Source organism: Panthera onca, chromosome F1, assembly GCF_046562875.1.
Source record: "Panthera onca isolate mPanOnc1 chromosome F1, mPanOnc1 haplotype 2, whole genome shotgun sequence".
Classification (NCBI taxonomy): domain Eukaryota; kingdom Metazoa; phylum Chordata; class Mammalia; order Carnivora; family Felidae; genus Panthera; species Panthera onca.
This window is the reverse complement of record NC_138355.1, coordinates 64,771,068-64,842,891: the sequence shown is the minus strand read 5'-3', so window position 1 is coordinate 64,842,891 and position 71,824 is coordinate 64,771,068. Positions and strand designations below refer to the sequence as shown.

The 71,824-nt window shown below is 44.8% G+C and overlaps 1 protein-coding gene across 2 annotated transcripts; it reads left to right on the top strand.

The window, feature by feature from the left end:
- Positions 1-37,656: 37,656 nt before the first annotated feature.
- On the top strand, positions 37,657-44,636 carry RGS4 (regulator of G protein signaling 4). 2 transcript variants are annotated; one of them, XM_078441377.2, is made up of 5 exons: positions 37,660-37,840; positions 40,712-40,816; positions 41,101-41,162; positions 41,745-41,911; positions 42,352-44,636. In XM_078441377.2, exons 1-5 carry the CDS (start codon positions 37,797-37,799, stop codon positions 42,589-42,591), a joined length of 618 nt encoding a protein of 205 aa, XP_078297503.1. In that variant the 5' UTR covers positions 37,660-37,796; the 3' UTR covers positions 42,592-44,636. The 2 variants fall into 2 exon arrangements, with proteins under 2 accessions (XP_078297504.1, XP_078297503.1); XM_078441378.2 differs by lacking the exon at positions 41,745-41,911 and having other exon boundaries at positions 37,657-37,840; positions 42,352-42,533.
- The last annotated feature ends 27,188 nt before the right edge of the window (positions 44,637-71,824 follow it).

Below are 71,824 nucleotides of genomic sequence, written 5' to 3'. Positions count from 1 at the left end.
ATTGTCTAAAAAGCCAGTCTCCAAACTGCTCAAAAAGCTGAAGCCTAGACATTTCCCCAGTGCTTACAAAACTTGGCTTCCCATCAGTGTCGGAAGAGCTCTAGAACTTTCCAGGCAAGTGATCACTCTTGAATGGGAAGAAGGCAGACGTTGGCCTGGCTTGGATGGGATTGGGGCATGAAAGGAGTGGAAAGTGGAAATGAGCAAGAAGGGCAACGCTGAAGGGCACTGGAGGTCACGGAGAAGTAGCTTGGGGGAGGGGACATGCGGGTGGGGAAGGGGACTCAGTGGAAGGAACCTTCTAGACCTCACATCTAGAGCTGCTGCAGGATTCCTCACCACATCTCCAAGCTCCACATCTCTGCTCCCAGCTTTCCTACCACCTGCTAGCCACTAGGTGTGTAGGCTGCTGCCTCCGGCATCCTGGTGCTTTGGGCGAAAATTCAGGCAGGGTGTGGAGTGATGAGTAGTTTCAACAGAATACTGATACAATCTGAAAATAAAGAGATGCCACGTTCTGGTTCTGGTTCTGGTTCTGCAAGAAGCTAACACTGGGCATGGGGCAAGTGGTTTCATCTCTTGGAACCCCGTTTCCTTCTCTCTAGAAGGAAAAGGTTGGAGCCAAGGATGTTTAGCGTTCCCTCCTGATTGGAGGGTCCTTGTTTCTATTGTGCTTCTCATATCTGTCCTTCAAACGACCTTCTGGATTTAAGACTTGTGGCAATTCCAACCTAATGGAGTGTGTTCCTTGTCTGGGGCCCCAAGCCTCCAAACTGGCTCCAACCTCCTCTGGGAGGGAAAGAGTCCTATTTATACAAGGCTGTCATTTCAGAAGCTTATTCAGGGTCAGATTCCAACGGTCTTAAAACAAACAGAGGAAAAAAAACAAACAAAAAACTCCCCCCCGAGGATCAAATTACTATTTGTTTTCAACTATTGGTTGGAATGAAACCCACCAAATCTTACTTCTTATTTTGTACCCGACTTTAAGGTGGTGTGAGCACGATGTCTTAAAATAGGCCTTTCAGATATTGGATATTTAAACAAAGAATAGCATTTTTTTCTCACCTTTTCTTTTCTCCCAATAGAAATGTAGTTTTGGTTCCTTTTGACATCATGGAAATAAAGTTTTGAAACTATTTATTTCCTAAAAGCTGCCTCGGCTCTGAGATGACCCTTTAGAAGCTGGGACCAGGATAAGGAAGTGTGAGCATCCAAGGTGAAGAGCATAATGAGAAATGTTTTGCAACCTTAATTGTGGCATCTGCTAAATCAGGCTGCAGGTTATAGAGATTCTGTGCACAGTGTGGTCATTGCTCTGTTATTTTTTCTGCACCCTTGGGGATCACATCCTCCCTCTTTGCTTATGGGCATTCCCTGCCTCCTGTCTCCCTTTCCCCCATTCATTGTCTTTTCCATCCCAAGTCACCTGCCTAAACCTGTGGCCCCTTAGTGAGTAGAAAGTCCTTAGAGAATGATTAGGCAAGCATCACACACGCCCTGTGCTCAAATCCCGATGGTAATGCCACTAAATAACAAAGCCCAGAGTCCTTACCGTAATGTGTAGGCTCCTACGTGGTCAAGCACAAAGCTATCTTTCCATGTTGTCTTGTGGTTTCCCTCCAAGAGCCTTCACTCCCAAAGGTACAGAAAATTCTCAAGACCAAAACCTACCACACGCCATCTTACATGTTCACGTTTTCCTTACCAGAGTCTGGAATACTTTTCTCCACCTGTATCTAGTTTACCCCTTCTTCAAAGCTTAGTTCAAATCCTTCTTTTTCCAGAAAGCCTTCTTCATGGCCACAGACAAAACAATTATTCCTTGTTCTTCATTTCCAAAGCACTTTGCTCTCATTTCAATGTGTCTTAGAATTTCTTTTACCCATTTTTTTCTTTATTCAAAGTCAGTAAACTCCACCCAACAAGGGCGAGACTATGCTTCGAGCATTTCCACAACCCAGAGGATTTAGCACAATGTCTAGATCTTAGTGGAAAGACGAAAGATATTTATTGAAATTTAAGGCTGTGCCTTAATTCTAACTTACCCCATCACATCACCCCCACATCGAAAATCACAAGAAGGAGAAGGAATACCAAATGCAGATTAGCACTGTTCCTCTTGGGAGGGCTTGGAACAGACTGAGCAGATTTCTGCGGAGGGGGCGCTAAGGGCCCCATCACTAGGGTGGGGCCATCAGGGCAATGGGTGGTCTTAGTAGGTGGTCTCAAAGGTGGGGGGCGGCGGGAAAGACAAGGCAGGTGTTGATGGAGCATCTTGGCATGGTAAGGTTCAGAGCAATATCTTGAGGGGGGTTTGTACTGTGTGAGCTTCCTAAAAGGAATACCAGTCACACAGTGAACCTTCGCAGGCAGCCAGTGACTGCCCATCATCTTTGCCAACCATGGCAGCTAAGAAGAGATTGGAGAAAAAAGTCAAACCTCAACCAAGTTTGGAGTTGAGAGAAATCCTAGAAAAAACCCTGAGTTTGTAAAGGAAAAGCAAGTCAGAGGCTTACAAACCAGGCTGAACCCATACCATTGGGAAGTAGGGGCCGATTTGGTGGTCATGCTCACAGCTCACATTGGCCATGCTGGCCACCATATGCTTAAATCACCGAGTGGGCAGAGCTTCACGTGATAGGCCTCAGTGGTTCGAGCTAGAAGCTAACGGGAGGAGGGATTGGTAACAGTGATCAGCTCTGGCTCTTTCCAAGGCAAATTATAAGCTTCCATTTCAACCTATCAAGTTTTTTTTTTATATTTATTTTTGAGAGAGAGAGCGAGCAAGAGAACGTGAGCAGAGGAAAGGCAGAGAGGGAAAGAGAGAATTCTAAGCAGGCACCCTGCCGTCAGCGCACAGCCTGACATGGGGCTTGAACTCGCAAACTGTGAAATCATGACCTGAGCCGAAACCAAGTGTCGGATGCTTAACCGACTGAGCCTCCCAGGTGCCCCCAACCTATCAGGTTTTAAATGGTCTTCTGGAACCTGTCTCTAACCACTGTGGTAATAATAGAAACCTGTCCATTAAAAAACAAGACAAAAACCTAGGGAGCTCTCAAGGATGGTGTTAAACTTTCGACAGAACTTTCTGCTTCCGACTCCTCATCGTTCTGGGAAATAGGTTTCTTAGCTCACTTGGTGCCACGGCACAGAAAAAGAAGGAAGTAAAAGGATTGCTTTTCTGTGAGTTTTTGGCCCATATTGTATCTGCTTATTCCTAAGCCTTTTGCTTTTCTCTTGTTGCAAATGACCTGACGTTTCCTGTTGTGACGTTTCCTGTCATGTGGCTGCTTTGCTCAGCTGAAAGGAGGATTGTGGACTTACGTCCTGGTTCCACCCAGAATCTGTGGACCTGCATAAATGTCATAATCGCCCAAGACTCACTTTCCTTATCTGACACATGTGGGTACTATTCGACTCGCAAGATTGCTGTGAAGATTAAAAAACTAAATAAATAAAGGGGTCACTTGCTGTCATTGTGACTCTTGGCGACAAAGTCTCTCTGCAGTCCTGCTTTTAAGTTACTTATGCAAATAAGCACTTGACTATAGGACCCTTTTAAAATAACACCATTTAATTCTTTGTGCAACTAATGTCTCACGCTCAAATTTTATATAATATAACTATCATCTTGCCAGCTTCCTGGGCCCACTTTCCACAACAGTGAAATGCAATTACAAAGCCTAGGAGGCTTCCAGAAGGTGGAAACCAGTCCTCAGAATTATTTCCTAATTCTGAATTTTAGTAATTTCCTTTGCCCAGTCAATGACTTTAAAAAATAATTTTCTGCATACCGAAAGGAATACATGCTCATTACAGGCAATGTAGAAATACAGTAAAGTAAAAAAGGATGCAACGAAAATATCTCACATTAATTTTTTGGCATTTTACTGTTTTACTAGTTTTTGCTATTTCACTATTGTTTTTTACATTCTTATATCCGGCTTTCCTCATTTCTGTCACAATTTTTCTATAGTATGACAGTCAATGGATGCAAACATTGTATCATAAGATTACATCATCACTTAAGGAATCATTACTTTGCACATTTGGAGCAATTTTTCATCTTTATAAATGAAATCTGATGTTAACTGAGGGAATTCAAGTAAGATTTTCTTAACTTTGTCCCCCTGTTTTCACACCCTGTGGAAGTGAAAAACCCTAGTGTCGGACAAATTTCCAGGAGATCGCGTTCTCAGAGCCGGCCAGCTTTGGCTCTCTGCTCTTACACCAAGTTAGTTTAGTTTCTGGGTGCCTTTGTCCCCCTCTCCCTGCTGTCCACCCCAAGCTTTAATTCTGGCATGGAGCACAGAGATGAGACAAACCCCTTCGCACCGTTCCAGGTGTGATAGCAGATCGAACGGAGGCGATGCTGTATCTCCTTCAGTGTTCTTCCAGAGACGGAGTTCAGATTGGGACCGATTTCAAATCCACTTGGCTGCCAGATTGTATTTCTCTGAACACAACACCACGGGGAGATTAAGTGGCCACATGAGGCCTGGGTCCCTCTGAATTACATGTAAGATGGCCTCCTATGAGTCATGGCCAAACGCCATGCACATTTTTGAGTCTATGGAAACATATTGCCAGGTTCCCTTCCAGAAATGTAATTTTCATTTAGACTCCCACCAGCAGGGTGTGGGAATGACCATCTCACAGCCAGTGACCTTTCAAGAAGCTGAAACCCCAAGTGCTTGTGTTTCTACACTCAGCCCTGCGGACAGTCCCCAGCTGTCACAAACAGGACCCGTATCATTTAGGCTTATACACCCACTGCACTATGGGCAGCTCGCCATTCGAGAACAAATCACAGGGCATAAGGATGGCTTGTGTATGTGTCTGGCTTCTTCTTTGAACTGCTCTGTCAAGGTCAAGGTCAAGCCTTTCTAGTGACTGGTCCCAGGCAGACGATCTGTGCACTTGTTGCCAGATGTAGAGACCAGGCTGATGAGTGAATCAGCTGCATCTGAACCCGCAGGTGTCTCCAGTTGACGAGGGCTCTTTCGTGGCATGCTTGTCCTTTGCCTGATGAGTCCAAGTTGGCATACCCCCTGACCACCTGTGATGCTTGGGCCTCAGTTTCCTGGCTTTCTACCATGCCCTCCTGCCTACACATGCTGTTCCTCTTGGAAAGTGTCCTCCTTCCCATTTTCCACCTGACAATCCCCTTCCCATCCCTCAAAGCTCAGTTCAGAGTTTCTCATTGTGTTACCTGCCCTAACATCCCCCAGGAAGAATTAGCCTCTCCGAAAGGTCACTGTCTCTATGGCTCCTGGAGTACTGGAATTATCCATCTAGTTGCCTTTCTCTTCGCATAGATCAGTGTTTTTCAAATTACAGGTCACAACCCATTAGTGTCTTGAAATACTGTCAGTTGAGGCATTCAACGTGTAAAAGACACGCAATCAACATAGAATGGAATAGAATAGGAATATAGTCTCATGGAGGAGAGCAGACAGAACATAGCCAAGTGCATTGCATCTTTACTATAGATTAGGTGTTGTTGGGGGAGATCTGAGTGTGTTGTGAGTGCATTCTCCTCTGTGTGGTACACGGGGTTGTGATGTAAAATGTATTTCTTACTTTGGGTTGTGGTTGAGCTGCTGACAACCTACCCTTCTAACGGTGAGTTTTGAGGGTAGGGACTCTTATTTATTTTTGTATTCCCAGATCCTTGACTAGAACCTAGTTTTGGCAACAGTTGAGCAATCCAAAATGTTCACATACAGTGGATGAATGCACAGGTGAATGAATATACATAATCGCCTTTAAACCACGAGGAAGTTTCTCCATTAAGAGCAAGATATCAATGAGATAAAGCCTTATGGCTATATTCGACGAGGCTTTAGTGACTAAAATGCCAGCTAACGATCTAGTCCCTTTAGTAAAACCTCTGTCTCCAAACATGCAACTGATGGTTATCAGCAACGCTCTGGAATAACTGACCACTTCATTAAAAAAAAAAATTTTTTTTACACATTTATTTATTTTTGAGAGACAGAGAGAAAGAGCACCAGTCGGGGAGGGATAGAGACAGAGGGAGACACAGAATCGGAAACAGGCTCCAGGCTCTGAGCTGTCAGCACAGAGCTGGACGCGGGGCTTGAACTCACAAACCGCGAGATCATGACCGGAGCCAAAGTCAGACGCCCAACCGACTGAGCCACCCAGGCGTCCCCCACTTCGTTTTTTAAAGTTCAAGCCTTCCTACTGGTCTTTTGAAAATCCATTAAAATGATATGTGGGAATCTTCAGCCCTGGAACTGGAAGGCAATTCACTTAAGCAAAGGGGTTCTGACCCTGCTTGGTTCAAATCCTGGTTTTGCTAGGAGTCTCTGAGTCTGTGTTAGTTCACATGGAAAATGAAGGACGGAGTAGCTACACCAGCAGCCCCAGATGCTTACTTTAATAGTAGCCACCATGAATGTGCATCAGCTGCGGGCTCTTAGTGTCGTTCACTCAGCGTTGGCGATCCCCGGATCGTTGTCGGTGTTAACTATTGGGACATCGCTGTAGTTATTTTTGGCAGAAACTTCTGATTGTCTGCCCGATAGCAGTTCTTTCCTTTGTCCTTATGAACAGAATTGAACTTTTATTTGGGGCAGCCGTGTGGCCCGCTGAAATGTTATACCCTCCGTGTCTTTGGAAAGTATGTCATCTATCAGCGGAAATTCAGGAACGCTCTTCAAAGGAGGATATTCTTCCAGCCTTGCCGTGGCCCCTTTCCCTCTACCCTCTCTCATTCTTCCTGGGATTTAGATATGGCAGCTGTGGCTGAAGCCACTGGCATGGGACAACTCGAGGCAACGCTGAGTATAAAGGCAATTTGCTAAAGATAGCAGATCAGAACCGCAGAAGAAACTTGATTCAGCTTTGGACCGCCATCTCCAGAGTCCTCTTACATGAGAACAAATGTTAACTCTGTCTTCCTTAGGCTGCTGTTGAATTCACGTGGTTCCAGAGAGATGGAACTACTATCTTCATTTTACAGATGGGGAAGCGCAGCTCAGGGACTGTGGTGAACAAAGACAGCAGATGCGCAGATCCGAGCCAGGTTCAAAGGTTTCTGCCCGGAAAGTAACGTACGTGCCTTAGGATGCACACGCAGCCCATTTTCTTAGTCAACAGGTATCACTGAAAATATGGGGAAAACCAATTATTTTCCTATTATAACCAGCGCAGCTCAATTACAAAATAGAATTAAAAATTCACAGGGATATTAAGAAAATAGGACGCTTCAAATCCTGTTTCTCAGGAGGCCCATGTTCTCTGACCACTGATATTGGGGATCCTTCAGAAGCAAAATTTGAAAAACAAAGGATTTTATCCTGTTACCTCCTGGGAAACACAGGTGGTCTTCTGGTCCCCCAAGTTCCTTGCAAAGCAGCCGCCTCTGGTGGTGGGTGGGGCAATCCCCATGGGTAACTTGCTGCTGAATCATTAGCCATGATTCACTTAAACCGTGCATCTAGCATCATCCACTCTCTTTTCTCCCTTCTGGAGGATTTGTCCCCTCCTGTCCACTTGCTCTTACTTGCAATAGAAGTACCCTGACCTCAGCCTTGGAAATGCAGTTTCTGAAAAGCCTGTGTTTTATTAGATAGCGAGAGCTGATGTTATCATCATGAGTAAGAGAAAACACCCCGCACCTCATCACTTACGATGCTGCCTGTTCAGGAGTCTTCTCAGCCCCGCGTCCCCTCCCGGACAGCAGGAAGGCTGTCACAGCCTGCCATTGGAAACTTCACGGTTTCTCCTCGGGGGCAGCGTGGCGTAGGAGACGGAGCCTGGCTGTCCTGTTATTGACTGTGCCACCTAAAAGGAAATGACTTTTTAAAACCAATCTTACCAAATACACGTATGTATGAACGTACGTGTGTGTGTGTGTGCAAGCGTATACGTAAAATATTATTTTAAAAGTATTATAAAAGTAGTACACGCTCCTTGTACAAAAATGTGAAACATAAAAGCAACTCTTTCCCTCAGGGCTAATTGTACTTACTAGAAACATACACACCCAGGTCTTTTTATTATTCATGAATTCACAAACATGTATAAATGCATACACGAGGGCTTCAGTGGGGAGTCTGTTATACACAGGACTCTGCCATTTTCTAGTTATTGAACAATACATCTTAAGCACCTTTGCTAATCCATGCAGATAATTTGCCTTTCCCTTTTAACAACTTCCTGGTGTCTTGTTGTGTGGATATACCAAAAATTACAAACTTATTTAACCATTGATGGAAGCTTGGATTTTTTTTTCAGTTTGTATTAAATTAACAAAGATATTTGTCAAATACTCGACGAAGTCAACTTGTCTTTGGCAAAGAGGTAAAGAAAAAGACAGACAACCCCAAATGAGAATATAACATGTGGGCGAAATAAAAAGGATAGTATGTGTCCAATATACATTTTTTTACAAGTTACTAAACCTCTCTAAAGGCTGGGAAGCCCTTTTTACCCATCAAATTGGTAAAAAATAATTTAAGTATATAATTAACAGTATTGCCAAAGTGTGGGGGAAACGTTACTCTCGTTCATGAGGAGTATTAATTTTGTGCAGTGTTTTTCGAGGGCAATTTGGCAGAATCTATCAAAATTCTATTATTTTTTAATTTTTTAATTTTTTAATGTTTATTTATTTTTGAGAGAGAGAGAGAGACAGAGCATGAGCGGGGAGGGGCAGAGAGAGAGGGAGACATAGAATCCGAAGCAAACTCCAGGCTCTGAGCTGTCAGCACAGAGCCCGACACGGGGCTTGAACCCACGAACTGCGAGATCATGACCTGAGCCAAAGTCGGACACTCAACCCCCTGAGCCACCCGGGTGCCCTGATCATAATTTTAAATGACCATGGTTTTTGACTCCGAATTCTACTGTTAGGGGCTCTTGCTCAGGTGAGCAGAAATGTATATACAACGATGCAGATTGGGGTTTATGATCGGGAGAGTTGTCTAAGAAATCTGAATTGTCATGGTCACATCTGTAAGAGGGGGATAATAATACCACTAATAATGCTTACAAAGCCGGCTGTTATGAGGGTTAGAGACAGTGCACTTAAATGTCCTGGGAGGTGCCTGAGTACAGCCAGTGCTCAGTTAAATGGAAGCTGTTAGAGTCTCTGGAAATCCAATCTGTTCTCATCTCAGTTGGAGACATAGGCTGGGTGGCTCCATCACCATCAGGCTACTGGGGATTCACGTCGTGTGAAGCCCCTCCCATCCTTGCCTCATAAACGGTCCGCTTGTTTTTGTCTACCAGTAAGGATATTGCAGATTCTACACCTAAGTATTTCAGAGTGGAAGTTTAGCAGTAGGGTTCTTGGTTTCAGGATGCTTCCATATTAAATAGTTGCATGCAGTACGAGAGGCTTTCCACTCCCCCCCCAACCCCCGTGTCGAGGACTGCTTGGGGACAGATAGTTTCTGAGCAGGGACCGTGGCCAGGAACTGAGCACAGTGTTTGTGAACATGAGCTGAAACTTCCCAACAGTCCCCGCAGGTAAAGAAGATGAGGAAGCCGCCTCTGACAGGTGACAAGGTTTGGAGAGGTCATGCACACAAACACCAGTTGAAGAGCTGAGATTCCGACTCAGATTTGTCTGACTCTAGAGGCAACAGTAGAATTTTCCTTGTGACTCAATAGATGTGAAATGTGGCAGCAAAAGAAAAAGAGGTAAAAAAGAAAAAAAAATCACATCTCCCGACCTGACATGCCCCATATGGGAAGCAGCATGGAACCCCAAAGCAGCCCCAAGGCCAAGGCTATAACCCTGGTCCTGCCACCTGCCCGCTGGGGGACCAGGGGAGGTCACTTAACCCTAGTGAACCTTCACTACCTATGTCACAATTTGTTGGGAATAGAAATGAGTCAAGGCTTAATGGGATGGTGGGAAAAAACCAAACCAAACCCAAATAACAAAAAACAACCCTCCAGAAGGAAACTAGATCAGATTCTTACTTCATTGGTTACCTGCCAAATTCTTTGAAAAGAAATCACATCCAGTCTTCTCCTATCAGTTTCCCAGAGGGTTTTCCCGTAGGACTGGAGTTCCCAGGTGTGTTAACTCTTGACCCGAAGAGTTAAAAAAAATCCTGGCCAAAATACACATGTAAACAGTTTCCTTATTTCTCTTCAAACAGACCTCTCGCGCTACTATTCTATGTGGAAAATCGGCAAGAGAGGGTATAATACGGAGCCTCTCCAAATCTTACTTGGTTCTTTAGATGTCTTTTTCATGGAACACCTCCAGGGATCATGTTATGTAGAACACAGGCTACAAAATGCCATTATAAAGTATCCTAGGAAGATTTTGCTTTAAATTGCGGCAACTCAACCTTCTAAAGGTTTCGTAAGGGAGCGGTGATGTTTTTGATGATTCCAAGCTACTTGTGCATGAAATGCACCAAGGACAGTGTGGTTTATGTCCTGGGGGGAAGAAGAGACTCTCTTGAAGGATGAGTAGCTATTTGCCAAGTGGACGAAGTGGGACCATCTCTTGTATTTATTTGAGACAATTTAGTGTGTAACAGCTTTGGTATCAGAGACATTCCACAGCACCAATCAGTGGAAACTTTATGGCGGATTCAGTCTGAAAAACACGTACTGGATTCTAACCCCGGGGAAGGACAGAAACCGCGAGAACGCAGTTACTGTCTTAAAGCGGTCGAGAAGGCAGGGACGAGAGCGATATAAACATTAACAAAGAAAACACTTTATATATGCTATTAATAGAAGTACACGGTGTTCTATAGAAGCACAGAGGAAAGAGAGTTTGACTTTGATGTGGTTTTGAGGGAGGCAGGGGAAGAATCCAGGGACGGCTACTTCCTGTGGTGGAGTTGGTGAAACGGAATTATTTCTGTCTCTCCAGGGGAATGTGGGACAGGCAGAGTGGAATGGATGAAGGCTGAGTGAGGGTAATCATGCTTTATTACCCTTCCGATGACACATCTGGACCCCTTTACTTTCTTTTGCCACGACTTCACGGACAGGATGAACGGGGGAAAAAATTACAGGAAGGAAAAGGCGTTTTCATCCGTATTTGGAATTTAAGATCAGTAACAAGGAAGCATTGCTCTCGAGTCTCTGTGTCAGAGTACGGGTAGGAGGGAAAAGGGTTCTGTCAGACCTCATTTACCGTATCCTTAAAGTTTTAGAGGGTTTTATGCTTTTCAAATTAGTTTTGAGGACTCAGGAAGAATGTATTGCTTCCTTCCTTTGGCCAGTGTCTTATGGGTTAGGAAGGCAGCAGGGTCCTAGAGAGTTTACACCGCGTGGAAGCCAGTCTGACTATATTGGTTTATGGAGACAAAACTGAGGTTCAGAGAGAAAAGTCATTTGCCAAGGCATCCTGCCTTTATTTTTTTATTTTTTGTTTTTTATTTTCTTAATGTTTATTTATTTTTGAGAAAGACAGGGCAAGAGTCGGGGAGGGGCAGAGAGAGAGAGGGAGACACAGAATCTCAGCAGGCTCCAGGCTCCGAGCTGTCAGCACAGAGCCCGATGTGGGGCTCGAACCCATGAACTGTGAGGTCATGACCTGAGCCAAAGTCGGACGCCCAACCGACTCAGCCACCCAGGCGCCCCAAGAGTCCTGCCTTTAGACCCAGGGAAGTATATGAGGAGAGCCTGCGTTTCAGAGGCATCCTTATGACCCTTCTTTAACCATACACCAAACAGGGAGAGGGGAGATGGTGGGGGGGGGGGAGGGGAGACGAGTCCACGGGGCAGGGGGCCGTGATCACCTGGAAACTGCACCCCATCGTCTCATGTCTGAGCCAAACCATGAGCGCCTAGAGCCCTGCACTTCCTCCCGGATGGCCCAAAGCCTGGCTCCAGGGCCTGCGTGGGTCTCTCTGAAGTGTCTATCCTTCTCACGGTGGCTCATCCTTGCTGTAGACGAGCACACCATGGGGCCTACAGGGGGAGATGTTCTCAGCGGGAAGGTATATCTGCTTGGCCGTGTGACCAGGGTGTTTGCCTGCACACCTTGAGGCCCCTTGTGGTGCATGGAGAGGAACGGGAGACAGGCTTCAGAGTGAGGGCTAGGCACTAATCCTCCCCGCACCTTCTATTCCAAAGTGGTTTTCTGAGGAGTAGCAAAATTCCAAGTTCAAGATAGAGGACAGAATCCATTTCATTTAATGCTTGGCTAGCTTGACTTGTAGTAAATATTTAGACCAACAGTTCTCAAAGTTTTTGACCTCAGGACCCCTTAACACTCTTAAAAATTAGTGAAGGGGGGTGCCCAGGTGGCTCAGTTGGATAAGCATCCGACTCTTGATCTCAGCTCAGGGGTTGATCTCAGGGTCCTGAGTTCACGCCCCCACATTGGACTCTGTGCTGGGTGTGAAGTCTACTTAAAAATAAAAAATGAGTGAAGACCCCAAAAAGCTTTTTTTATTTTCAATTGTAATATCCATTTATACCGATCACTTTAGAAATTAAGAATAAAAATTTGATCTAAGATGTAAGGCTAAATATTGAAATAATTTCTTTAAAATAACAACTAGAAGCCCACTGCTCTTAATAGAAATGACATTTTTTTTATGAAAAGTATTGTATTTTCAGAACGAAAAATCAGAGAGAAGGGTAGTATTATCTTTCATTTTACAAATGAAAGAAGGCAGCTGGATTCTCCTTTCTGTTTCAGTATTCAATGTGTTGCAATAAGTAATCTTGATTGAAGTAGTCAAAAAAACTATGGCCTCACATAGATACCTAGCTGGATAAAAGAGGGAGTCTGTGAATAACCTTTCCATGTCATTGGTGACACTCTTTTTTTTCTTCTACACCCACACTTGACATGTGGTCATTTCCTAAAGATTTTCTTGCAGTGTAAATTCTGAAACCGTATCAAAGAAATTTTAGTATTTTGTTACATCACAATCCACCAGTCATTCCTGCACTTCAAGTGGTGGTTTTCCCCAGGCACGATTTTGACCTTCGGGAAAATAGTAGTTCACTGAATTGGGTGGGTCTTTTGAACATTGTCGTGTGTCCTTAGACAATATTTTTAAAAAAATCTATGAATATCTCCAGTCAACTCATCCCAAAAGTCATGATGTATTGGAAAGGTGTGAAAGCGCCTGGAGGATACAGCTTTTCTAAAATTTCAATTTTTAGTGGAAATTTTCAGTGAAAATCTCCAACTGTATCTTTGGTAATGAATGCTGTCCATTGTTTTCCAGGAAGGGATGGGCTCAGTTGGTTCATTCTTGAGAAAATGTCTACCAAATGCCCACGTCTTCGTTGCCATAGTAGGCGTGTCAGTCATCTTTCAGGTAAAAATAATGTCGGCATTTGAACTGATGCCATGAGACAAGTATTGGGTAAATCTAGCACCCCAGCCTGACTCAACATACCGAACTGGCCTTGTGGTCATTATATTCTCCACCCCCAGAAACTAAAAAGCCAGTTTCTCTTAAAAATGTTCTTGATAAAAACAGCAGATGGTAAAATTATTAATTTTATTGAATCTTAAAACCCTTGGGTTGGTCTTTTATTTTGATTTTTTTAAGTTTACTTATTTATTTTGAAAGAGAGAGAATGGGGGGGGGGGCAGAAAGAGAAGGAGAGAGAGAATCCCAAGCAGGCTCCAGAGTGTCGGTGCAGAGCTGACTGCGGGGTTCAAACTCAGGAACCGCGAGATCACGACCTGAGCCGAAATCAAGAGTCGAATGCTTAACTGACTAAGCCACCACAGTGCCCTGAGTTGGTGTCATTTAAATAGCCTGTGAAGGGCGCCTGGGTGGCTCCGTCGGTTAAGTGACCGACTTTGGCTCAGGTCATGATCTTGTGTTCATGGATTTGAGCCCCATGTCAGCCTCTGTGCTGACAGCCCAGAGCCTGGAGCCTGCTTGGATTCTGTGTTTCCCTCTCTCTCTGCCCTTCTGTCTCTTTGTCTCTCTGTCTCTCAAGAATAAATAAACATTAGAAAAAAAGTAGTCTGTGAGTAATGGAAATCACCTTGCTGTATGCTGAACTACAGTCTCAATTTGGGCCAAAGTAAAAGCATCATCTGGGAGATGGCTTCTGAGAGAATTCCTGGAAGGGAGCTTGGGGGGAGGCTGAAGAACCCAGAGAGAGTGGTACCCACCGTAATCATACTTCAAAGAAGGCCACACTATTGTCAACCTTCACAGGCCCCTTAGGATACTGTAAAGGCAGAAACTTTTATTTTTTAAGTTGATTTATTGATTTTGAGAGACAGAGAGAGAGAGAGAGAGAGAGAGAGAGGGAGAGGGAGAGAGAGAGAAAAGGGAGAAAGTGAATCCCAAGCAGGCTCCACGCTGTCAGCACAGAGCCCCATGCAGGGCTCGAACTCACGGACTGTGAGATCATGACCTGAGCCAAATTCAAGGGTCTGCCACTTAACTGACTGAGCCACCCAGGGCTCCAAGAGAGAAATTTCTCAATCAAAGTTGCTAGTATTTGGAAAATAGGAATAAAGTGCAGTGCTCCCAACAACGCCTTGTCCAGGCAAATGTTCTACCTTGGGTATGGAGCTGTGCCGTGTTCCTACCCAGGATCCTCCCCTGCACCTACAGCTTTGTGGTTGGTGGTGATTCCCCTCGCCTCTGTCTCCTGTCAATTCCCTCCTTACTGCTAAAACTGTTGTTCAGATATACGTCATCTCCTTAACTTGTTTCCTGGGTTTGACTCTTACTCTGGTTCCACCAGAGATCTCGTTCTGCACGGATCTGACCATGTCACTCCCAAGCTTCAAAGTCTACTGTAGCCTTGGAGCACTTGCAGGAAGAGCCCCTGTCCCTTAGCTGGTGTGTCCGATAACTGTGTGGGCCTGGAGACAACCTTACGGCTCTGTCCTACCTCACCTGGTGGGCTAACCCATGTGCTGGGCGTTCACTGAAGCCGCGGGCAGTTCAATGCCCTCCGCCTTTCCAGAGGATGTTCACTGTCTGAAATAGTTTCCTACTCATGGAACACATCTGAAAACACCTATTTTTCAGAACTCGGTGCAAGAGTCACATCCTTATAGCCTGTGATATTGTGATATAAAAAGAAATATTTATTTGGTCTTTGCCCCTGCTTCCTGACACAGAGCTCCTAAATCCCTTGGGATTTCCCATATGACAGGAGCGCCTGTTGTCATAATGACGGGACTCTGTGCAGGTCCCCGGATAGCTTCAGGTCACCAGAAAGACCACGCCAGGATTAGAAGCTTAGAACTTTCAGCCCCACCTCTGGGGAAGGGGAAAGGGGATGGAAATTGAGTTAACATCCCGGGGTTGGTGAATGCATCCAAATGCTGGAAGGCTGGTGCCTCACAGCTCCAGAAAGATAAAAGCTCCTGTACTAAGGACCATTCTGGACCTTGCTCTGTCTGTCTCTTCGTCTGGCGATTCATTAGTATCCTCTGTAATAAATTGATAATCGTAAATAAAGCGCTTTCCTGGATTCTGTGAGATGTTCTAGCAAACTATGGAGCCCGAGGAAGGGCTTGTGGGGACCTTGGCTTATAGCTATTCAATTAGAAGTGCAGGTGGCAGTTGGGGCACCTGGTGGCTCAGTCGGCTGGGCATCTGACTTCAGCTCAGGTCAGGACCTAACGGCTTGTGGGTTCGAGCCCCACATCAGGCTCTGTGCTGACAGCTCAGAGCCTGGAACTTGCTTCGGATTCTGTGTCTCTGTCTCTCTCTGTGCCTTCCCTACTCACTCTCTCTTTCTCTCTCTCTCTCTCTCAAAAATAAATAAACATTAAAAACAAAGAAGTGCAGATGGTAGTCAGGGACTCGAGACCGGCATCTGAAGTAGGGGGCAGTTTTGCAGGACTGAGCCCTTTACCTGTGGGGTCTGTGCTAACACTGGGGACTTAGCGTCAGAATTGAATTGAATTGTAGCACATGCAGCTGGTGTCTGGAGAGTTGGAGGGAGAGGGAGAGGGAGAGGGAGAGGGAGAGGGAGAGGGAGAGGGAGAGGGAGAGGGAGAGAGAGAATCCCAAGCAGAGCCCGACATAGGGCTCGAACTCATGAAACTGTGAGATCATGATCTGAGCCAAAATCAAGAGTCGGATGCTTAACCGACTGAGTCACCCAGGCACCCCAATTAATAGTTAATTGTATGTAATGAATGAGGTGGGAGGGCGTGTAGGTCAATGATGAGAGAGAAAACACAAGTGTTGCTCACTTCTACGTTCCAGGTTGGGGCAGGAGAAGCTGTACATTAATGAGTTGGTTCTGCGTGATGAGCTTAAGTGTTAGGCACAGAGAGGTCTTATCATCACAGCTTTTAGAGAAGGAAACTGAGGCTCCCGAAAAGAAGTTGCCTTGGTAAAGGTCACACAGCAAATTCACGGAACCTGCAAGAAGACAGCTCAAGCTCCTACTTGGGTCGGTTCCAATGTGCCTTTCTGTTTCCTCAGTCAGGGCCCTGAGTTCTCCCCCAAGCTGAGCCCGGGAGGCACCAGACTAACTCTTGGGTTGGTCCTGAGGGTGACCTTTGTGTTTAGATGAGAGCCTTGGGAAGCAAAACAGAAAACCAACAGAACAAGACAATAGGTGATCTCTAAAGACACCCACCCAGTGACAGTGTCGTTACTGATGATGACAATGAGTCCTGCACCTCAGTTTCCCTGTGAGACCTTTTCTTCAGGAAAAAAAAATTGCTTTGTGACTCATTTCATGTGGCTGAAAAACGCCAGGCAGATGGTCCTGCAAAGACAGAACGGCAGTTTACCTTGTCAGGCTCCGCTTTGTGAAATGTTGCCTTCGTCCGGCTGTCTCAGACATAATTTCTTTTAATTCTTCCCCCAAACCCGACGGAGTATATTGTATTCATCCCATTTCAGATAGTAACACGAGAATGGAAATGGCAATAAAGTGTCCTCTGAGCTGAGATCCCAGCGGACAGTGTTACCTCCAGCTCAGAGGGGCTTGACCTCTATAGCGAGAGAAATATGACCCAAGTAGATGTTGTGGGTGAATTGTCCTCACCCCCAGGACCTGGAAATGTGGCCTTGTTTGGAAATGGGGTCTTTGTAGATGCAATCGAGGTAAAATGAGGTCATCCTGGATTTAGTGGTCCCTAACTGGTGTCCTTAGAAGATGAGGGAAATTTAGACACAGACACACAGGGAGAAGAGTATCGTGGAACGACAGACACAGAATCTGGAGAGACGTCTCTAAAGGCCAAGGACCATCAAAAATTGCCAGCGATCATCAGAAGCTAGAAGAGACAAGGAAGGATCCTCCCTAGAAGCTTCCGAGGGAGAGTATGGCCCAGCTGATGCTTTTTTTTTTTTTTTAATATTTATTTATTTTTGAGACAGAGAGAGAGCATGAATGGGGGGAGGGTCAGAGAGAGAGGGAGACACAGAATCTGAAACAGGCTCCAGGCTCTGAGCTGTCAGCACAGAGCCCGACGCGGGGCTCGAACTCGTGGACCGCGAGATCATGACCTGAGCCAAAGTCGGACGCTTAACCGACGGAGCCACCCAGGCGCCCCCCAGCTGATGCTTTGATTCAGACTTCTCGTGTCCACGGCTATGACAGAATACGTTTCCGTTCTTGTGAGTCCCCCAGTTTGTATTTTGTTATGGGAACAAATACATCAGGAAATGAATACATCAGTATATTCTTAGGAGATGTGATTGGATGGGGAACAGCAACTCGTCCTTAGGCTGGGCTATCATGTGTCTACCAAGTGGATGTGGGAAACCAGAGAGCAAGAAACTCCCAGTCACGTAGAAGATAAAATTGAAGCTCCACGAGGTTCTTTAAGATCTGGCTCCTAGCTACCCGTCCAGCTTCTCTCACCATTCCCCCAGTCATTCAAACCCCAAGACGTAGCACACGCCATCCACTCTTCTCGGAATGCCCATTTCTCTGCGTGTCCCCCTGGGGAGCGCCTCCCTATGTTGTCGAAAACCAACCTCCGTGCTTCGGAGCCAAAATATAACTCGAAGACAGAGTTTGGGATAAAGAGGAACAATAGCTTTATTGCTTTGCCAGGCATAGGGGGCTGCAGTGCACTCTGGCCTTCAAAAAACTTCAAGCCTCCCAGAGGAAGGGGCTGGGGGACGGGGTTATAGGGAAATAGAGGATCCAGCTGGTTTTGACAGGAACTGTGTACTTGCTGCCAGGCCCCTTCGTCGTGTCTTCAGGGGGCCCAGGGTTCCCGAAGCAAAAGGTAAGAAGGGAGGAGGGGAGGTTTGCAGAAGAGAGGGCAAAGGTTACTTTAAAATCAGGTGTGCCTGAAGCATGAGTGCAGCCATCTTGATTTTTGTTCAGCTTTGTGCTTAAGGTGATTTCACCTGCTCCGTATGTCTCAGCTCAAGCATCACCTCCCCCGTGAAGGCACTTTCCATCTACACAAATACTGCATTACCCACGTGCCCCCTGAAAAGTTATCATTTGTAACATTTACTGGTCTATCCACTATACTAGGGGTTCTTAACTTTTGTATTAACACCTTCAAAGGGCCCTTATGAAACACAGATGGTCAGAGTCTTCCCAGAAATGCCTTGTGCTCTAGACTTTCCCACCTGACTGAAGATAGGGTAGAAGTCAGTGAAATGACTTCCACAGGTAAAAGATACACACAATATTACTCAGCTCTTGAGAATCCATACGGCTTCTCTAAGTCAGCCTCCTCAACCTAGGCACGATTGATGTTTCGGACGGGATAGTTCTTTGTTGTAGAAGCTCTTTACGTGCATTGCAGGGTGGTGACATGACCATCCCTGGTCTCCACCCACTAGATGCCCGTAGCATCCGCCCACCAAAAATGGCTCCAGACATCACCCGATGTCCCCCGGGGGCAACACCATTCTGGGTGAGAGGTGCTGATATAAATGATAGGGACAGTGGTTAAAAAGCCAGACAGTAGACTGAAGTAGGGCAGAGGATGAGCTATTGGTCCTTCCACATTTTAATACATAAACCATCCTTGGGGCGCCTGGGTGGCTAGTCGTTTGGGCGGCCGACTTCGGCTCAGGTCATGATCTCGCGGTCCGTGAGTTCGAGCCCCGCGTCGGGCTCTGGGCTGATGGCTCAGAGCCTGGAGCCTGCTTCGGATTCTGTGTCTCCCTCTCTCTCTGCCCCTCCCCCGTTCATGCTCTGTCTCTCTCTGTCTCAAAAATAAACGTTAAAAAAAAATCAAGTTAAAAAAAAAAAAAAGCCATCCTTAAGTAAGGCCACCTGGTATAATGGAAAGAATATAGGCTTGGGGCTCATCCAGCCCTGACTTATATCCCAACTCCACTACTTAATAGCTGTGTGATTCTGGGACTTGTTTCTGTTTCTGTTTTTTTTTTTTTTTTGTTTTTTTTTTGTTTTTTTTTTACCTCTGTGAGTTTCGGTTTCTCATCTGGGTTATTGACAGGATGGACCAACTGAGGAAACATCCAAAGTGCTGACTAAAGGCCTGGTGCCTAGTGGGTTCACAATAAAAGTCATTTCCTCTCATCTTTTCCGTGGGGTTGGGAGTGGATGCAAGAGGAACTCCCCTGGCAACATTCACTTGGGATGAGTAAGCAACTCAAGGAGAGAGTTCTACATTTCCAGGGCGGAGGTGGGAGGTGGGAGGTGGGGGGTGGGGGGTGGGGGGGGTAGGGTGAGGATGGCAGCGGTGATGCCTGGCTGGGCGGGTAGGGATGCCAGGCCTTAGAAACAGAAGCCAAAGGTGTTTGGGGAGCCCCGAGAAATGCCAATCTGAGTCAGAGGGAATCATCGCGAGCAGCCCAGAGATGGGCTCAGATGTAATCCAAAGGGAGAAAAGCAAGGCGCGGATGAACACTGCTCCCGTGGCCTGCCCTCGTGACCCTCTGGCAAGCCCGGTGGGAGCTTGTATATATCCGGCAGTCCCACGTACGGCTCCTTTTGCCACATTTGCACTTGAGTGGGAGCCTGCCACGTGGCGCTACTCGCGGAAGGAGCGTTGGGGGCAGGTGCCAATCAGAGACACTGTCCCCATCGCACCTACTCACATACACGTGCACGGGCATACATGCGCGCGCGCGCACGCACACACACACACTCTCCTTCCCCCTGGGCAGACCTGGTACCGTAGGTGGCATCTGTGGACACAAGGCACAACGTGCAACAATAAAATAGTAATCACTGGAAAATGACTGCATGAAGCAACGCAGACGCACTGCTCTACTTACCTAATTACTTTGCTCTGGAGATATTTTTGTTTAAAGCCGCCGAGATAAGAGTAGCGTTGCCATAGCAACCTCCTATGTTCGGCATCTCCAAGCAGATTAAATCGCCCACGACTCCCATCGACAGTGCTCCAGTGGCATAATTTCTAATAGCCCGGTGCATTTTCCCACTTGATCTCTGTAAAGGAGAATGGCCACTGGATGGCCATTGTCAAAAAGTCCCGGCCATTTCTATGTGGGTCCCTAACCAGGCTCCAAAGAGCCCTCATTTCAGAGAACAGCTGAGTTATCAGGAGGGGCATAGGAATCGGAGTCAGAAGATCCAGATCGACTCCAATCTTACCAGTAATTACTTCTTAGCAATCACTTACTAATTATTAATCTTCAGTAACTCCTTGACTTAAGCTCTTCGGGCTGTATTTTTTCTCATCTGCGGAACAAGCTTAAGACGGTTTTCCTTACCCTCATGCCACCCCCAGCCCAGAACCTGCTGTGAAGGCTACATTAGAACGTGCATGCGGGAGCACATGCTGGGTCACCGGGGAGGAGGTGGATTTTCTGGGGTTTGAGCCAGTTTTCAGAGCCTCCAAGACATGATCCATGCATGTTTCCCGACTTCTTGGGGATCTGCAAGGATCTCTCACACTGCGTTGGTTGTAAGCTTTACAGAACCCATTCCTTCCTCGCCTGATTGTTAACCAGAGAGACTTCTGATCTAGAGAGTAAGACTTCGTAGAGAACGAGAATAAGTTGCTTTCGTGGATGAATAATCAAACAGAAATGAACTTCCTTTTCAAAGATTTCCAACACCAAAGTCGTCTCCATTTTCTCCAAAGAGGGGTAAACTAAGACACATCCTCTTGACCAAACTGTGAAATCATCTTAGAAACTGAGAAAACGTTGTGAATATGTATGAGGATACTTCCACTGGTGTCTTGACACGTTTCTGTCTCCGTAGGTTGAAAGGGGCCAGAATATAGTGGGTGCTCAATGAATGTCTATTCTGTGGCTGGATGGCAGTGACTGGGGGCGGAGGTAGAGAGACAGGTAGTTAGCCAAGACGAATGGAGTGTCTGAATGCAAGTAGAGTCTGTGAAAAAGAAAGAACAAGAGGAGATTTCTCCCCAGTCAACCCTTTTGCCTTCTGTTCCCACCTGTTAATCGATGTGACAGGTCAGAAAGACAAAGAGCAAAAATAATAAAAATGAAACTGAAATGAATAACTCCCACCTCTAGTTCTGGGTAAGATGCGAACTTTGCAGCCGCAGTCATGGTAAGATTTAAAATCAAAACTCACACTAGCACCGCTGTTTGAGATGTTCCATATGAGGTTATCAGAGCTCCCCCCGGATGTGACTTCCCGCCCACCCTCCCCCCCATATCATTATTATTTGTGTGTCTGATTTTAAAACTAGGAGCCCCTCTGCTTTATCTTCACGTCAGCCGTGACACGTAGAACTGCACTTTTCACTTAGAGTTAGGTCAAAAAATGTAGTTAATAACAACAGGCGTGTCTTCATTATCCAATTACCTGAAATTTATAATGAAAAACATCTTAGCTTCAAGACTTATCACCAAAAGATATTTCTAAAGTGCATTAGCCTACTCTCTGCCTTTAGGGGGAAGGTGTGATGACCATAATGGGTTCTCTGGTGACTCAGTGGCTCGTAGGAACAGGAGAGTGGACATTAATTCGCATTTATCAGTGGGGCTCTCAGGAGATGGGGGTTAGGGCCCAGAGACAGAGGTCGGGCCAACAGTGTGCTGATTTCAGATCCTACTCTGGAAGTTTAAAAAAAAAAAAAAAAATAGATCTTGAATGTAAATATTTCCCCCTACAGCCTGACTTTTCCTCCTAAGAACGGAATAGTGTTTCAACAGTACAACAGAAATTAAGGTATGTAGAGTTCGCCAAAGCCAAGTTTTATTCGCCCCCTCTTTTCCCCCTCTGATTCAACAAGTATGGTCATTTCTGTTGGTCAAAGCGGGCCTTACACCTCACACCCTAACACCTACAGAGAGCTTGTAGGACACGTCCACACAGTAAACCCTGAGACACAATGTTAGTCTGTCTCCGTTCATCCTATACTCACTCACCTTCCAATCATTTTCCTAGAACACAGGCCTCTGTGCCGCCCACTCTATCTTCTCAGGACAAGGACAACACTTTTTAACAGGTGAGCCAGCCCACCTTCCCCTCCCCCAAACTCAACCCTCCAAAAAGAGTTGTAGCCACTGTCGTTCCCAGGGTTCTGTGAGACGAAACCACATGCCAAAGAGTTCACCTGCTGAGTAGTAGAAAATTGAGCACAGAACAGACTGAAGCTTCTGAGACAGACACGTCTCTCGGGGACAGTGACAATGGAATAGAGGAGGAGACCAAAGCTGCTGAAGATGACAGACCATAGGATAGGAGAGGAAGGGGGGATTTAAGAAGTGCGGCATTGGTCGTGTTTGATATTGGAATTAATTTTCGATAATTTTTGCTCGATGTTCTGAGATGTCTGTATGTGGCACCAAGAGGGATCCTCGGATTCGTTTAAGTTATGCTGTATTTCTTGAAATCCTAGTTGTAACTCCAAGGCTTACTGAATGACACATCTTCTAGAAAATTCCTCCCGTGTTTTTCTAAGTTGATATGATTGCCATCTCTCTCTTCTCCTTTGAACCTCCTTGTCTCGTGACATTCATCTGACACTGTTGTGTATGGTGTTCACTTCATCTTTAATGTTTTCTTATACCTCCATCCATCCAACTGCCCAAGTTTTTCCTCTCATCTCCTAAATCCAATAGATCAAAAATTTAATTCATTTTTCCTCCCAAATATCCTTTTGATCCAACTACTTTTCGCCACCCCTTCCTCCTCATTCTGGTCCCCGGGTCAGCAAACTTCTGTGAAGGGCCAGGTAGTAAATACAACAGGCTTTCAGGAGCACACATGGGCCCTGTTTCATGTTCTTCTCTCTTTTTGTTGTTGTTTTTACACACTTAAAAAAAAAACAACAAAACAAAACAGGAATGCCTTGGTGGCTCAGTCGGTTGAGCATCTGACTATGGATTTTGGCTCAGGTCATGATCTTGCACTGCATGGGATCGAGCCCCGTGTTGGACTCTGTGCTTACAGCTTGGAACCTGCTTGAGATTCTCTCTCTTCCCCTCTCTCTCTGCCCCTGCCCTGCTTGCACTCTCTGTCTCTCAAAATAAATAAATAAACATTAAGAAAATGAAAAAAACATTCTTTGCTCTTGGGACCTATGGGGAAACCAGCTGTAGGCTGTGGCTGGTGGACCCCTGCTCTCACCAGAGCCACCTTGTCCCCACCAGATCGCTTCATCACATTCTGTCTGGCCTCCCCATTTCATTTCTCCCCATTGCAGCCTGCAATTCATGTTCCGAAACGATGTTTTGAAGAATGCAAATCTGACCCTTGTCCCTCCTTGCTTAATGTCTTGCCATGGTTTCTTTGCTTTTCTCGGGGAATATTGAAAATCCTTGGCGTGGTGACCAGGCTGCCCGTGGCTGGCTTCTTCCTCCATCTTTCACCACGTCTCATCGCTCCCGTCCTTGACTCTGACATTCTTGCTCTTTTTCAATGCGATATTTCTTCTACTTGGAACATCTCGCCTCTCCTATCACTCTGCCTGTTTACTGAAACTGTTCCCTCGAACCTCAACAAAACTGTCGTATTATTAGTGAGTTTCTCTTTGTTGTATGTTCTCACCGAGTCCTTGTCTTACATGGAACTTCCAAGAAGCAGATGCCGGTTGAGGATTCATATGCAAGCGGTCACAGGAGGAGTTATGAAGAATTTGGGGGGGTGGGAGGAAGGATAGGGAAGCCCAGTATGTTATTCCTGATCCTCTGAGGAACAGATACCAAGATGGGATTAAGTAGTGGAGAGTTTTATTGGGGAAATGCTTATAAGAGGAAATGAGTAAGGGGAGTCAGAAGGGGCTGGGACAGTCATACGGCTGTGAGGTGGGTCTGACCTTAAGTGAGGAAGAAAAGGAAGGAAAATGGGTGGGAGAGAGCCCTAGACTTCTGTCCAGTCTATGGAAAATTCGCCGAGACTGTTAAATAGACCTTGAGCCAAAGTCACCTGTCAGAGGCATCCTGTGTCTCCCGCTCTCGTGTCCCTTCACGTTTACTGGCTGGGAACAGCCTGGGGGGAGTGAGGCCTCGGTACAAACCCAATGATGGATTTCAGAGGCAGCAGCAGGGGCCATCGGTCAGTGTGTCTGAGGGGTACATCCTCATGGCCTTGACATCCAGCAAGGGTACACTTTGATCAAAGGCCCAGCAGCAGTCTGGTCAGGGGAACTCTGTAGTGTGAATTGTGCCTCTGGCTTTTTTCCCCAGGAAAGCAAGTGAGCTTGGCTTTCACATTCTCCTAACAATCACTGGGAAAAGGCACTTAAACTCCTAGGCGACCCGCACTTTTGAGCTTGTTACCAAAGCCGCTCCAGTGTCCTGAAGGGGTGCTCCCAAGAGAAGAATTAAGGTGCAGGCGGGTGGAAGTGAAGACATTCAGAACTTGGGGGAGAAGCTCACAGAAACAGGAAAAGGGATTCAGGAGAATCTTGTCGGAGCACCAAGGGTGTCTGCTGTTACTGTGTTCTCTTTTCATTCTCGATATGCTCATAATGATGTGTTACTTCACATCTGCATTTTGGACTGGGTTATAATCTCTGCGAGGTCAGGAATTCTATCTATCTTGTTCCCTGGGTCCAGCAAAGTAGAAGCTAATTAACTATTTTCTCCATAAAAATGGCCAGAAATCCGCTCTGCTTATATGAACCACATCCAAATAATGTTGCCATTAATAGGAAGATGAGGACATTTAAAGAGACATACATGAGCAAAGCCACCCTCAGCCCGATACGCTTCCCTATAAATCCTTGTGTCGTCCAGCTTCCGCCTGACTTTCTGTTCCCGAGAGCCGGTAATGGTATTTAGAGCCTGGGTGATGTGGCTGAAGCTTTATTCCATTTACTGCATTCTCACTGCTTCCAGCAGCCTCTTAAGGCAATCAACAATAATAGAAGCTGTCACTTCCTGTATTTCCATCCATGGCCGCAAGAGTTGATTCTCCACTTGTGATACAATAAAGGAACGAACCTAAAGAGATCACTGATCTCATCTGTTTTCTCCCCTTCAAGGGCTCCTGGCTGGTGGGTCAGCTCACGTGGCAAGAGCAGAGCTGCTCCCGTAATCACTGCCTTGTTCCCCGTGGTAGTCTGTTTGCTTTATGACAGAGTGGAAATAAGAAACTGGGCTTCTACATCAAATGACTTCCTTTCAAGTGGCCCTTCTGTCACTCACTAGTGGTGTGATTTTGGACGAGTCATTTAACCTCCTTGTGGTAGGCTTTGTTGTCATTCAAAACAATCCGCTGCCCCTCCTAGGGGCAAGATTATACTTGCCTTCCCCTTTGACATCAAACTTGTTGTGACTTTGATCAATGACATACTGACAGAACTAATATATATCACTCCCAAGAAAAAGCTTTCAGAGAGAGTGTACAATTTGCTGTTTTCTTTTCCCTGTGCCACGAACACCAGCAATGTTCCAGACAGAGCTCGTGTCTCAGAGTCAAGAACTACAGTGAACCCAGCCACACTTGATGTCAAGGGACACGTGGAAAGGGCAAGAAAGAAGTCTTTGTTCTTTTAAGGGCATTTGGATTCGCGGCTGTATGTTACTTTCGTAGAATCGAAGTTATCTTGACTGACACACCTCTTATCTTTTATTTACTCACTTGTAAAATGTATGTTATAATAGTTCTTACTCCCCAAGATCACAGGTTTATTCCTTCAGCAGCTCTTTACCTTAACCTTGTTAAATGCAAGATAAAGACTAGATACCAGTGAGTTCTGCAAGGATGAAATATGGTCAGCCTTTTATCATCAATGAGTTTATAAGACAGTAAAAGAAAGAACGTGTGTGTGTGTGTGTGTGTGTGTGTGTGTGTGTAATTGGAATAGAAATTGCTCAATGCCATGATAGGTAGTGATACAAGGAAGGAGGTCCCTTTTTAACTGTGGGCTCAAGAAACTTCCTGAAGGGGTATTGAGTTTGAAGATTGGGTAGCGAAAAGCAAGAAGGCTTTTCCTAGATAAAAATGACGTGGGTATAAGAAAGCATGGAGTGGGGCACCTGGGTGGCTCAGTCGGTTAAGCGTCCAACCTTGGCTCAGGCCAGGATCTCACGGTCCATGGGTTCGAGCCCCGTGTAGGGCTCTGTACTGACAGCTTGGAGCCTGCTTCAGATTCTGTGTCTCCCTCTCTCTCTGCCCCTCCCCCGCTCATACTCTTTGTCTCTCTCTCTCAAAAATAAATAAACATTAAAAAAAATAGAAAGCATGGACCATTTAGAGAGAAAAATCAATATTTCAGAGTGTTTGTGAAGGGACTGGAAATTAATGCAGAAAAGGAACGTGAAGTCATGTTTCCAATAGTCTTGGCTATGAAACTTAAACTTTCTTTCGTAGAAAGTTAGTGAAATAAACTTGTTGAGGCAGGATATGACTATAATTTGTTAGATGGATTAATTACAGAAAGAAGAGTTCATATGGAAGCCCGTCTAGTATACTTTTGCTCTACTGTAAGTAGGTCAGCGGCCAGCACGTTTTGTTTTGTTTTGTTTGTTTTTTGTTTTTCCTGTGAAAGGCCATATAGTAAATATTTTAGCCTTCCTGAGCCAGATAGTCTGTATTGCAACCATCCAACTCTGCCACCAGAGAATGAAAGCAGATGTAGATGGAAAAAAATAAGCGAATGGGCGAGGCTATGTTCCAATAAAACTTCGGGGGGTTCAGAAGAAGCTCTGTGGGGGCTGAAAGCCGTGTCTGGCCAGCTGCTTCATGTAACTCTGTTCTATTACTGATGTGCTGCCTAAAGATTTCATTGGAATCAGGAGCACTCTTACTCATAAAAGCAATGAAGTATCTGTTCCAGGGGACACGCGAGGAGGGCCTGAACCAGGTTAATAAGGCCTGGAGAGGAAAGGCAGAGTAAAAACATCACAGGAGTGGATTGACGGGAATAAAGAACACCGAAGAGTGGCTTTCCGAGGGCGAAATTATTTCAATTTCGGACATATTGAGTTTGATGTGGAAAGCAAATGAGATAATGTAGAAAAAAGTGCTTCACAAACTGTGCAGTGTTATAGAAATGGGTTATTTTAAGAGGAAATGGCTGAGGTCATTTTATGACTCAACAAAACCCATCAACGCTCCTCAAAAACAATCAAGGCACATGAACTATATATTGTGGGACAGCCCTTCCGGATTTCTAGGTCAACACCTCGGCCCGATGATACTATTTCAATTCCTGTTATTTCCTGTGAAGCGAGGGATAGCTGTCCCCGTAGACTGACACGGGGCAACACGTCCTCCTGTTCACACCTGAGCCCGGGTCAGAACTCCCACAAGGGTTGCAAAACCACCTCCCTGAAGACCTTTCGCTGGGTCATTTTGAGCTCAGAAGCGAGGGGTGGAGCTTGATCGCTGCTCCTCGGATGGGTTCTCATGTTAGGGTTTTGTGGCCGTGTCTCCTTAAAACTTGACCTTTCTAGAAACAGATACAATGATTTTTACACCTTAATTGCCAAGTCAAATGACTAATTATAAATATAAAAAAGAGGATACATTAAAAAAAAAAAAGAAGCCCAACCTTTCAAAATAAGACTTATTCTCAGAGGAATTTATCCTGGCAGGAACGACCACATGAATTTACAAGACCTCCAGAATTGTTCCTTCCTTCTTACCCAGCCTTCACTTCGGTTTTTTAATTATACCAGTGCGAGTGGGGGAGGGAAAATGAAAATCATTCAAGAAACCAGGCAGAGAAAGACAAATGCCATATGATTTTACTTAGATGTGGAATCCGGAAAACAAAACCAAAGCGCAGACAGACAAAAAGCAGAAACTGACTCAGAGACACAGACGGCAAACTGGTGGTCGCCAGAGGGGAGGGGTGGGGGTGGGGGATGGGCAAAACAGGCAAAGGGGATGACGCGGCACAAACTGCCGGTTATAAAGTCAGTCAGTCACGGAGATGTTAAGTACAGCATAGGGAATACAGTCAATAATACGGTAATAACATCGTACAGTGACAGATGGTGATCACACTCATGGTGGTGGGCACTTCGTAGCGTGTGTCATCATCAAACCGCTATGTGATTCGCCTGCAACTAACGTAATGCCGTATGTCCACTGTACCCTAAAAATGTTTTTAAATAAATAGAGTCGCTGTATTGAAAGTAGACAGGGGACGTTTAATTCACAGGCGTGAGGGGCTGGCTCCATCATCCTGGTTCCCTGGAAGAAAGGAAGTGAACGCAGACACGTGAAATATCATTGCAACAAGCAAGCACACGAGATGAGAAGCTTCTGGTAGCTCGTGGCCAGGCAGAGAAGCCCAGCCAGAAGGAGAGGCAGTACTGCCTAGGGGTCAAGAGCATGGCCTCTGGACCCAAGGCGCCTGAGCTTCATCCTGGCTCAGTGACTTCCTAGATGTGTAACCATGAAACATATTTCTTACCTCTTTGTGGTCAGGTCCCTCGTGTGTGAAAGGGACACGCAATGACACCTACCCTTTGAGGGAGCTGGGCGGCATTTTCCTGCCTGCGGAGTGCTCCCCGGGGATGAGCTGTTGTGATGAGTGGCTGAGAGCGACAGAGGGCACAAACCTAGAGGCCGGCCCACAGGTTGGAATGAAGGAACATGGCCCAGAGGGAGCCGGTGACGTGCAGGGTTGGGGTACAGGACATGTCCGGTTTCAGACATTGCATGCAGTGTGAGAAACACTGAAGTACGAATCAAGAAAGTGCAAAAGCCAAACCTGAGGAAGGAGATAAATAGGCAGCCACCACAGGAAGGACACAGAAAGTCTAGAGCTAGAGTGGGTCCCGCATAAATGCCAGTGCCGCATGCCGGTACTTTCGAAGGCCATCTCTCTCTTCCCCAGGGGCTCCCTCGTCTGGTGTGGAATCATAGTCATTTAGGGCTGACTTCTGAGATCAGCTTAGCTCTCCTCTTTGAGCTGGATCATACAGTTTATTTATTTACTTATTCATTCATTCATTCATTCATTCATTCCAGGATAATTAATCTACAGTGTTACATTAGTTTCAGGTGCACAATATAGTGATTCAACAATTCTATACATTACTTAGTGCTCATCACAGTGTACTCTTTTTGTAATCTTTTTAAGTTTTTAATCTTTTAAAAAAGTTTCATTTACTTATTTTTTTAATGTTTTTAATGTTTAATTTTGAGAGAGAGAGAGACAGAGTGTGAGTAGGGGAGGGGCAGAGAGAGAGAGAGGGAGACACAGAATTGGAAGCAGGCTCCAGGTTCTGAGCTGTCAGCACAGAGCCAGACGTGGGGCTCGAACCCACGAACTGTGAGATCATGACCTGAGCTGAAGTCGGTCGCTTAACCCACTGAGCCATCCAGGTGCTCCATTATTTGCTTATTTATTTATTTTCACAGAGACAGACACAGCACAAGTGGGGGAGGGACACAGAGAGAAGGGGAGAGAGAGAGAGGAGCCCAAGCAGGCTCCATGCTGTCAATACAGAGCCGGAAGCGGGGCTTGAACTCACGAACCGTGAGATCATGAGCTGAGCAGAAATCAAGAGTCGGATGCTTAACCGACTGAACCACCCAAGGGCCCCACAGTGTACTCTTCAGTGTCCTCGTCATCTCCTTCTGGATAGCACATTTTAGTGCCTTCTATGCATGCCTAAAAAAGGAGCAGAAAGGTAGAAAAGGACCTGGAGGACCAAAGAACTTAGACATTCAATCTAATCCTTCCCCATTGCCAGCCAGAGCTAAACAGAGCCCAGAGCTCCTGCTTTTCAGCCAGTTATCACCATTTCATGTTGTTAGGGATACTGTTTCTCTTGCTGTTATTTTCCATCAGAACACTCCAAAACCCTTCTTGGATCATACAGATACGAATTGCAGCACCACAAAACCCATTGGGTCTGACTCTTGAAAAAAATTAAACGGTTTTATAACACAGATTCTAGAGACAGCTATAGGGAAAGGGCGACAACACCTCAAATTACCTACCAGGGGAAGCGGGTGCCCTTAGGTGGTGTCACCGTTGCTAACACGGCCCAGGCCAATCAGTCTGGAGGCCCCACTAGGAGCTTAATGCTGTGCAAAGACAGCACCAAGCACGTAAAGGATTCACAAGTTTACCCGAATGGTGAGGCTTAAAAAGATAAACCAAAGCGGTGTATCATCTAAATCAGCAGAGATGGCAATTGCATAAAAGAGAAGCTGACATTTAACTGGAATGCTCAGGGTAGGCGTATGGAAGGAGGTCTTAAGCTGGATGGTAATCGACCTGCCAGTGCTTTGGAAGCTGGCGGAGTGGGGAGCACCAAGGTCAAGTATGTGTGTCTTGCCCAAGCCTCCATGCTGTTTCCGTCCTCCCTTTTCCCTGTCTTGTCCTGTCCCTCCATCGTCCGCTGCCTGGATCCCAAATCCCTATGCTGCTTCCCTGGCCTCCTTACCAACTTCTCCACCCCACTGAGGAGTCATCTCTGGGCAGTTCCTGTGCTTGGGAACCTTCGTTAGCATTTGCCTGGCGTTCTGGATCCCTGCCTGACTCAAGAAACCAACATCAGGGCAGTGAGAGAGGTTAACTGGGGCGGGAATGGGGGTCTCCTAGCACACCACCCACATAAGCTACACCAAATGCACATGTGCAAGACTCAGTTCCCATCCATGACGATCGCATGCTCCCCTGGCACCCGTGATTATCCCTGTTTGTGAATGTTTGGCATTTTCCTGAAATTAATGGTTTCGTGACTTTCTCTGCCACCAGAACACAAGCTCTTCACCGTTAGGGATGGAGTTTTCTCCTGCCTGGTGCAAGCAGGAGACATCCCTTCTCTAGACAATCTCTCCAGTTTCCTTCACAACCTGTTGATACCCTGCAGCCTCTTTTCCATAAAAGAGCCAGAGAGGTGCGCCTGGGTGGCTCCATCGGTTAAGCGTCCAACTGCGGCTCAGTTCATGATCTCGCGGTTCGTGAGTTCGAGCCCCGCGTCAGGCTCTGTGCTGACAGCTCAGAAACTGGGGCCTGCTTCGGATTCTGTGTCTCTGTCTCTCTCTCTCTCTGCCCCTCCCCTGCTTGCATTCTGTCTCTCTCTCTCAAAAATAAACAACAAAAACAACAATAAACAACCAGAAAGCCATGAAATGTGAGTCATAAAATGCACATGCCCCCCCCCCCCCCCCCCACGTTGTAGGGGAAATAAAATTCAAGCCTCTTACCTGGGGCCCTCTCAAACTCCTTAACCTTGTCTATACAGTTCCTACTCACTACATCCTAGCCTCTGTGGTTTTCTATGCATCGGACTTTTTCTGGCCTCAGGGCCTGCCTTGGTTTCTTCTGCCTGGGATGCCCCATTACTTGCATAACTAGTGCCTTTCCCGTATTTTAGCTCTTAGTTTAAATATTACCTTCTTAGAGAAACCTTGCTTCTTCATCCAATATAAAGTGGGATTCCTTACCCTTTTATTTCTTAAGGTATCCTTTGTTCTGTTTTTTTTTTTCCTTAAAAGCATTCATCACAATTCGTAATTCTTTTATTTATTTGCCTATATGCTTATTTTTGCCAGCCATCTCCCCACCAGAATGTAGGATCAAAGAGTGCAGGGTCTGGTTCTGTCCCTACTGCCTATGATGCTACTGAGCACACAGAGGGCATCTGTATGCATTTGTTGGATTAATGTCACCCGCAGTGAGAGCCTTTCCAGACCCATAGTAGATGTTCAACATAAACGTTCACGTAAACCTTACAAGCTAAGGCAACACAGTCAGACTTAAGGAGGAGTTAAATAGAGGTTAGGTTCCAGCATGGTGCTGGCAGAGCACAAAAGAGGGAGCGATTGATGAGGATTGAGGGCAGAGGAAGACAGTAGGACAGGCAGGGAATTGTGAGGTCATACCGGTAGATGGCACAGTATGAGTCCAGGCATGGAGGAGGGAAAATACACAGATATGTGGGGAAGCCTCGGAAGCCTGGGATGAATATGATGAACAATACAGGGGCAGGGGGGATGAAATCGGCACAGTCCTGGAGGGCCATGCTAAGAAGTTTACGTTTTCAGTTGAGAGCCAGCGGGAGCCCAGGCTTGTTTTTTTAAGGAGACAAATAATGATCATGATGCTAACTCATATAAAATTTGGTACTATAGTTCCGATAATAATTTACAAGTTTTGAGATTCCCAAGTCTTCCTGATCACTGTAGCATTGTATTGTACCATCCGAACATTTCATTCAGCAAGTACTACCGAGTAGGTCTCTCAGATCGTTTGTTAGTATCCCGTTTTGCACACCAAGAAGCTGGAATTCAGAACATTTACCTTCGTTTGCAAGACCACCCAGCCAGTACGCGGAGGAGCTAGAATTAGAATCCAAGTCTGCTTGACTGTGAAGTTCAAGCACGTTCCATGACATCTTCTCTTTCCACTAACGCAATGTAAATGAACTCTTATGAAACTACTGTTACTATCTTGGGCTAAGCTCTGCATAAGAAAGATGAAATCTTTGGGATAAGGGTATTTTGGTTCTTCCCTTACTTCTTAGGAAAGAATTTTTTCCCCCAGCTAATGAAGTATGACACCACCCAGGAGAAATTGAGTCACCGGGTTGCAGTCCAGGGTCAGGGGGAGGGGCTCTGATTTCCTCCAAGTGACCACCAAGCCTGAGGCAGAGACTGGGACACACTTCCCAGAAGGGAGACACGGGGGAAGTCCCCGTTTATTTTCTTGGTGGACAGCATTGTGCAGTGGGTTATATTTGCTCTCTAGCCTCAAAAATCAATAACCTGAACTCTCACTGATGTCCCAGCCATTGTAGTAAACAATTAAGTGGGGGAGGTTTCTAACAGCTGAGAGGAAATTGTGATCTGAGATGTTGTGAATGTTGCCTAAGGCCCAGCTTCAGTCTGCATCCTGCCCTCCCGGACAGAGGTGCCCTTTTTAAAACCTGGGAGAAGGAAGGATCCAGTGCCTGCCACAATAGCTTATTTCCTCATATCAGATCCCCTAAGGGCTTAAGCAATGTTTTCTTATGTTTTCCCTGAGCTAATGGGGGGGGGGGGGATTAGAAACCTACCTGGGGGCCACACACAGATCATATCCTGTGTGGTTTAATGTCCCTCAGTAGGAAACAATATGTCTACAGCGTTCTGGCCAACAATACCTTCCGGATGCTGAGCATTTAGTATAAGGAGCACTTTTCATGCGTTACCTCATTGGATGCTCACATCAGTCTTGGGCAGTAGTATTTTTTACCATCATCATCTTTCACATGGACTGTTGCAGTAGCCTTCAAACTCTCTGCCACTTTGTCTCTATCCCCTGGCAGTGCCTCCCAAATTCTACTTCTAGAACGCTAATATGATGTGTTTGAATACCTTGCCTAGCCCCTCCACAACTACAGGGTAAAGTCTGGTCTTCACTGTGATGAGAAACACCCTTCAGGTCTCAGAGTGTTCGCTAGCTTCATTTCTCTCTCCCTCTGCCCCAGAGCCAGGGTTACACGTGACATCTCTGTGGTCATAAACGGTGTACTTTCTTTCATCCTTCGTGGCCATGGTAAGCATAGCAGAGACCCCGGACTGTCTGAGCTGGCCTGTCACCACTACCTAGGAGATATGTAACCTCAGGTAAGTTCCTCAAACCTTCTATGTCTCATTTGTAAAATGGGATCACTGTAGGACCTTCTTTCAAGAAGAATTATGAGGAATATGTGAGTTCTAATATATAGTGCTTACGACGGTGCCCTGTAAAGTTAGTGCCCAATAAAATTAGCTGTTAATATTGTGCTCTCTATTGTAGTGCTCTTCTCTTCTTTATATAGACACCTATTAAGTCTCTATTCATCTTTTAACATCCTTTGTGTAAACTGTCCCGAATTTCCAACGTTGCATTTATCTGTACCCTCTGTGCTTTCCTTGAATTTTCTAAAAACAAGTTTATAATAATGACACTCAACCTTGTTCTCCCCCATGAGAGTATGAGCTTCTGAAAAATATAGCCCATTTCTGATTCATATTTAGGTTACTAGATGCTAGCAGAACGTCTAGCACACTATCTAATAAGTATTTGTAAAGTAAATGCTCATTTTGAACTCATGAGCTAGGATCCAAACTTCTCATTCTTCTAACTGGTCTACCTGCTCCCATGTTCTTCCCTCAGTCCATACTTCCACAAAAACCACGGTGACCAGCTCATGCCTGTCATCTGCTTCAATCCCTTGAGTGGATTTCCACTGCATGGCCATAAGGTCCAGTCTCTGGACCAAGTCCTTGCAGGATCTGGCCTCTACGCCTCCACCTCTGTATCATGCTACTCTCCCCTTGTCCTCAATCTTCTAGCCACACTGGTCCCCTTTGAGTATCTCCCAATTTAGAGAAAGAACATTTTCCTCTGCTCTGATCTCTATTTGGAATGCTGCTTCCTAGGCGTATCTCATTGCTCATTTCTTCTCACCCATCACATCTCATTTCAGATCCCACCTCTTCAAAGAGGGCTTTCTGACCACCTTGGCTACAAGAGTCCTTTGCCATCCGGTTACTCTCTGTCACATCACTTGCTTATTTTCTTCATGGCATGGGTCAAAATCTGGAATTAGGCATTTATTTTTTGGCTTTTTCCACCTGGATGAAGACTCCCCTGGGGTGGGGACTTGTTCCTTGTTCACACTAACCACTGCTCTTCAAACAGAACCTGTCACTGAGCAGGTGCTCAAAATACAGGTCTTAAAGAAATGAATAAATGCAAAGTAGATCTTTTGAGAATGAAGCTATTCCGCATCCCAGGAATCATCCAAGAATGACAAATCATAGAATAATAGAATGAGAGGCTTTGTGTATGTCAGAGAAAGAAGGTGGAAAATTGTCAAGGTCTCATGATGTACCCGTTTTCGCCTCCTCAAACACCATCAAGTCCCATATTGTAAAACAAGTTAACTTATATAAAGCTCTCCCAAACATTCTTTAAACCATTAAGGCTCTTAAGAGCTCAAGACATTGTAGTTAAAGAAGTGAATGAATATGAAATGCCTTGACAGATTAATGGGTAATCACAAAGTTCAACAGACTTGGTTTTGATAGAGAACCAGAGCAGTGAGGTCTGAAAGCAGCTCCCACTGTCACAGAGCAAGAGAAAATCAGGCAGAATCTCCTTGAATGAAATGCCTAATACTAATACTGCATTTTGTTATCTGCTGTATATAATCTAACAATAAAAAAATATTTGCCTAGCACTTTCCATTTTAGAAATACCTCTGTTTACATAGTTTATCTCATTTGATAAGACAGTGAGAAATACAATAGCACAGTAGACAATCCAGTAGACATAGCCTGGTTTCAGGAACCAGCTCTATTAGTTAGAAGGCGTGACCCTGGCAAGTCACTTTCCCCCTCTATTTCATTTTTGGTAAAATGAAGGTGTTAGCCTCGATGATCTTGAATCCCATTTAACTCATTGATTGGCACTGTTTGTATTTATGACAAATCAAGCTTCTCTTTGACCTAGGTCCAAGGTATAAAGTTCTTATGGGGTCTTCCTTCATGTTCCTAAGATGAAACTATCTGAACAATCACTCTCTTAGGTGCCTAGATCCACAAAGAAGGGCTTCATCTATCTTTGGGTGACTTTTCTCCCTGTGAATTATTCTCTCCTCTTTGATGCCAGTTCTGATCGGTCCATCTCCCTGGGTCTACCTTCCTTGGTCTGATGGCCTCTGTCACTCTGCATTGCACTGTAGTCCCTTCCACAACACAACCTAGGACAGCCGTCAGCTTCACAAAGAAATTTATGTGTTCTGTGGTACACCCCAAGGAAAAGGTGTCCAGTAGCTAATCTAATTTTTTTCCCATTTGCCTTGGAGAAGGCCAGAGAATTTTTCCTATAATTTTACACACATCTTCTAGATGCATACTTCCATATTTCTCTGGCGTCTCCTTGCTTTACTAGTCACGGACCAGGGTAAGGGGGTGGGCAGTGCGGGATGTCTAGGGGTTATGTATGTGGTAGGCAGATTGCTCGTTATCACTCCCCCTTCTATTTTCTCAGGTACCTTTGCATCTCACTGGAACCCGTCTATTTTTCACCTTCTCCACTGAAACCATTTGATGTCCCTGCTTCTTATATGTAAAGCACAGCTCACTATATTGCTATGATCAGGAGCCCGTCTACTGAAAAAATGAAAGCTGTTTGGGTCTGACGTAGCAATTAATTCCCTCCTTCCACGCATTGCCTTCCTGCAAGGTGAAGACCCCTCTGTAACTCTGGCGTGGGTACCAGAGCTACGACTACAGGATGTAAAACACCTGCGTGCTTCTTTGAACATTCAGTCTGTCATATTATGTACGAAAGATACTAATTGTTCAGGTGTCAGAACCACCTGTAGGGTCAAATGTTCTTATGTTCACTCAGAAGCCTGGTAATATGCATGCGAATTACACCTTTTCTTGCCCCTTTCTCTCTCTCTCTCTCTCTCTCTCTTTCAATAACTTGATATACCAGTTTGGAGACCTGAATTCTGTAAGACATAATAATATATACATCTATTTGCAAATAAGAAAGAGGGTGTCTATAATTGTTCATTCACTCCCTCCTCTGGTCCTCAAGCTGCTGCCTTGCAGCTCTTGGCAGGAGACATGGACGTATAAGAGACAGTCAGTGCTAGGCTGAGTTCTGTTCCTAGTAAGATTTCTAGAGAAGTATTCCACAGTCAGGCTGATGACAGACGTGGCTAATCCACTTTCCCTAAGGGGAATTTTCTGTGCTGCCGGGCATATAACTGCCTGCCATCCAGCTTTTCCTCTCCACGTCCCTGCATGAATGTGACTACCCCCCCGGGCAACTTCTGCACATCGCTGCCTGGAAACTGTGCTCCTGCCAAATCCCTTCTGGAAATAGGATGAGCTCTTGGACCACGTGCGATATGCTATTTCTAATGCAAAAAAAAAAAAAAAAAAAAAAGGAAATGCATTGAGATTCGGTCCCAAAGTGAGCTCACCGAGTCTTGCTGCCAGCTTTCCTTCCAGGAGGCAACTTTTCCTTGACATTGTTTTTATATTAGAATGAATACACCTATGTTTCGTAGCATGTGACACTCTCCCTCCCCCTCCCCCTTTTCTAGGAATTCAAAACCCCATACCGACATCGGTAGGGACACTGAGCACATTTTTCTTCTCCTTCCTCCCGCTTCGCAAAAGGTTTCTCCCGGGCTGTTCACTTAGCACGGTGATGCGTCAGTACCTCCCTGCTCATCTCCTGCAGCCGGGGAGGCGGGCGCTGCGGGGCGGGCGGTTTCAGAGCTGCCGTCTGATTGGCCGAGCGGCGCGGAGGGGAGGGGGGGGTTCAGAGCTGCCGTCTGAATGGCCGGGCGGCACGGGGGGGGGGGGGGGGGGGGGGGGCGGTTCCAGAACTACCGTCTGATTGGCCGGGCGGTGTCGGCTGGGCTATAAAAGGGACCCCGCCAGCCTCGCTAGCAGCTCGCAGATTTCTGACAGCGTCTTCTGCGAGAGGAGGGCCGGGGAGCTCAAAACAGAAGCCGCAGCGCCTCCTGCCTGCCGCCTTTCCTCCCCAGCTTGCGAATCCCACGCCTAACAAGATGTGCAAAGGACTTGCAGGTCTCCCGGCCTCTTGCTTGAGGAGGTAAGATCATTTTCAGCCACTCCCCGCGTTACACTTTCGGGGAGACTTGCTTAGTTACTTACCTGTACCACATGCCGACCTCGTTCTTTGGAATCAGAAACAGTGTGGTCAGGAGAGCCTCGACCTGCCAGCTTTCCTCTGAGACCAGCTGGACACTGTAACTGGAGGAGTGTGCTCCCCAGATGTTGGCACCTGTGTGTTGTTTTATATTGACTTCGGTTTCGAGGACCGTCCCGATCCTCTCACCAAGCTAGATCGAAGGAAGAAGTGATCAGAGGGTTTCGGACTCAATGCAGTGGTCTGTGATTGTTGTTATTATACTTGAGCATCGCTGGGGTCTGTGGAATCATGGCTCTGAGCTTTCCCGATGGTGGGGCGGGGGGGGGGGGGTAGGTCTTGTTTAGGGAAAGATACCCCAGAATGAGGCTTGGCTCCAGCATGGGCACACTGTGCTTTCTGTGTGGTGCTGCAGTATCTAACACTCTTTACGCTCTTACAAGCAAGTGTGACAATGCAGTATGAGTTTCAATACTGGGTCCCCCTGCTCTCGCTGCCCCTTCCCCCAGCTCCTGAAATGCCTTATGTGAATGGTGGTTGAAAAGTATTGATCCTAACAAATCGTTAAGGGTTCTGTAGAAGATCTCATCCTACTTTTGTCAATGTACTGTCTCTTGATTTAAATAAATAAATAAATAAATAAATAAATAAATAAATAAAGCTACTTCATAGGTCCTTGTATGCCTTTGGCTTTTAAAAAGATAGAAATAAATGCTTTCAGAGAATGCTTGTATATTAGCCAGCTGAAGAAAAAGGCAGAACTGGTGCATATTACATTATTTCATCTTACAGTTAAAGGTAGAAAGTCAGTCTGTAGGTACACTATCCCCTTGTTTCCCTGCAAATACAAATCACCTTAAATTTCAGTTTAGAAGTATCCCAGAAAGCACAGTCTTCTGTGCAGTTCTTAGAAGTTTCCCTTTCGAATGTTCAGGAGTGTGAAAGAATATTCTTTGTAAAAACACGCTTTCATGGCCGCTTTTACAATGAAGCACCTATGGAACGAATGCCCCTGACCTCCACCATTCCTATCCTGAGCTGAACGGAGCAAATCGTATAGAGCTACGGTTAGCTCATCTATAAAATTACCCTCACAAAATACAGGACTGCCAGGAAAGAGTTACGCTCTGGGAAGGATTTTCGGGGACAGATGAAAGATTGCACGAGTCTGCCCGAGGAGCTAAGGGGAGGTAACCTCTGATGAGCAAGGTGGACGGCTCTTCCCCCTCCTCGCTGGTCAACTGCAAGTTAAATAGTCCAGTGCTTGCCCTAGCATCAGTGCCTGAGACTGCAGAAGGGCATGAACTGCTCAAGGTCACACAGGCAGTGCGTGGCAGAGTGCGGATCAGATCTGGTTTCCTGACTCCAGTGACCTCTGAAGTCATGCTGGTTTTTCTGCTTATGGTTGCACTGTGTTGGAAGGACAGATGTCACATACTTGCTAAGCCTACTTCCAACTCTTTATGAGACGACTTGCACTGATTAGTAACTCAGGTCTCACCCTGACCCAGCACACGGAAAGGTGAAATCAGTTCTGTTTGGACCGAATCACAATGTATTTCTGTCTTAGAATCACGTGAGCCTTCGTGATTATATATTGGTATCATTAAGGAGGATTTTTGCATCCCCTGGCCAATTGGAGAAGCAGAGGAGGGAAAAATGGGCTTGTAAAGAAGAGAAAATACCATTTTAGGGGCAGTCCATGAACATAATGGAATTCAAACTTTCTGGGGCAACGTGCATAGAGAAGCCACTGATCCATCAGAAGCCTTCCTAAAATGGCTCTTTATCCTTGTGACTATTTCTCTCCCTCTCAGGAGGAGCATCTAGCCTCTCACTTCTTTTACAATGACATTTCTCTTTTAACACTAGGTCCTGGCTTTTATAATAAAAGAGATCCAAGCCAAAGAATAATTAACAGAGAGAGAAAGTCGAGCTTAAAAACTTATTAAAAGCTTCTTCTTTCTAAGTGAGTCCTGCGCCCGGCCGTCCCCTCGCTACCTATTAAACAGGGACAAATAAACTGGAAGCTCGGCTCGAATGAGACAATCACTAGCTGCAGTGATGACTCTGGCTTGCTTCCCTTTATGGTTTTTAAGCCTCGGATGCCCTTTATCGTGTAAACGGCCTTACAGTGTAGATATTAGACAGGAAAGCGGCGGCAGCCCCCGAGGATTGCTCTAGAAGCAAGCCCCGAAGGAGCTCAGGTTTCGCCAGAGCATCTGCGGTTGCCGCCTCCTCCCCCTGCTGGAGCTGCACACCCCCTTGCGTGCTGTGTATCCCGCTGTGAGAATTGCGGAATTGCTCCGCCCACCTCGTGCAAGGCTGGGACCGCGCAGCCCTTTCCCCTCCGGAGGGGCTTCTGCAGGGCCCTCTGAGGCAGGTGCAAACAAGCGATCCCGGGCCAGAAGGTGGCGCGCCACATTTCACAGTTCCTGCTTGCTTTCTGAGGCCCACAGATCACCTGAAGAGCAGTCACGTTTTCAGCGTGTTTCTATGAGAGGCGCCAAAGCGTTCCATCGGTCAACATGACAGGCGTACAGAAGGGGCTCCTGGCGCCGACTGAGGGTCAGAACTCTGTCGCAGACAGGGCAGGCTGGGCCGTGACTCGGGCCCCGGGTTTTGTAGTGAGTCACGGGCAGAAACAGAAGTGGGATCTCGTTTTCCTGAGAGTTCACGCCACCGTCACCCCCCATCTCCTAAATTAACCGCTCTCCTGTCCCTTTCCTAGTAATGGACTCTTTGAGCTCTGCCACGAGGGCATCTGGTAAAGCAGCTAATTGGCTTTATTCTTTCTCCTCTTCTTCCGTGCAGTGCAAAAGACATGAAACATCGGCTGGGTTTCCTGCTGCAGAAATCTGATTCCTGCGAACATAATTCTTCCCACAGCAAGAAGGACAAAGTGGTGGTTTGTCAGAGGTAAGAGAAAAGGCCTCGGGGAAAACCCACGGGCTATAAACTCTTTAATGTCAGAGATGTTCTATGAGGAAAGAAAGAAGGTATGGTCCTAGTGAAGCGAGATTTGCATTTGAAATTTCCAGGCACTTAGTGGAAAGACTGCCCTCCTCGGCAACAGATTGCATCCTCAAGATGGAAAATAAAATACCCGCATTTTTCTCAGGATCTTAAATTTCTTGCCGTAGTTTTCTATCACAGCATTCAAAGTTATCATTATTATTTTTTTGTCTCTGTAATGTCTCCAGGGTGAGCCAAGAGGAAGTAAAAAAATGGGCTGAATCACTGGAAAACCTGATTAGCCATGAATGTAAGTCTGATGACTTTCTTCCCCCCTAGAATGAGGACACAAGCTCTCTAGATAGCCAAGTTGTCTCCCACTATATTTGATCTAATAGGAATTGCAGAAAGGGTGGGGGTTCCTCTGACTTCCAGACTTGGGGGAATCAGTCTGTTTAAAATTTTCCCGTGCCCTACAGCGTCGTGATACGTAATGAGAAGTTCGTACGGACCCCATGTCTCTCACCACATGGAAAAAGGGTAGAGGGAAAAAATATGCCAAATACTGACGTTTCTTGCAGAGTCGACCTCAGTATCTCCTTCTCCAACTGACTTTGGCAATTGGTAGCTGCATGGGCATTTCAGAAACACCATTTTCTGGAATGAGACTTCACACCTTGAGCAAAGAGCACTAGGTATAACTGGGATCCAATAGATATCAAACAGATTAAGGTTACCTGACCCCAAGTGATGCCCCAGAAAGTGGGGAGAGAGGGGCCTGTTTGAAGTCTCCATGCTTTATTGTCTCAAGCACGTTGGCTTTTCCTGAAATATGCTGTCCAGGAGGCCGGTCAGTGTGGTGATGAGTGTGGGTCTCTCTCCCCCATCACAGGTGGGCTGGCGGCTTTCAAAGCTTTCTTGAAGTCTGAATACAGCGAGGAGAACATTGACTTCTGGATTAGCTGTGAAGAGTACAAGAAAATCAAATCGCCCTCCAAACTGAGTCCCAAGGCGAAAAAGATCTATAATGAATTCATCTCAGTCCAGGCCACTAAAGAGGTAGGTCTTCGTGGCAGAGAACTCCCTGGGTCTTGGTGAAATTGCCTACAAGTGGTATTGAATGGCATGGACCTTTAGATGACCCGAGTTAAAGGAAAAGATAGAGCCGTGGAAGAGGTCATTACGGTCTCGACCACCTCAAGTAAATCATCAAGAGAAAAAGCTCTTTTGTTATCCGGGTGACTTGGATGACCTCCCTTCACGAGTGTTTTGATAAATCTCCCCAGTTTGTGAGAAAGAATGAGGGTCGTGCCCTGCCTGCCCAGAAGCAGATGAACCTTTTATAGTCTGTCACTCGCAGGTGCGAGGGTGGCGCGGAATGTTCTGTTTTTCCATTTCTGGGGTATGGAAGCCACACACTCCTGATTCACTACGAAGCATGCGGCCTCCCGTCCTCCCCAGGGCAGCGTACCTAATACGTCTCGGCTTTCACCCTGCAGGTAAACCTGGATTCTTGCACCAGGGAGGAGACAAGCCGGAACATGCTGGAGCCCACGATAACCTGCTTTGATGAGGCCCAGAAGAGGATTTTCAACCTGATGGAAAAGGATTCCTACCGCCGCTTCCTCAAGTCCCGATTCTATCTTGATTTGGCCGACTCCTCCAGCGCTGGCTCGGAGAAGCAGAAAGGAGCCAAGAGTCCCGCAGACTGTCCTTCTCTGGTCCCCCAGTGCGCCTGATTGTCACACGGCGCCGGAGGCTGACGCGCCAAGACTTCTGCCTGGAGAACCTGAGGCCGAATATTGATCCGTATTAAGCACGAGGGCTTTTAACCCACCTTGTAGCTTAGTGTTCGTGCTGCCTGCCATGTGTGAGTCACTCCCATGTAAGAAGTAGATTTAGTGTTGGTGTTGCGGTGTCCCATCAGGGCAGGACCTCCTTCCAGTCCGGTTTTCCCAGATTTCCTTTAGGGTGCCACGTGAGCAAGTACCCACATAATGGCTTTGTAGGGGTGGCTTTTCAAAGACGTGGAGCTCTCTCCTCCCAACGGCTTGACCTCAGGTTTGTTGGTTGGTACATTTCATGTGACATCCACAAGCACATGTATTCTGTTGGCACTTTCTCTAAACTCTAAGTGTTTAGATGAGGTTGACCTATTATGTGTATATGTGTGTGTGTAAATATATGTATGTAGGCACATATATTTACATTTATGCGTATACACATATTTACATATATACATATATTTGCACACACATACATACACATTCTATGTATATGTGTCTATGTATATTACATATGTATTTCTGCAAGGAGAGATAGGAAAGACCCTAGGTGCTCATCACTAGAGCGGGTGCACATACTTATATGCACGTTCTGATCCCTGGCCTTTCATCCTGCAATCAAACAGGCAAACGGAACCAGCCGCCACGCAGGCCAAGAAAGGCATGCTAGTCTGGGGAAAGTTGATTCTGTAAAACTCCATAGATCTTGCTGGAGAAGCAGCCAAGGGACTTCATGCGTAGTTTACTCACGGAGAGCCTCCCAGATTGAACCGTATTCTAAGGAGCAAATATCCTAAAGAGTCTTATGCCTGACTGCCGCAGTTCTGTCTTGGGCTGGTTATTACTAACGGCACTTTCCAGCCCCTAAGCCGCTGGCTTCCCCTTCTTTGACTGGGTGCTTGGTGCATAATTGTTGGCAGGGTTGGTACAGAGTTGGGAGAGAAGATGTCTGAACTGAAGGAAGAAACGCAGGTGGGGCCTCGCCAGCTCTACCTGCTGGATGATACTGGCTGAGCGAGGGCACGGAACTTCGGAGTTAATAGTTTTATCCTCGACTCTTTTTCCCTCTCCTGACCAAGGTGCTCTCCTCATTTTGTTTTTGCCTGAGGACTTCAGCCATCAGAAGAGGCCCCTTTCTTCCCTGGGTGGTTGGTGGTTTCCCCACCGTGGGTCCAGGCTCTGTGCCTGCACCTGGAAACCAGCAGCAAGGGAAGGATTGTATTTTATAAAGGGATACCTGTTTGCACACGCTGAGAAGCCCTTGTAAGTTTCTCTTTTGAGCGCAGGATCTTGTTCATTCCATTCCCGAACATCAGGACTAACAGAGCCTGGGGTATCTCCTTTTAGGCTCTGCAGACTAAATGAGAGAGAAAGGGGAAAAAAGAGAGAGAGAGAGAGATTGTTAGAACTACTGTTCGGAACTTTTCAAGGTACATGAAATACTTGAAAATTTCTCATTTATGTTATTTATGATGTTTTGTACAATGTTTTTATTATTGTATTGTTTTATAAATGGGGGTGCAGGATATCACCTGAATTATTCATGAATGGCCAGGAAGTAATTTTCTTCTCATTCTTGTAAAACCACAGCCTCCGAAGCACACACGCACGCCTGCATGCACAATACCGATTCCTCCAGCATAGACGACACACGTGAGCACCTTGTGGCTCCTAAGCCAACGGGCCGGGTCGCAGAAGGAAGACGCCAGAGTGTGTATATGCAGATCCCGCTGTATCGAAGATCTAGGTTTTCTCATTTGAGCCCTTCTTGTCTCTCTGGCAGTCCTTGCTTTCAGTGTTGCTAGAGTCCTTCGTCCGTGTCCCTTTTCTCCCACAGTTTTGTCTCTGGTCGACTCCAGGATCCAAACGTGTAACTCCGTTGATCTTGCCCTATTTTAACGGTCATGACTTTCAGATTGTACCTGTGCTCCTGGACTGCTATCTCACACAGGTCCAGAAGGTCGTTCTGAATGAGAAGTAAATTATTTTATGTAATACAATTTTCAAGTGTGTTTTTCAGTTGTATTTTCCTCTCCCTTTATCACCGCTGGCCATGCTGAGCTTACCCGCTCACAGCCCGTGGGCGGAATTCTCCCGTTTGCATGCCTGCTTTTATCATGTGCTTTTAAAGGCCTCAAAGCTGATGCTTCCGGTGAAACCCACGCATCTTAATAACAAGGGTAAATAAATGCTTCCGACAAAACTATGTGCTTGTAAACACATTAATGATCCACAGAGAAGCAGCAGGATGTAGGGTGATGATGGCAGAGGGCTCACATCCAGTCTTTGATTGCTCCCATGCCAACTCTGGAGAAGATAGCAGAAAGTAGATGTTGTCTGTCTGCAGTTCCTGCCGCTGCTCCGCCTACCCCTCACCCTGGAGCCGGGGCCGTCCTGGCTCCAGGGACTTTGCTAAGAGACTTGGTGCCGCCCTTCCAGGTCCTCAGTAACTGTTCCAGAGATAGAGTCCATCTTTCAGAGCTCCTCGCCTTCTACCTCCAATTATCTGCCCAATGAGAGAAGGTGGGAGCGGAGGAGACTGACAAGGGTGGAGGGGAGCTGTGGATCCCTGAGGGACAGATTCCTGCCCAAACTGCTCAAAAAGCCCTCCCTCCCCCTTACAGATTCCCTCCCCTCGAAAAGAGGTATAGACTGTTCACATTCACGGTCACGGGTACTATATCCGTTATGTCAGGAGACCCCCAGTTCCTGAAGTGTACTTTTCCCGTTGCGACGGTCAGCCATCTAGTGAGAAAAACACACAGAGGGATCCAAACTTCTCAGAAATATTTAGAGGAAAGCTTTGCAACCTTGCCTCAAGACGCCCAGGGCTGCCCTTTCTGTCTGCCACGTAGACGGATCAGACTCGCCACAAGGGCCTGGTCGCTGCTCTTGGGTGTAGTACCATCTACCAAGTGTGGTGGAAGAATTCAAGTCACTGCTGTTAGCAAACGTGAGCAGTGCCCTTTCCTTCAGCCTCTACCTTGCTCATCCTTTCTTTCTTCTTGATGGCCGGCCACGAAATAAACAACACATATGTGCAAACTCTTGCTGACCGCCATCAAAGAGCACATTTTAAAAAACCACTCATTATTGCTTATTATGGGCCGGATATTGCCCTAAGCACTTTGCATAAGGTAAATAATCTGATTCTCACTCCAACCCTAAGATACAGACGCCAGTCACGGGCATGGCCTCTGTGAAACATCCCCCACCTTTTGCCAAAGAGGAGACTACAGGGAATTATGTCCCTTGGCAAGGTCAAACTGCCATCAAGGAACAAAGCTGAGATCTGACCTGAGTCATCTTTGCCTCCAGAGAGCGTGGCAGAGACATGAAGTGCTCACCAGATGCCCACACGCCAAGGGATGAGGAGCAGAGGGTCACTTTCAAGCCTACACGGCTGGGCGTAGGGCCAAGTGCATTTCCATCTCTCTCTTCTCCTCTGGCAACCGTGGGGGATTATATGTTTCAGATTGTATAGCTGCGAGATGAAGGACCCCTTGACTCACTTCAGAATATCAGATGAAGGCCGCCTGGGTGGCTCAGTCAGTTGAGCGTCCGACTTCGGCTCAGGTCATGATCTCAGGATTTGTAAGTTCGAGCCCTGCGTCGGGCTCTGTGCTGACAGCGTGGAGCCTGCTTGGGATTCTCTGTCCTCTCTCTCCCTCTCTCAAAACTGAATAATTAAACTTAAAAAAAAAAGAGTATCAAAGGAACAAGGAAAGGTCCTTGCTGATTTGAGTCATTTATTTCCGAGGCTGTTGGTTGCCGTGGCAGGGCATTGCTTATCCTGGGAAATACAGAGACTGTGTCCCTCATGATTCCGCCCTGTGGTACCTCCATGTGCTTGTCCTTTTATTGCGGGGGTGGGGAGGCACATAGGGATGGACTAGGAGACTCATTTATATGAATAGCAGTTTGCAAACTTGACTTTGGAGAAACTCCACGACTCCTGTGCCCCAAGCCGCATTCCGGCACTCCATGTTAATAGTGCTTGAATGTTTAAGATTAGACATGAGATCATAGGAGGATAAAAGAGGGGGAAAGAGGAAAGAAGAAAGAAGCATTTAAAAGGCTGCCTCTGGGGCGCCTGGGTGGCTCAGTCGGTTGAGCGTCGGACTTCGGCTCAGGTCATGATCTTGCGGTCCGTGAGTTCGAGCCCCGTGTCAGGCTCTGTGCTGACAGGTCAGAGCCTGGAGCCTGTTTCGGATTCTGTGTCTCCCTCTCTGACCCTCCCCCATTCATGCTCTGTCTCTCTCTGTCTCAAAAATAAATAAATGTTAAAAAAAATAAAATAAATAAGCAAAAGCCTGCCTCCACAGGAAAATTCACTGTCCATCGGCCTGGGTCCAACACGTGGACCAAAAAAAATTGGTAGAGCAAGCCAGCCAGGTAGATGGGCTCATGTGATCCACCAAGACCCCAAAGCGCAGTATAAACACCAAAGGGCTCCATTCACTGAGTGCAGAGACTGGATATGAAGCGTGAGTTTACTGGGACGCCTGGGTGGCTCAGTCGGTTAAGCATCTGACTTCGGCTCAGGTCATGATCTCAGAGTTCATGGTTTCGAGCCCCGTGTCAGGCTCTGTGCTGACAGCTCAGCTTAGATTCTGTGTCTCCCTCTCTCTCTCTGCCCCTTCCCCGCTCATGCTCTCTCTCAAAAATAATAAACATTAAAAAATTAAAAAAAAAAAAAGCATGAGTTTACTTAGGCCAGTAGACTGCATGATGGCCACTCAACTGTTCATCATTAAAACCGTTTTTTTTTAATGTTTATTTATTTTTGACAGAGAGGGAGAGACAGAGCATGAGTGGGGGAGGGACAGAGAGAGAGAGAGGGAGACACAGAATCCCAAGCAGGTTCCAGGCTCTGAGCTGTCAGCACAGAGCCCAACGTGGGGCTTGAACCCACATACTGTGATATCATGACCTGAGCCAAAGTTGGACGCTTAACCGATTGAGCCACCCAGGCGCCCCCAAAAACTGTTTTTTTAAATGTTTATTTTGAGAGAGAGATCTAGAAACTGTGAGTGGGGGAGAGGTAGAGAGAGGATGCCAGGGAATCCCAAGCAGTCTCTGTAGCTCTCAGTAAAGAGCCCAACGCGGCGTTCCAACTCATGAACCGCGAGATCATGACCTGAGCTGAAACCAAGAGCGGGACGCTTAACCAACTGAGCCACCCGGGAAACCTTCCAAACAAACGTTGTTTTAATATGCATTGCTTTCTAGGTGTCACACAGAAAAATGACACGAGAAAGGAAGATAACTGGGTTTTGTCCTTTTTGTGCTGTAGAATCGAGGCACAGTTTTTTAGATTTTGTGCCCAACGTGATCGTGACGGGGCTGAGGCCAAGAACCACTGAGTTTCTGAAGCACGTGGATGGAAGCCCGCTTGCCTGGAGACAGAACTGCGCTTCCAAAGCGGAGCAAAAACTGAGTAGCGGTAGCGCCTCACACTGATGGCGTGCTTATTAATCGCCAAGTTTCTGTGGAGTGCTTTCCGTGATCGAATCTCACCCTTGGACCTAAACTCCACAGCAGATGCGGTGATTGTCGCTCCGTTATGGGTGGAGAGAATGTGACACAGGCAAGTTCAGAAACGTACCCAAGATCATACGTCGAAGAAGTGACAGGGTGTGGGCCAAACCCGGCAAACCGCCTGCAGCACGAACACGTTTCAGTGCTCTAGTCAAGGAGAAGGGGAGAGGAGTGAAGAGAAGGAAGAAGGACTCAACAGGCGAGGGGGGGGACTAACAGGAAGAAAGGGAAGTGGGCGGGAGAAGATGTAAAAAGATGAAAAGAGAAAGAAAAGGAAGGCGAGAAGGGACAGAAGACGTGAAAGGAAGGAACCTGATGGATGGAACAGAAGAAACGAAAATAAGATGCATGTTGTAAGGCAGGACCCATTACCAAACCCTCACCCCGGCCGGCATCTGGGTGGCTCCCTCCCCAGAGCGTCCTGTGCCCTGTCTGAGCTGGGGCAGGTGGAGGTTCTCTCTGGGACTGGGGAAAAGGGGTCTGGGAAGCAGGAGATAAACGGCGGGTCAGCTTCCTCTCTAAGAATTACTTTCCTGTTTCCTCTTTCTCTTTCTAAATTTCCCAGACCCAGAGCAAGTCTTAAGGAAAAAACCCCAAACCTTGAAGGAAGGGTTGAAAAGGATAGAAAAACAGCTCCACTCTCTTCTGGCTCCGGCGCACCCCTGCTTTGGGGTGACCTTGCACAGGGACCACACATCATTTAGCCACTATAAGGGTCACACAGCGACAGGCCCCCCGACGGAAACAGGCATTTGGCTCGTGGTCCTGGTCCCCTGGCTCCTGCCTCCCCCTCTGGGAAGGAAGCCGACGATGACCGCAGGGTCTAGGTTAAAGGCAACTGCCCCCCGCAGGAGTCTAGTCGGGACACCGGCAAGTGAAAATTAGCAGTGAGTCCGACCGTGGGAAGTAGGCAGTGGTGACCTCTTGAGAGCGACTCTCCAGGGTGGACTGTGGGGGCGTTGCTTTTGAAGAAAGGCAAGCAAGCGTTTTGTTGATTCTTTAGAAGGATTGTTTGTAAATTTCCCAGATTTTTCCACCGATCCATCTGGCCTTCGGGTAGCTGTCTTCTCCCAGGACAGTATCGCCCTGAGATGTGCCCTCAAGAGCAACCACAAATCGTGGAAAATAAATTCCAGCCGTTTCACGTCACAGACAAGGCCGGCTCCTTTCTCCTCCGCCCGCCATGTCTTATCCTCTGCCTCCCGCGTCTTTTCCCATCTCTCCTCTGTGGGACTTGGTACTTCCTGCTATCCTTGCCTCGTTGCGAATGACTCCATGCTTTGGAGCACTAGAAAGGACGGCTGTTAGAGCAGTTGGCAAGTTCTAGATCGGTTCTTCTGAAAGAGCAGACCTAGGCCAGTCTATGTCCCCGACATGGCCTAGTAACTATGTCCCCGACATGGCCTCAGAAAGAAGGCTCAAACCTCAGGCCACGCCTCCTCCCCTTGAGTAACTTACGTTTTCTAAGAAAGCAGCCTATCGATTCATGCATTCTTCCGAAGTCTGAGGTGGGAGGAAGGGGAGTGTGAGAGGCGTGGAAAGTGTGAGTAGAAGAGGGAAGGCTTCTCTCAGGTAGGGGCCAGAGGCAGGAGCCCTCAACCCTGTCCGGGCTTAGAATGACCTGGGAGCATTTGACCCCTCCCCAAACCAATTCAATCAGAGTCTCTGGGGATGGTGTTTGGTGCTAGGTATTTATATAGCACAGCAAGGCTGACAGCCAATGGTTCATAGGTGACCAGTGAGAAACGTTCTGTATACACTGAGGCCAAACATGTTAGAGACCCTCAGACACGGTGGTTCTTAAACTTCAGGTGCATCAGAATCTCCTGGAAGACTTCTTCAAACACAGATTGCTGAGCCCCACCCCCAGAGTTTCTGACTCAGTGGGTCTGTGACCACCAGGCCCAACGTTTGCATTTTTAACAAGATCCGGGTGACGCTGATAATTGCTGATCTGGGACCACACCTTGGCAGCCATTGTTCTATCCTTCCCCAGCCAATCGGCTGAGGCCACGACCCTTCCCCAGCCAATCGGCTAAGGCCATGATCCCTATAAAACCTTTGTGCTCTTGAAACCGCCTATCTCTCTCTGGTATCTCACCGCTGCGTGGGTGCAGGTAGGGGATTGAGCTCCAGCTAGCTCGAATAAAGGCTCTTTGCTTTTGCATCGGCCTCGGCTCCCTGGTGGTCTTTGGGGATCACAAATTCCGGGCATAACACTTCTTCCGATTCGTATCTTGGAGACGCCTTCCCTTGCATGGGGTCCTTTGAACTGGAAACTGCAGAATCACCCCCAGTTCTTTCTCACTCCCTCTACACGCCCAGTAGTTCCCCAGCGGCATGGAATTCTTCTGGGTGAAATGACTCAAAGCCTGCTCCTGCCTCTCCACTGGCGTGACCATGGCAGGCCCTTCATCCAGGTCACCATCCTGCGTGGTCGGGCTGATCGCCTTGGCCTTACTTCTGCCCTCTCCGCCACCAGCCTGATACCCTCTGATTCACTCCACGAAAACCGCCCGTAGGCTCTGAGATGCACATTTGACCTCCCACTCTCCTGCTGAAAATCGGCCGTGGTCTCGACCTAGTAGGCTGGTATTCGAGACTCTATGATTTTGAACTCTCTCTCACCTTCTGGCCTCATCTCCGACGATTCCGCCTCTGATCCAGCCGTGACGATTTGCGCTTCCTGATGGGCCATGTTGTTAATTGCCTCTGTCATTTTTTAAGCCAGTCTTTCACCCCTCTCCTTCATCCAGCAAACTCCTACTGTTTGTTTTAAACTCAGCTCAAGACCTGTCCGCAGTGAGAAGCCTCTGTCGTCGAGCATTCCCTTTGATATTCTGACATGCTTTCTTTGTTCCTAGACCAGTGGCTTGTAACCACCGACTTGTGTCTCCCAAACTACACTGCCAATTCCTCCAGGTTACCGACCACGTCTCACGTGAGAACCTTTGCACCACGTAATGAACCTAGTACATGGAAGGTGACTGTTGACCGAGTGACTGCCTTTGGGTTTACATACTCCCGGATGCAAACAGGGAGGTGACCCATCAGACCCTTCCCGTGTCCCGAACACTTAGTGCGTACTGAGTGTTTACATGGCCCGATCTTCTCAGGCTTTGCCGTAATCTTGCCATCTTCCTCTTGGAAAATGCAGGGGTATTTCTCTCAGCCTTGTGCTAGGAAGCAACCAGAGTAAGAAGGAGCTGGTTGGAGCTGCTTTACAGAGAAAAGAAGATTTCAAAGAAGAAGCTGCTAGAGTGTGGACAGCGTGTGTCTGTATCTCGTCTGTACCTACAGTTAAATATATGTACATTTTGAATGATTTCACATGCAATTGAAATTAGTATGCTTCTTTACACATACAATCTTCTCATTTTTTGGTGTGTGTATTTATTCATTTTTGAAAGAGAAAGCGTGAGCATGGGAGGGGCAGAGAGAGCGGGGGAGGATCTGAAGCGGGCTCTGTGCTGACAGCAGCCAGCCCGATGCGGGACTCGAACTCACCAACCCTGAGATCACGACCTGAGCTGAAGTCAGACACTCAACCGACTGAGCCACCTAAGTGCCCCCAACCTTCTCCTTTATATCCACAGCAGAAAATGGCGAACATTTATTCTTTACTGTCTGCTAATATAACTCTCTATGTGTATCAACTTATTTATTGTACGTAACAACCCCATGGTGAAGAGGCACTGAAGTTTATCACTCTCCTTTTCTAGATGATAAACTGAGGCACAGAAAGGCAAGCATCTTGCCTAAGATCACATGGCTTATAAGCTGAGGAGCCAGGAGTTGGTCCTGGAACAATGTGGCCCCAGATCCCATGCTCTTTGTTACATCTCTCACACCAGCCCGGAACTCTGTCTACTTGGTGATCACCCAGAAAAGTGGATCGGTTGACACTCTTCCCTCAGAAAAATGTTTCTCTGAAAGCTTCTTCTTCTAATCTCACTTATTTCGTGGTAGGTTCCTATTTCTGCTTGTCTCTTCTATCACTTATAAAATTTGAACGGCTCGCTTCCAACTAACACGGCACTCCGTGTTTCCTTCAGCCCCTTCTCCCCTGACCAGACAGGATTCTCTTGTCGATGGAGAGAGAGTCAGGACTCCTCCGACCAAACTAAATCTAGACCAGCGCCGTATACGTCCCTGCATAGTTAGCTGGCTCAGCTGCCCCCTTAATTTCTACATCCCCATTGATGTCTGGACTTAGGCCGCGGAAGAATTGTAGATGGCAGGTGGAGTGGGGTCCACACTGATCAGGTAGTGCCGTTCCCTGATTTACGGCTCATTCGGCACACTGAGAGTTGAAAAGTCGGGAACTGTATGACTTCAGCACTAAAAATAAGCCCTGAAAATAGGCCCCTGGCACTATTTCTTTTTCAGGATGAGATACTATAGGAAATTTGAGTCCGGTGAATAACCTTAAGTAGAAATAGGAAAACCCATACAAAGCACAGGGAAAAATAAAAGCAAATGGAAGAAAAAGTAAAGGTAAGTGTGTGAGGTCATATATATATATTCTTTAATTTTTTTTTTATTTTTGAGAGAGAGAGCTAGAGTGTGAGGGAGGGGTAGAGACAGAGGGAGACTGAGTATCTGATTCGAAGCAGGCTCCGTGCTGACAGCAGCAAGCCCGATGTGGGCTTATAAACATGAGATCATTTATATGTTGAACTTATGAATCATGAGATCATGACCTGAGCCGAGGTCAGTTAACCGACTGAGCCACACGGGCACCCACATATTTTGAAGTAACAGTAACAGCTTTGACTTAACAAGCGTTGACATTTTTACTTAGCACTGGGATTTGTGCTTTACATGTGTTACCCCACTCAACTCTTCCCATATTTCCACTTTGCAGATTAATAAAGCTATTCAGAGTTGAGTGCACTTGACCATTCATCCACAATCTCACCGCCAATAAGCAACAAACTCGGGTAAGATAAGGTCAGTTTGAATCCAGAGCTCTTTGGGTCCTAATGATTCAAAAAGACTCTTCCCCCAAATTGTACTATTTTCAATAACCACCTCAGAATGGCTCTCTCATAAAGGGATTCCAGCAGTTGAGGGTGATTTTATGTGAAATTTTACCCAGCTATAGATAACTGATCTGGGGCCAAAGAAAACTCTTGTCTGAAGCAGACATTGGGGAAGCTTAATATTAATGACAGACTCCAGGCTCCAACTCCAATGATTTGGTGTTTGGGGGATGGATGCCTTACAAAAATCTACATTTAACACTCCGATAATCAGTTTGGAAATCACTGACCTAGGGGACCCAGCCCAGAACCAGGGATCTGAGGTTGTGTATCGGAGAAGTCAGCTCCTCTGACTCTCTGTATCTTAGTTTCCCCATCGGCAAAATGAACTAAATAACACCCCTCCCCCCCATATGACCTGGACACAGAAGCTATGCAGACAGAGCAGCCTGTGTGGAGCCCTCGAGATAAAAGCAAAGGGCCTTCTACTCAGCAACTTACCTTGATAACGACAATCAAACATAAGATATTAAACATAGGCCATGCTGGCTCATTTAACATTCATACCTACCTGCGAACTATATATCATGATAAAAATTAAAATTAAAAAAAATTTTTGATTTTTTTCTCACACTATATACAAAAATGACTTTTGTATGTTAAATGTAATGCAAAGGTATTAAAATATTAAAATAATATTTATTTATGCCCTCCTAATTTACCTTTTTCTTATCCATATACTATAGATTTGTTTTAAAATAAAATTTAAATAAAATTTTTATGTCTAGCTGATAATTTTCTTTTAACTATTTTAGTAGAATATGCATAGATTCTTTTGCTGATACGTTTGGATTCATTTTTACCACTTTTTGGGAGTTTTCTGTCTATTTTCTCCCTGCTTATTTTTTCTCATTTTAATTATTTTCCCATTTATTATTTTATAAGTTAAATTTTCTGTCTTAATTATTTTAGAGGTTACTCTGTATACTTTAACATGCAACATAACTAAGCCAAACATTAATTAATAGTTTACCCCTTAACTGGATATTATAAAAACCTTAGATTATTTTGACTTTGATGAGGTCTGTCTCAATTTATATGACATTGCTGTCCATTACTTTAATTTTATTTTTTAAATACCTAAAATTTAATATTAGTTTTCCTGAACAACCAATATTTATTGCATGCCAGGATTTTTATTCATCATGCCTTTTGCGGGGGGAGGATTATTTTCCTTCTGCTTCGTATAAAGCCCTCAGATTTCCTTTAGGGAAAATCTGTGAAAGTCATACTCTAACAAAAAGAAGTTTTTTGGCCTAAAATTGTGTTTATCTTACTCTCATTCTTCCAAGAAAATTTCAGTGGGAACATAATTTTAATTGGATGTTTATTTCTCCTTAACTGATGAAAGGTAATACTCCATGAACTTTGAGTCCATTGCTGTGGTTGGAAAGTCAGCTACAAGTGTAAGAACTTTTTCCTTTGTAGATAATCTGCTTTTTCTTTTTTTTCTATCTGCCTCTAGATTTCCCTTCGTCTTCGATTTTTTCCTAGTTGTAGATTTATTCATTCCATAAGAAATTACTCCATAAAAATACATTCCATGAGAAATAATATAAGACATGCTCACCTATAGATAACATCTTTAATTAATTTTGGGAAATGCTCAGTCGCAATGTATTTGACTATTGATGATTTCCCCATAATCCCTCTCATATTCTTCAGGAACTCCTCAGACATGTTGATCTTTATATCTTATATTCTGTGCCTCAACTCTCCCTGTGGCATTTTGAATAATTTCTTCAGAACTGTCTTCCAGTTTACTAATTATTTCTCTTCCCAGAATTGTTCAATGATTTGTTGAAGCCAATTTGTTCATTTTGCCTTGAAAATTTTATTATTTTAACATATTTGCATTTACATGTAACATACAAATTTTATTTTTGTGTATAGTGTATTGAGAGAAAAATAAGAAAAAGATGTAAAATAATCTTTTATCTATGATAAAACTGAATACCCAGAATACCAAAGATGCAATAACAAGTTATTAAAATTAATAAAATTTGGTCAAGTAACTTGCTCTGTATTTCAAGTATTGATAACCTTTTCTTCCTTCTACCGATGAGTTCTTAAAGATGGAAATAAAAAATATCCCACTTATTATATTATATTTAACAATACATTTAACAATAAAATACACATATATGAATAAAACCATAAACATTTTAATAAGTATATTAATCAAGAAGCCAAGAACTTAATACCATTTTGAAAGTAAATTTTCCCTATATTCACCTATACATGTAATGTAATCCCAATGACATGTTTCTGGAATTGCATCAAATGTTCCCGGCTGTCATATGGAAGGAGTAATGTCAAGAAAGTGGACGAAAAAAAGTATGAAAAACAAGAACAGTGAGGACAGACTTGTCCTACCAAATAGAAGATATGATGTGACTGTACTCATATCACTAAAAATTAATCTAACTTTAAGAATGATGAGAAAGAACAAAAGAACACAAACTACTGAATTATGCCCCAACATATAGTTCATTTACATAAAAAAACACAGCTCTTATATCTCATTTCAATAGGAAACAGATGAATTATTTCAATAAATGGCGAAGCCGCAGCAGGCTAGTCATTCTGCCATCCATCTTATAGCCAGAAGGGAAACTCAAGGTCTCCAGGGTTTAGAAATGTTCTCAAAAAGAAAGTCAGTTTCAATACTTGCTGATGCTTCTCTGGATTAACACTTTTACTCTGTTTCTTAGCTTTTGAAAATTCCTTATTTTCACAACTCAGTAACGTATTTTGTAAAGCTTATTTCATATGTTGTGCGGCACTTGGCACTGTTCCCATGGCAGACTTGTTCGGGATATCTGGTCCACCGCTGGAGAATACACATACAGCTTTTTACGGGAGCCTGTGGGCTTAAGAGAGTGTGAGGCAAAACAGTCGAAGACACGGACCTAAAGCAAACGGTGCGTTTACAGCCAGGAGCGTTAGTGCGGTGGGGAATGTTGGGTTGAGGTTTTTCTTGATTATAAGTTTATGTAATTGATCTACTAGGACAAAAAGTAAGCTAAAGATGGCTGTGAGCAGGTTAACGTGAGCTGAATGTGCTCCACATGTCAATGAGGAAAGTCGTGAATATGCATATTTCAGGAATAGATAAAGGAGTCTCTGGTCCGAATAAAGATGAGTGAATGCTACTTGCTATAGTAAAAGTTTGGAAACCTCCTCTAAAATTTTACATCCAGAAAGACCCAGAGGTAGGAAGAGGTAGTAACTGGAAGTAAACTCATTCTCTTCTTGTCTTCCATATTCTGTTCCCTCGTCTCAACCTGGTTACACCTTCTGTCACCTTCCTTTTTCAAATTCCTATCTGTATTTTCTAGTCCAAGTGAAGTCTTGTCTTTCTAGAAAAATGTGAATGATCCTTGCTGTTCTCAGTGATTCCCTTCTTTATCCCCAATGTATACAACTTTGATAAAAGTCAGTGCTGTGCTGCCTTATATTATTCTTCGACATTCTCCTAAATTCTTGGGTTTTTTTTTTTGTTGTTGTTCCTCTAAAAAAAGAGTAAGGCTTTTGAAGGCAGATCTCACATGGAAGATTTCCTCTATGTCTCCCATAACCCTAGAAGAGTGGTAGGCATAGAGACTAATGATGAGCAAATATTTTATATATGTCACATATTCACAAATAGATAACTTGAAAATGTAGTTTTAATTAAGGTGTTTCTCATGCAAATACCAGAACTCATCTGGGACATATCTGTTTCACTACAGAACTGTTTATTTTTTAATTTAATCTTATTTTTTAATGTTTATTTATTTTTGAGAGAGACAGAGACAGAATGTGAGTGGGTTAGGGGCAGAGAGAGAGGGAGACACAGAAACAGAAGCAGGCTCCAGGCTCTGAGCTATCAGCACAGAGCCCGACGCGGGGCTCGGACTCACGAGCTGTGAGATCGTGACCTGAGCTGAAGTCAGACACTCAACTGACTGAGCCACCCAGGTGCCCCTCACTACAGGACTCTTTAAACCTTGCAGCTCTGCCATATTGTTTTCTGGAAAAGCTAACACAGGATCAGAGTAAATGTTCAATAATGTTTGCTTGCTGAATAAAGGGAATTGAATGCAAAAAAAAAGAAGAAGAAAAGAAAAGAAAAAAGAGAGAATGAGATAGAAAGGAAAAAAATAGAGGAGAAAAAGAAGGAAGGAAAGGAGGAAGGAAGGAAAGAAAGAAAGGGAGAAGAAAGGAAGGAAAGAAAGGAAGGAAGGAAGGAAAGAGGGAGGGAAGGAAGTGTATAATTCCTTATACACTTGTGAAAATAAAATTTCAGAGAAATGACTGGCATATTAGGGAATAAGGGAACCAATATAAGAAAATAAGACTACATGAGGGGGGTATATTTAAGTCAGAAACATAATGTACTTGGCAACACTTTGGTGCTCAAATGAACACACTGATTGCCCAGTCAGTTAAATAAACATTAGACACAGTTCAAGTAAGAGATGTTGTCCGAGAGCCAGCTTTACTGGAAAAGGTGAATCGGTCAGCTGAATTTCTCTTTCACAGATCACTGGGAGAAAAGCTGTTCCAGTGGTTCCAATAAAGCAAATGTGCCTTGGTCTCTCTTGCCTTTAGCCATTCTTCACTTGGATTAGCTTCTGCCAGGAACTGGACTGTTCCAGATAATTTTTTAGGCAACATTGGGTAGTTACACTGATTCTTTCAGGTGACAGGTTGTTATTTTTCTGAGCGAGATCTGCTGAGTCTAAGGTGGGGAGAAACCCACTCAGGAACATTGTCTTTATTGGCCAAAAAAAAAAAAAAAAAAAAAAAAAAAAAACCCTGCTGAATTCATTCTCATGGGTTTTCCTCCTCCCAACAGCATATGACAATGATGGAGCCAATATTGTTACCACAAAGACGTAGGTGTATCCATCATCCAAGACTGTTCTCTTTAAGACCTTGAGGCATTAAAACAAAGCTTTCCTTTCCATCCATCAGCATTCAAGAGGAAATGAGAGCCAGAGAAACAGAGTGAGGAGGGAAACGGAGTTTATTACCTTTACAAGCTAAAATTGGAACTATGCTCTAATAAATCCCTTTTATGGCTTACAGTTCATCAGTTTTAATTTGGAATGGGATGGGGCCAGCGATGGAATGAAGATAAGCAGAACTTGTTTAATCTCCAATGAGTCATTCTTATGAAAAATGGCCGCTACCCGGGTCATTTAGCCATGAGCAAATTATCATCCTTTCTTGTTAGCGACATTTCCCAATTTCACCTTCAGTTCTTTAAATAGGAACAGAGAGTTCTCGAAGTTCATATCCAGAAAATAACAATTAAAGTGAAAACAATGCTATAGAGGCCCAAGGTGGGTAAGTATATTCTTCACCCCCTCCTCCACCAAATGTGAAGAACTCCTTGCCTGCGTTTTAAGGAATTTTTCAAAAATAGCCATCTACCCTGGAATCAAAGAAGGTGAGCTGGAACTTCATGGGGTGCCCTGAAAAAGTATTTATTGGCTGTGAAGCCCGTGAAAAGCACCGGGTGATCTACTTGGGTAAGGTGCTATTGATAGACCTATAAAAAATGGATACAGTGCTGGGTGACCTCAATTGAAAACACTTTGAAGTCTAAGTACAAAGCTCAGAGTGTTATTTCTGGAGTAGACACTAACAATATTCAGTGCACAATGACTTTATGTAGTCATAGGTCATCTTTCACTATGATTAAGAAAGAGTTTCTAAAAGAAGATCAGACATCTCCCGATTGGATGCAGCTTTGATGCAAGTTGGAACATGATGTAATGTTTTAATATTGAGATTCTAGGGTAAGTGGCTGATGGAAAGTACTGAGAATAAGAGAATAAGAATTTATCTAGGCCATTTGGGTGTGAGAGAACTATTAAAGATCAATTGTCCTTCCCCCATTCTGTGTGTTCCTGGTGGGACCACTAGTTACAATAGCATGACCCTCCTTCCCTCCATGCAACCGGACACGCGGAAAAATCAAGACTAATCAGACTCCGGTCATTTGAATAAAAATGTCCATGAGTTTCTGCTGCTGAGATCTTTCCTGGTCCTGAACTTCTCAAAGTTTGATTATTCAGCTCTTCTGTCGGTTTTGTAAACCATATAGTACTTTCGATACATTCTCTTTGAGTCTTCTTAAGTTGCCAAAGTTGATTTCCATTGTTTAAAGACTGTTGATAACACTGCCACTGGCAGAAATGTGTTTTGGCAGGTGAAATATCATATTAACTTCCCAAACTCTATTTAGATTTTATGTACGTACTTCAAGCAACCTTACTGATTACTCATTTTTGTTTCTCGACCCATGGACATAGCTCCCTAGCACATTAAAAGTTTCCACGTATTTCTCTATCAGTTAGCTTTTGCTGCATAACAAACCCCTCCAAAACTCGAAACTGAATTACTTAAGACAAGAATTTCTTTTTCTTTTCTGGATACCTGTGGAATGACTGAGGGCCCTCTGACCTAAACCGTGCACAGTTAGGCTTGTGTTTAGGTCTTTTCCACACACCTACCTCCTATCTTTCTTGGACGGTAGGCAATCCACATCTTGTTCTTCTCATGGGGATGACAGAAGTACAAGGTGGCAAGACCGATTGTGCAAACATATTTCACGTCTTTCCTAATGTCTCATCCACTAACATCACCTCGGCTAAAGAGTCACAGAGCCAAAGCCATGCTGGGAAGCCATTCTGGGAAGTATACTTTGCCTGTAGCAGAAGGGAAGAAGGACTGAATATTTGCTATACAGTAATCTAAATTATTACAGTCCACCTTGCATCCACATTTTAATATCCCTTCCACACAAAATATGCTCACTGCATTCAAAGACCCTCAAAAGTCTTATTCAATCCCCGCCTCAAGCTCGAAGTTCTGGATCCCTTGATGTACTTCATGTTCAGATGAAGTTTATCTTCTTTCGTATGTCCAAAATTTACAAGACGATTGATCTCCCTCCCTCCCCCCCCCACTCAATATGCAATAGGATACGGACATAACAATTGCAATGAATACTCCTATTTGGAAAAAGAAGCAATGAAACACCCTTAATAGTCACTGGTCCTGGAGAAACTATGAAAACATGCAGAGCAAATGTTGCCAAGTTTCTCTTGCTGAGGGCAGAAAAGTCCCTTTATTAGATGCTGGTTCCCTGTTTTCTGTAGTTCCTGAGTCCAGGCTCTGGGAAGTTCTCCTTTCCCATTCCATTCTTTGGCTGTTTCTGCGGAAGGCATCAGTGAACCTGCCCTCCTGTCCTGAGCCGCTTTCTCTGCCTGCTTTCTGCCTGTAGATAGTTGGGAACATGGAGAATGTTTTAGGTATTAAACACTATGAGCCACTTTTTAGTCCGTGGGGAGAGCACTCTTGTCAACACAACTCTTGAAACTTTATGGGTTTTCTATGTACTTGGTTCCAGTCAACTCCATGATGCCAAGACTTCTTTTTAGATATGCCCTCTTCTAGGCTTAATTAATGATATTGTAGGCACATCAAACTGAGGCGGCACCATGTTGTTAAGCTTTCTAGCACCCCCATTTTTTCAATGATGTTTTGCCAGACTTTTAAGGGGAGTGATACAAATTCATAAGTAAATATCTACCAGTGCATGCCACACATGGATGCTTCATAAATATTGTGGAGCACTCCATTCTTTTTTCATCTGCTTTTAAGCCCCTCTCTTATTAGTTTGGTCCAAGGTTAACAGACGTGTCCCAAGTAAAATATTAATTAGAGCCTAGTCACCTCAAGAGAAATTTATAAAAATCAAAATTTGGTATCTGCGGAGTTGAGAAATCGATCACTACCTTGGAAGGGCACCAAGGTGCTGTGTTTTCATGGGGAAAGCCCCAAGCTACATCTCCCATCCTTTAAAACACTATTAGAAGCCAGCAAGACATTTATGGGGTAGTTTTCATAGATTTGCATTTTTGCACCTTCTCTGGTTTTACATTTGGAGAAAGGCATCGTGGAACTCTACTTAAACCTAACATGTTCAGCCCTGAGCAGAACAACGGGTGCTGCTTTGGACAACCGAGAAGGGGACTCTGGTAAACTCTACAAAGAAGGTGCAAGAGCCTCTCATTAGACGACCTCTTTGGTGACTCTAGGTGACTCATTAGCGACTAGGGACCTTTTCTGAGCCTTCACGTCCTCATGAATTTGGCGGGTGTGATGGTACCCGTGTTATGGAGTTGCTGTGCAGACTGAACAAGACCATGATCTAACAAGTGTCCAGCACAGGGGGGCGCCTGGGTGGCTCAGTTGGTTGGGCGACTGACTTCAGCTCAGGTCATGATCTCACAGATTGTGAGTTCAAGCCCCGCGTCGGGCTCTGTGCTGACAGCTCAGAGCCTGGAGCCTGCTTCAGATTCTGTGTCTCCCCCTCTCTCGACCCCTCCCCTTCTCACGCTCTGTGTCTCTCTGTCTCTCAATAATAAATAAATGTTAAAAAACAAAAACAAGTGTCCAGCACAGGAAAGTAGATTAGCTCTGTCAACACAGTTCTGATCCCCTAGCAACTTACCTTCTAGCCCTTCTAGTTTGGAAAGCTAAAGAATTACACTTCTCAGTTCCCTTTGCAGCAAAATTTCTGAATGTGACTCGAGCTCCACTAATCAGATGGCCTTGTAGGAGTCTTTGTACAGAGTGGATTTACACAGAGAGAGAACCAGGATAGAGGGTGGTCATTTTGCTGGCATAATGGCGGCCAATGGTGGTTCTGGAGCTAGAACTTAGCGGTGACTTTCCTGAGTCAGCATCTTCCTGTTTATGGCAGAGGTGGTCTTGCCCTGAAGCCAGAAGGCATGACAACGAATTCCCTGATTCTACAGTTCCTCTAGAGTAAGAGAGGTAAGAGGACCTCCTTGGCAGGCCGGTTCTTTGGTCTGGTGTTGGTAGTCATTTCTGGAAGCCCAGTTCAAGTCTGTTTCTTCAGCTCTGCCAATGAGTCTGTGCGCTGTGCACTCTCGGTAACCATTAATAAATCCATTTTTGCTTAAACCAGCTAGAGTGGATTTGGTCTCTACAGTTCAGAACCCTGGTGAATAGAGGGCACACTGATATGTTAGTTACACCTGAAGATATGTCTCATGGAAAGCATTCCTTTAGGGAATAAAGTTTGGCCTAATGGAAAAATCACAACTCTGGGAGACATTGTGCATTGAAATACAGATGCCCTGTGAGTCAGGGAACAGCAGACAAGCGATTTCACCTGTCTGAAATCCAATTTACTCATCTGTAAAATGTTGTTAATAATGCTAGTATAAACGATTTTTTGTGTATTTAAGACTTATTTGTTGACCATTTACCGAATGTCAATCTTCTAGGCACTTTATTTATTTCCAGACACAAAATAGACTCATGCCTGCTCTCAAGATGCTTCAACTCCAGTGAGAGGAGACAGACAATAAAAAACTCTAGCGAATAAACATAGGTGATATGACAAGCGGGAGTAAGCACTTAGAGAAGAAAAACACATCAGGGAAAGGGTTAGAATATGACTGGGAAGGCGCGGGCGGCCTTGTTTTACGTAGTGTGATTGCAGAAAGCTTCTTTGTGCTGAGCCCTGAAGTGCGTGAGGGAGAGAGACACGTGACTCCCTGGAGTGAGAGCAGGGAGTCATGGGCAGAGGAAAAGTGGCCTTTGTGCATTTAAAGACCAGCCAGAAATCTGGGGTGTCAGGAGGGCAAAGCAGGAGGGGATGGGCGGTGGTGGGGAACCAAATTGTGTTTCCCAGCCCACTGAGAAGCCTTCGTATTTTACTAGGATTGAAAATCAGATGTAATACGTACACCCCCTAGCCAAGCACTTGAGTCCCCTTTTGCTCCTTCCACAAAGTAAGTTAGTTTCGTCCCTATGACATACCTCCAAACTCACAAGGCTTCAAGATACGCTGACGGGTTGTGGGTTTCCTTTTTCTCTTTCATCTGTATTTTTCTCCACTCCAGAAAACTACACACACACGCAAAAGCTACTCATCTCCACAGACTCTCAATCCATTGTCTTTATTTATTTTTTTATTAAAAATTTTGTGACATTTATTTATTTTTGAGAGACTGAGAGAGACAGAGCATGAGCAGGGGAGGGGCAGAGAGGGAGGGAGACACAGAATCCGAAGCAGGCTCCAGGCTCTGAGCTGTCAGCACAGAGCCGGGTGCGGGGCTCGAACCCACGAACCATGAGATCATGACCTGAGCCGAAACCAAGAGTTGGACGCTTAACCAACTAGCCACCCAGGTGCCCCCAGTGCATTGTCTTTAGAACGGACCAATCTTCTCAGTGCATATTAAGTCACATCAAGAGAAATAAAAGTAGAAGAAATAACCCTGCAGAAAACTAAAAGAAGAAGTTAATGTCTCCTCTAGCCTCACAGCAAGTGGGCCGACTCTTCACAAGAGAACGGCTTTGCCAAGTGTTTGCAGCATGAGAGAAAAGTGGCTTATCCGCCTTCTCTTTAAAGTCTACAGACTTGTCTGCACTGCGGCTCAGAATGAGAGCAGACCCAGTTGTCCCCTTGTGTTCCCTCTCCTGTTGGACCTTCCTTTGCCCCTGCTGTTCCTTCTGTCTGGGTCAGCCATCCCCCTTTTCACCTAGCAAAGTGTATCTCATTTTATTTTTTAAATAATTAAGGTCTAGCTTCAGTGCCACCTTCTCGGAGAAGCCTCTTTTGGATTCCCCAGGGAGGAGCTGGTTAATTTTTCTTTCTGTTCTAACAGCATTTCCTTCGTGTCTTATGGAAATTCTTAATGGTTTCTCTTGTCTCTCGCCCTAGGCTGTGAGCCCCTCGTGCCACGTTCACGTCTCATTCTTGTGTACTTTCTCATTGTTTAGTCCAGTTCTTGACAAGTGTTTGTTGATAGAAGGAAGGGAGGAAGGGAGGAAGGGAGAAAGGAAGAAGGGAAGGAAGGAGGGAGGAAGGAAGAAGGGAAGGAAGGAGGGAGGAAGGAAGAAGGGAAGGAAGGAAGGAACAAAGGAAGGAAGGGAGGTAGGAAGGAAGGGAGAGAGGGAGGGGAAGTTATTTACATCCTTGGTTGGATGCCTTTTTTGAAAGAGGCAGAATATATGAAACCTTTAAAAAAAACCCATGAAATCCCTAGAAAACTCTAAACACAAGTGGGCTTTTTGGTGATGATAAGAAGCAAGGATTCTCACTGGAGACTTAGAAAATTCCCAATAGGAATCAACATTTTTGAAAAGAAGTGGGATGCCTGGGTGGTTGAGTGTCCAACTCTTGATTCCTGCTCAGGTCATGATCCCAGGATGGTGGGATAGAACTTGGCATTGGACTCCCTGCTTAGCATAGAGTCTGCTTAGGATTCTCTATCTCTCCCTCTGCCCCTCTTCCTCCCTTGTGCTCTCTCTCTCTCTCTCTGAAAAAAAAAAAAAAAAGGGAGTATTTGCTTTGGAAAATCTTAACATTCTTAATTCACTCTGGCCGACCTTTGGCTAAATTCCCTACAATGGGAATGAACAGCACATCTGCGTGTTTTCTTAATGATAAGAGGAGTTTTGTTTTTTTTTTTTACTTATCCTTATTCAAATAAAACATTGATTTGAGGGAATTGATTTGCCTATTGAGAAATTGAGGCCTGGTTTATCTCATCATTTGATATTCCGGCAAATGTAATGGAAACAATTTCCACTGAAGTGTGACTTCTTTTTTCCAAGTTTTGTTGTGTTTATCTGCTCTGCTCTTTACTCTGACTAAGCCAAACCAAGATTCCGAAGAGAGCCAGAACATTGCTCATAAAATCTAGCTCACATTTATATAGGCTTCTTTGCAGAAGGTTAGTAGATCAGGTAGGAATTATTATACCTTTTTATTTTTAAGGAAACAGGCTCAGAGAGGTTACTTTATTTGCCTAACATATAGTATAGTTCTATTCGAGGACTGTGAACTTAGGGGTTTGTGGAGCGTTGCTTTGCATTTAAATTTTCCCCTGATTTTATGTGCTAATTTTGTAATAATACAGCCTTCATATCCACACCTATATTATTTTTAGCAACACATTTTATTTATTCCTAAATATTACACAGGGTGTGATCTGGCAAGAGGGGAGCTCTGCTCATAGCTGTATTTAAAGAGAATAGACTGTATAAGAAGGAAGGAAAAGGTAGGCATGGCCAAAGGGCTCACATTTTTGAAAATAGAAATGACTCAAAAGAGGAGGGGAGTTCTCAAAAAAAAAAAAAAAAAAGAAAGCCAACAATGTGGAGGTTTCATGATATGGCAGATGATAGTTTTTTTTTTTTAGGAAAGAATGACTAAATATTAAAATATTGCATGTAATGGCATTTATAATGCCAATCCAGCATAATTACCCATCTTATAGAAATCAACAAGGTGCTTCTACAAAACTAACGGTCCAATTTGCGGTCGCCCTTCTGGCTTGTTTCCACTTACTGCCTCGTATGAATGTTGGCTGACCATTTTCCATAGCCTCATCCTCTACAGATCGTTAAAGGGAGAGGATAAAACTTTTCCCTTCAGAATACTTATTATTCCCACTAAAGTAATTAATAAATTATGAGATTTTCATGGAGAACTGACCCGTGATTTGAGCCAGGGGTCAGAAAGACAGAGGAGAACTTGGCAGAGAAGCATCACTCAGTGAGAAGCCATGGGGTTCGCCATTTCTCACGTTGCCTTGAAGATGATCCCACTTCAGAGGAAACTGCTACCCTGAGGCTGAGAAAGAAAGAACTGGTTGGTGATTAAGTTCATCAAAATTCTTGAATCATAAGATAAGCTGGAATGATTTGAAGCATTTACTATGTTCCTGCAGAAGTGCTAAGTGCTCTGGCAAAAAATGATATTGTTTAATTACTGCGGTGTTAATGAGGCTACTAGTATTTTCTACACTTTTCAGAAGTCGAAACTGAGGCTCAGAAAGACGAAATATCTTGACTGATAACATAATTTCCTAGAATAGTGAAGGAAGATGGCCTGCGATGGCCTGGACTCAACGGGGTAGCGATAGAGGTGATGGTCAGAAAGGTGGCCAGATTCCTTATATACAGTGAAACCTTGTTCTGTGAGTGTTCCACAAGAGAAGCAAACATTTCTCATAAATTTTAACTTGATAAACGAGCGATGTCTTGCAATACGCATAGTGCCTGAAGATGAACGTCACATGATCACAACCGAGCCAATGGTTCTTCTCTCTCTCTCTCTCTTTCTTTCTCACTGTGGGATTGTGGGTGGTCACCTCCCATGTTCAGATGCTTCGTCTCAGGCTGTGGTGTTTGGCAGAAATCAGTGATTTTTCAGAACGTTGGAAGGTGCCAACTGGCACTAATGTAATTTTTGTCACTTCAAAGCACCTATGGACAGTCATTTGCTTTTCCATCCAAGAGTAAGCTTAGGAATGCTTTGCTTCATTCCAGGTCAGCCTGTAGATTTAGGCCCTTTCCTCTGCTGCCTTATTGCCAGTTACATTCAATACAGTCTATGACAAGAGTTTATTAATACTGTAGTGTAGTCAACATCCGTTAGTGATGGTGAAAGTCGTCCTGCACAGTAACCCTCTTCTCTCTTGTCTCCCTCCCACCAGCCATGAAGGTTTTCAAAGGTAAGTGCAGGTTAATTTGTTTATTTTTCTTTATATTTTGTATTTTCTTTATTATTTTGTATTACATTACAGTATTGTAATAGTTTTATGTGAATATTGTTTGGTTGTGGAAAGAATCATCTGAGTTTCCATTATTATGGAGAAATTCACTTTGATATACAAGTGCTTTAGATTGGAAGCACGTTTCTGGCACACATTATGTGTGTAAACCAAGGTTTTACTGTATTTTTGTAGGTTACCCAGTGGGATCGTAGAAGAAATGAATACAAGATGTAGACAAACAAGGAGAAAAGGTGAGTCCGGGGTTTTGGTGTCAGCCAATAAGTAACGACATTCATTAAAATGGGAACATGCGAGGGGAGGTGAGTTTGAGAAAATATGTCGGACTCCGGTTTTGGTTTTATTTATTTTAAAGCATCAGTTTCGTCTACGGAAAAGCAGCATCTCCAATCAGTAGAAGAAAGCCGATTCTTAACTCATTGGTTTGGGAACAAATGGATAACCATACGGCAAAAAGTAAAGTCTATCTTGAACCTTATGCCAGGGTAAAATGCAAATGAATCAGAGTATTAATGGTAAAGAATGAAACTGGAAAAGTAGAAGAAGAAATCGCCGGACCACTATTTTAGGTGAGAGAGCCTTTCTAAAATGCGACACACTTTATTTCAAATTCTCAACGCCGCCACAATCATGGCGTTGGCGGATACATGGAGCTTGGCTTCTTGGGCTCCATTTCATGCACATGTGGTGCAGGAATCCACCACTGACACAGGGGACTTTGCATTCTGAATTTTAGGCTCACCTTTCTGAAGTTTTTTTTTTCTCCCTTCATGTCCTGACTGCCTCTAATTTTTACCCCTCAGCCCAGTGACACTGTTGAAAGCGCTAGGCGACCACTGTCTTCTAACAACTTATGTGCCATGTTCGGAACCAGCAGCTTCTCAGGGGGCGGAGGTAGGAAGCAATGCATGAAGGTGGGCCCCACCTCAAAACATTTTCCCTCACTCTAGAATTTTGTCTTTCTGTTTCTGTTTCTGGGTGCTCTGTGATGATTTCGTACATATTTCTCCCATGTTTCATAGTAGTTTTGGAAAGAAGGGTTAATATGGTATAAGTTACTCTGTCACATACAAATGGCCCTTCTCCAGGGCACCTGGGTGGCTCAGTCAGTTAAGCATCCGACTCTGGTTCAGGTCATGAGCTCGCAGTTTGTGAGTTCGAGCCCCGCGTCGGGCTCTGTGCTGACAGCTCGGAGCCTGGAGCCTGTTTCAGATTCTGTGTCTCCTTCTTTGTCTGCCCCTCTCCCCACTTGCAGTCTGTCTGTCTGTCTCTCTCTCTTGCTCCCCAAAATAACATTAAAAAAATTTAAAAAAATAAATAAATGCCCCTTCTACAAGTAGTTAATTGGTCATACAAATAACAAGTAAAGATTTGGTGATTTAAAAAGCATGAGATAAACCTGTGAACTCTTATAAGCTTAGAACACTAAAGCCAAAAGTGGAGGAATATACATCTTTTTAAGCCATCTTGGAAAATCTGCAAAAATTTACTATGTGCTAGGATACAAAGTGAATCCCAACAAATTGCAATACATTATTTTTACGAGGACTACATATAATTATAAGAGATAGTTAACGAGTCTCTATCTGAAGGAAGTGAAATCAGTATCTCAGAAAAGAGAGTATCTTCACTCTCATGTTCATTGAAACATTATCCATAGTAGCCAACACATTGAAGCAACCTAAATGTCCACTGGCAGATACATGGACAAAGAAGTTGTGCTATATACATACAATGGAATATCTGGTCTTTAGAAAGAAGGACATCCTGCCATTAGCAACAACATGGATGGATCTTCAGGGCGTTGTGCTAAGTGAAACAAACCAGACATCGAAACACAAACACTACACGACGCTACTTGCTTGAGGGATCTAAAACAGACAAACTAATAGAATCAGACAGTAGAATGTGGCTGCCGTGGGCTGGAGAGAGGAGGAAATGGCGAGTATTAGTCAAAGGGTCCCAAGTTTCAGTTATATAAGATAAATGCAGCCAAGAGGTCTACAGTATAGCAGAGCGCATACGCTTCACAATGCTGTGTCGTGTACCCTTCCAATCTTCTGGTGGCTGTAGTCGTTCCTGGTTTGGTTACCACTTAACTCTCATCTCTGCAGCTTTACAGGGCTGTCTCCTCCCCCTCCCCCTCCTCCTTCTTGTAAGGACACTAGCTGTATTGGATTAGAGCCTACCTAAATCGAGTTTTACGTATCTTAATTTTATCTGCAGAGCTTCTGTTACCAATAAGGTTATACTCACAGGTATTGGGGTGTGCAATTCAATCCATAATCCAGACATGCATGGACTTTATGTAGAAAATTACAACAGTCTGTTGAAATGCATTAAGAAAGACCTTCAAAGCAAAGAAGGGGCAAGAAACTACAATATTAAAGTGGTACAATGTGATCTCAGTGAAGTCATTGGTTCAATGAAATTCCAATCAAGCAATGATTTTGTTTTGTTTTTGTTTTTTGTTTAGGGAAACTTGGTAGACTGTATCCCAAATGTGTGGGAAAGAATTAAAAGCCAACAATAGTCAATACAGTCCTAAGGAAACAACAAAGAATGGGAACCTGCTCTCCCAGGCAATAGTACTCGTTACCTTATTTCATCAAGTCTAAGGTGACCAAGTTGGAAGGTGCACCATCATTTATGTGCCATTGAGAAGAAAAGTCACAAAAACTCTAAGCTATGAGACAATATCCGAATGAGCATCTACATAATACATTAATTAGTCAGACCAGTCACACATTACTTTTACATTTCTTTCATCTATTCTGAAATTAGACCCTTTTCTCCTCCCATCAGGTAAATTACTTTGTTGGTGATAAGACAATTTTTGCATGCATCTCAATAAATAGATGAAAAACAGCATCGTATACTAGCGGCCATCTTAATTTATTAGGTCCTACTAAGCATTTGGTGTTGTTTTTTAAAAAAATATGAAACTATCGCCATTCCTCCAATAAAGACTACTTCTTCATCAATACCAACTTTATGCCCAACTGCTCTGTTTTCGGGACGTTATGGATACACAATGAATTTTCCTTTCAATGACGAATAATAGTGTATATTAAAAAAACATTTCAGTGGCAACCGTAAACATGTATTGATAATAATGCTCATAACAGTGTAAGTGACTACACTAGAAATAGCTATGATCAGATTTATATTTGCGCAGAAAAAGAAAATTACATCATGACTGCCACTTGGCCAACAGTGATTATACGTCATGGTCCATCATCACATAAATTAAAGTAGATAAATATGCATCTTAGAATTCCTTAAGTATAGTGTAAAGTTCTGGTAATTAAGAAAGCGAGAGAGAGATCCGGATCTATGTTGACATAATGTACTGTGCAAGATGATATACAGGTAAGTACAAAAAAAGTGTGCAAAATAGCAAGGTAACATTTATGTAAATGGGAAGGGGATATGTATGGATTTGCTTTTAGATGTATAATCTCGCTCTGGAAGTTTAAAGTTATTTATTTCTTTTGCTGGTGGGGAGAGGGGCGGAGAGAGAGGATCCCAAGCAGACTCTGTGCTGGAACTCACGAACCTGGAGACGATGACCTGAGCCGAAGTCCAATGCTTAACTGGCTGAGTCACCCAGGTGCTCCTGGGAATATATTTTAAAAACAACAGCACCAGGGGCAGCTGGGTGGCTCAGCCAGTTGGGCGTCTGACTTCAGCTCAGGTCGTGATCTCACAGTTTGTAGGTTTGAGCCCCATGTCTGGCTCTGTGCTGACAGCTCAGAGCCTGGAGCCTGCTTCGGTTTCTGTCTCTCTCTCTCGCTCGCTCTCTGCCCCTCCCCTGCTCATGTTCTGTCTCTCTCTCTCTCTCTCTCAAAAAGAAACCAACATTAAAAAAAAAATAAATAAATAAATAAAAATGACTGTTTCTTACAAATCCCCCAAGACTGAGGTGTTGAAGGATAGAAGGGGGAGAAAAATCTTTCACTTTGGAGCCATATAAATCTAGCTTGATAGGTTCATGGTTAGCAAAATAACATGGTTATGTCTGTAGATAACTAAAATTTAAAAGTATTTTAAAGTTTCAGGACTTATTACATTACCTAAGTGGAGATAACTAGAACTCACTTGGATGGATGTGTCCTGAAGAGTTCAAGGTTGGGGATAAAACTGGGGGGAGCTGTCCCTATCTGGATAGTATTTAAAGCCTCATGGAGAGATTCAATCCCAGAGGTAACAGAAAGAATCCAAGAACTGAGCCCTAGGCCACTCCTTAACTGGAAAGTCAGAAGGATCAAGGAGAAGACAGTTGGGAACAAAGAAAGTAATGTGAACTAAAAGCCGAGTCAACAGAGTGGCCAACGGTGTCAAATGGTGTTGACTTTGAAGATGACAATATCCAGGAATTTACCACTAGGTGTGCAAGGCGCGAGTTAAGCGGTGATACTGACAAGAGTGATTTCAGTGGAGCCGCTGGGGTGAAAGCCGGATGGGAGCAGGTTTGAGGGAGGGTGGAAATGAGTGTGTGGAGAACAGAAACTTATCCCGAGGAGGATGTAGGTCAAAGGAAGATAGTTGTTTTAAGTTTTGGTGGTTTTGTTTTGAAAAAAGGGTTTCGTTTTGACTGTCCCTTCATCTTATATTTTTTCATAAAACAAATCAGGCAAAATTAAGAAAAGCAACACGCAGAAGAACTTTATTAATGTTGTCTTCAGGAGAGATAAGCATATGAAAAGACACAGAAACCGCAAATTAAAACATCGAATTACCACTACACACCTGTTAGGATGGCTGAAATTGAAAACAAACAAATACCAGAAATACCAAATTCTGGTAAAGATGTGGGGAACAGGAACTCATGTTTATTGCAAAGTGGAACAGCCATTCTGGGAAACTGTTTCTTACAAAGTTAAATATACACTTATATATGACCCCACAATTCCATTACCGGGTATTTAAAAAAATGAGTTGAAAACTCACAGCCACACAAAAACCTGTACATGAATG

Coding starts and splice junctions, on each gene's coding strand:
- RGS4 (XM_078441377.2), top strand. CDS start 37,797: ATGTGCAAAGGACTTGCAGGTCTCCCGGCCTCTTGCTTGAGGAG. Junction 41,163..41,744: donor AAACCTGATTAGCCATGAAT/GTAAGTCTGATG, acceptor CCCCCATCACAG/GTGGGCTGGCGGCTTTCAAA. Junction 41,912..42,351: donor CAGTCCAGGCCACTAAAGAG/GTAGGTCTTCGT, acceptor TTCACCCTGCAG/GTAAACCTGGATTCTTGCAC.